The following is a 72,089-nucleotide window of genomic DNA, read 5'->3' on the forward strand; positions in this document are numbered from 1 at the left end:
ATAAGACATATGGTAAAGGTAAACCTGTTTACCTCCTACAACAGTGATGGCGAACCTTTTAGAGACCAAGTTCCCAAACTGCAAACCAAAGTCTACGCTATTATTGCAGAGTGCCAACCCGGCTATTGAGCCTATAATTACCGACAATCCCACTCTATAAGGGACATATAATACTGCCACATGATGACCATTACCAGTACAACAAGATAAATACCACCATACTGATAATAAACAGACCACCATAGAAAGACCAACATCACCAATTATATCACAAAGCGGGAGCAAATACAGCGGGGAATACTACCCCCATCCAGTGAGGAACACTACCCCCATCCAGTGAGGAATACTACCCCCCTCCAGTGAGGAACACTACCCCCCTCCAGTGAGGAACACTACCCCCCTCCAATGAGGAACACTTCCCCCCTCCAATGAGGAACACTTCCCCCCTCCAATGAGGAACACTACCCCCCTCCACTGAGGAACACTTCCCCCCTCCACTGAGGAACACTTCCCCCCTCCACTGAGGAACACTTCCCCCCTCCACTGAGGAACACTTCCCCCCTCCACTGAGGAACACTACCCCCCTCCACTGAGGAACACTACCCCCATCCACTGAGGAACACTACCCCCACACAGCGAGTGTGGGTGCACTGAATTACAAAGTTACATGGAATCAGGCAGGTGAATTTTCGATCAAATGTCCCCATATGACAGCCGTCTGTGGCCATATATATATATATATATATATATATACACACTCACCAGCCACTTTATTAGCGATGGATGCAGGAACTCGGGCATCCATCGCTTAGTGAATCAAGCCGACCCAGAATCCTGGTCGGACAATGCACAGCAAAATCGCGACAGGACCGGGTAAGTAAATCTGCCCCGTTATGTTGGCAATAGACAGAGGTGTATCAAGAACCTCAACATAAAAGAAACCGTCAGTTTATATGCTTTCTCAGTAGGTAGATCTACAAAGTTAAAGTATAGGTTAACATACACTCACCTGCCACTTTATTAGGTACACCGTGCTAGTAACGGGTTGGACCCCCTTTTGCCTTCAGAACTGCCTCAATTCTTCGTGGCATAGATTCAACAAGGTGCTGGAAGCATTCCTCAGAGATTTTGGTCCATATTGACATGATGGCATCACACAGTTGCCGCAGATTTGTTGGCTGCACATCCATGATGCGAATCTCCCGTTCCACCACATCCCAAAGATGCTCTATTGGATTGAGATCTGGTGACTGTGGAGGCCATTTGAGTACAGTGAACTCATTGTCATGTTCAAGAAACCAGTCTGAGATGATTCCAGCTTTATGACATGGCGCATTATCCTGCTGAAAGTAGCCATCAGATGTTGGGTACATTGTGGTCATAAATGTACCCTACCATCCGAATGTCGCAGCAGAAATCGAGACTCATCAGACCAGGCAACGTTTTTCCAATCTTCTACTGTCCAATTTCGATGAGCTTGTGCAAATTGTAGCCTCAGTTTCCTGTTCTTAGCTGAAAGGAGTGGCACCCGGTGTGGTCTTCTGCTGCTGTAGCCCATCTGCCTCAAAGTTCGACATACTGTGCGTTCAGAGATGCTCTTCTGCCTACCTTGGTTGCAACGGGTGGCGATTTGAGTCACTGTTGCCTTTCTATCAGCTCAAACCAGTCTGCCCATTCTCCTCTGACCTCTGGCATCAACAAGGCATTTCCGCCCACAGAACTGCTGCTCACTGGATTTTTTTTCTTTTTCGGACCATTCTCTGTAAACCCTAGAGATGGTTGTGCTTCTGGCACCAACAACCATGCCACGTTCAAAGGCACTCAAATCACCTTTCTTCCCCATACTGATGCTCGGTTTGAACTGCAGGAGATTGTCTTGACCATGTCTACATGCCTAAATGCACTGAGTTGCCGCCATGTGATTGGCTGATTAGAAATTAAGTGTTAACGAGCAGTTGGACAGGTGTACCTAATAAAGTGGCCGGTGAGTGTATATATATCTCCCTTGGTCCTGAGCTCTGGGCACCTGTGCCATGCTGTCAGTGAGGGCAGTGTAGTGCACCCCAGGGTCACTGGCAGCATGGCACAGCAACAAGACAAGAGATCTGGGCCAAGGGCAGTATATATGTGGCTATGGGAAGCTTTCATACAGGGCAGTTTGGGACACTAAACAATAAGGACCTATAGTTATTTAGTGTCCCAAAGCTGGCTGCCTGTGACATATACACAGAGCAGCTCCTGCCTCCTCCTGTTACACTTATCTTTACAGGCTGCTGTATGCTCCTGCAGTTCCATCTCTCTCTCCTTGTGTTTCCGGGCTGCAGGGGAGGAGGGGGAGGGGGTAAGAGAATGTAAGGCAGCACTAGTGAGCACGGAGCAGCCTACAGTGAGAGATATCACTGGAGCACTCGGCGATCGGCAGCTTTTCCTGCTGGCCGAAGCTTCATTGATTCAAGATATAGACGGCAGGGGAGATGGTGCACGTGCCCGTGGAGAGGGCACGCGTGCCATAGGTTCGCCACAATTGTCCTACAAGATCCACTCGTGCCTTTGGCACATGGTTTGGAAACAGAATCTTATTTTATGGTAGTGTCATGGCCTTCTAAATTTGATAAGTACAGGTCATACATGTACGGCACATGGTGCTCTGCTTTCATTTTGTGACTTTGTAAGCAGAGATGCAATCTAGCAGGAGCCGATCTGCTACTCAACTGTAGAAGTCAACCAGGATCCTAGATAGATGCCTGGGGGGGATTTATTCAAATATTCACTCAAAAAAAAATTCCCTTTGGTGTCCAGTATCTTAGTAGTTTCAGACGCAGTCTACACCAGATCTATTGGTTTCAACTATAGTCTTTGTTACAGCCGGAAAATTATTATGGTATCCGAACAAATAAAAAGTTAGACCCCCATGTGTGTAAAATAGCTAAATCAGGGCAGGCGCCGGCACTGGGCATACCTGGGCAAGTTCCAGGGCCCAGGGCTGCTGGGGGTGCCCACATAAGGCTGTACACATGTAATCCATGAGGGTAAGGGGGACTGTAACTAATGAATCCATAGAGGGCGAGGGTGGCTTTATATAAAATAATCATGAGGGGGCTGGGAACAGAAGACTGTTTTAGTTCAGAATTTTTAATGCCACCACGTAAGTTCACTGAAAAAGGGCCTATGTCGTCCAGGGGCCTGCTGAAACCTGGACCCAACCCTGAGCTAAATAATGATTAAGGTTATTAAGGAGCTTTCAGGTGTGGTTATTATTGGAGTAATATACATTTTTGGTCACCGTTTTTGTGAAATGCCTGTGTGATCTTACTTTTATGCTGCCTGACCCTTCTTCCTAATCTGTTAAATGGAACCTGTCACCAGAACACAGTTTTTAGGTTCTCCCACATCCCCACAGTCAATACCAAGCATATCTGAAAACTATTTTTATCCGATTCCTGGATTATCTCTTTCAAACAATAACTTTTATAAAACTTTGCCTGGCTCCATGCCCGGTCGTCCCCTGAGTGTGGTCATTCTTGTTCAAAGTAAGTGCCCCCCCTCCACAAACAGATTGTCCTCCTCGATTTTGAATTAAAAAACCCCTCCCACCTGCTACATTGCTTCTTGTCTCCGCCTCCCTGCATCCTCTCGCGGACCTGTTCATTCAACTCCTTGAGCACAAGATTGCTAGGCATTGTGGCGGCTATGCAACTCTTTACAGTGTTATCGTACCTGTATCTGCCTCACTGTCTACCAACAGGTTCATACAAAGAAAATTTTAGACACATCATACCAACAGATGACAAGATTGATGTTAATTGTTGGATCAGACCAATTCCTCCTCAATATTCCTCATCATAAAACCAAACATTTCTACTACATATAATGAAGTTACACTCTACACTCTACAGTAATTATGACAAGTTTTTATGGACAGCAGATCAGTTTTCTGATGAAGTGTCTGCCATACCAATGATAAATGATCAATTGGCAAATTGATCAAATATCCATATATGGATTGCATTAATACACCACTTAGGGCTCTTTCACATTGGCGTTGTTTTTCACAGGGATTTCCACGGATGCCTCACAAAGCCATTGATTTCTATGGGTGTCTTCACATTGGTGTGTATTTTTTACTAATCTGTTGTCCATGGAAAAAAAAATTTCACTGATGCGGATCACGGAAGGCAACAGAAGTTCCAAAAAAACTGATGAAATATCGTTTTTTTTCACTGATTAGTCTGAAAAACCAGATGTGATGTTTCAAAGCAATCCTTCAGTTTCTTTGCAGACACGGAGACAAAACAGATGCATCAGAGAGACAAGACGCAACGGCTATGCAACTGAAGCTGAACACCATCGCCAACGTGAAAAAGCCTTTACCTTGTTCCATTGCTACTCTCACTTTGCCAAATTGGACCCCCTGTTTAATGCCACATAGCCATATGTTAAACTATGCACCAAAAGAATAGGCCCACAAAACGACATAGAAAAGAATTTATTTAACATGTGCACGAAAAAGTTAAACAACCGAAGCGATGATCAAAGCCAACTGGCTTTAGTCAAACACGTCCAATCAAAATGTTGTAGCAGAGACATATCTCGTGTACCCGAGTCAGAGAAGGCACACTGTTTTGCATGCTGCTTACTGCAGTTGCATCATTGCATTATCTCCATAGTACAGTCATGGACTGCTTAGACTGCAACAATAGACACTTGGGTTCTTCTATCAGGAAAGCTTTTCCTCCTGCTAGATGTGCCCTTGTGTCGTTTTACTGCCAAGAAAAATGGATCTATGTAGAAAGAGGTATGAATACATAATTTCCTCTAAATATCTGGATATTTTACTCATTCTGAAGACCTTGTAATATATTTTAGAATTTAGACTCTTCCTTGATCATTAGAAAGGCTTGAGTGATAAATCACGCAGACTTTGGGTTCCCATAAAAGAAGTAACAAAGTATCAAGTGAAAATGCACAACTCATTCTTGCCCTTTGTGTATACATCACAAGAGAACACTGACCTTGGGTGCCGTATCAGAAAGTAAGGTAGCATGGGGTTACGTTGTGGAACACTGGTGACTGGCAGACACTGAAGATCACATTTGTTTTACATTTTGAAGGTTTTTTTGATGTATGATTGAAACCAAGATTGAAAGTAAGCAATGGGAGGAAGCAAGCAATGGCAAGCACAGGCCAGGACAACATGCAGAACAGTGTGTTTGCATAGTATTCTTGTGAAAGCTTCTGTTGTGTAAAAATGAGGCAAAAATTAAGTCTTAGGCTGTTTGCAAAACCCGCAGACTTTTGCGAGTCACTAATGTTCATGCTGTGCTTTATTTGAAACATAATTTTCCTTTTTTTTCCAATGAGCACAAGAAGACTTGCAACATACAGACATTTTGTTGTTATCTACATGATGAAAGCTTCATTTAATAGCATGTGTAATGAAATGCGGATGAACTTATATACAAAGACAAAATATCCTTCACTTTACACGCATCATCTTTCTACAAAGCAGCAACTGTTTTGTCTTGATGTAAAATAAATTTAAATAATTGCCATTTCGTATGTGTTTCCGTAGAGTCCACTTGGTTTCCATTGGATTCTACCATACAATAGTACCACATTCTGTAGATCTAGTGTCAGCAACACAATCCATACATAATACTGTATATGCTTCATATAAATAAACACAGGAAGGGGGATAGGAATGTTCTTGGATTTTGTAAAAAATTTCAGCCTATAAAATAATAATGATTCTATTTTTGGATGCAGGGACCTGTAAACAAATGATTATTTTAAGCCATTTACCTCCTATTAAATTTGACAATATTGTAAGGTCTATTGAGTTTACACTGGATATTATTTAATTACGGTAATACTGATGATGATCAAATTCAGCTTCTTATGCATTGAGCATAGAAATTCTCAGAGAAGGATATGTCTAAGAGAGAGACCTCCACTAATGGACCAGCAATAGTGAAAGGTGGGTATATAAAATGATCAATTCTTTATCAAAGACACCAAATGACAGTCTGTTATTTTCTATTCCTATGCCAAACTCATTAGCCAAAATTAGGCCCATTAGCCAAATTATTAAATCTTATTTTCTACTTGGGACATCACTTTCTTTGCTTCTGAGTTGCATTCATCTGAGTTTTGCAGGAGCGGAAGTTGATTTTGGAGAAAATAGGCATATTGGGGGTGATTTATTATGGCTCCGACACCAGTTTTCTGGTGGAGAAGCGACATGAAGCCTCTGTCTCTGCAACTTTCAGCCATTTCACGATCCGCAAGCCACTTTGGGCGTATCAGGGCAGAGGGTGGACCGGGGTGTGAATGCCCATCCCGCTACATTTACTATAGTTTTCCAGTCGGAGACTAGAGCAAAAAACTCTACAGGTCGATACTGGTGAAGTTTGCGCCCATACAGTTACACTTTGTGTCCGAGATGGAAGTTTTATAACATAGAAAGACGTATGTGCTTTTGGTAGGTTGATAATATTTATTAAACATTTAAAGAGGTTGTCTGGGATGAAGAGTTTTTAAAAATAGGTCCCAGAGAGGTATAAAAATATCAAACTAGATATATTTACCCCTGTCTATCACTCTGGTTCAGTACGGACTCCATCTGTATACAGAGACTTGTTGCTGAAGAGGCATTGACAGCTGTTCCAGGCTTTAGCAGATTCACACACGCTCAACGTGACATCACCACTGAGCTTATGTGTTCAGAGTCTGGCAGCAATGGGCTTTGTTGTGCTGAATCGGAGCACTGCATATAGCATGTTGTTATTTTATACCCTACTGGGACTCTATCCTATCCCATCTTTACTGTTTCTTTGATTAGTAATCCAAATGATGGGTGTTGACTGAGCTAAACATTACATCCCTTTGGCTCTTATCAATATTTTTACTTCTCCTCTGAGAAGTGAAGTTAGTCTTTTATGGGCTGAATTCTTTACACATGTAGCCCAGCAAAGTGGACAACGTGGATGTTATTAATGGACCTTTTTTTGTCGTGGGATTGTAAAGGGGTCTCAGGACCAAGACTCCTCCGCCAATGATTGGTTGGGTCCCAGGACCCTTTAGACAAAAAATGTTTACCCTTTATTAATATTCGACTGTCTTTTGTTTTTTTTGATCAAAGAAGCAGCAATCCTTCTGCTGAGAGCCAACTCAACTATTAATATGGTCCATACTTTATAAAAGTGGGCAATATCAAGTATCAAGACAAAAACTGATTAGTAATGATCATTTCTTTACTGTGGAAAACATTTCATTTGTACACATAGATCTGTCATCTTTATTGTCATTATGGGAACTTCCAAGTGTCAGGATTTTCAATAAAATATTAAGATTGGTGAATGCACCTACCCCTCATCTGTGTTGTGCTTTTCTCATGGAGGGCTATGATAAGACTAATCCTAGTGGTGTTTGGTATGTCATGTCAGAATACGAGACTTGGTTCATTATAAAAGCACACGGGCCCCATACTGACTGGTAAAAGTAGTATAAGGGATAATTTTGGGGGGGGCTTATAATTTGTTTTATCTGCTTTGTCACCACAAACTTTTATTTTTGAAGTCCTATGGGAAATTTGTTATTCTTTGTAACTCATAATATCTTGGTGAAAATGTTAAGGGTCATTTTAAATACAAGTATAATATATATTTTTCTACACACGGAATATGGGCCATGGTGGAGTCCAAGGTCATATTGTTCAAATGCATCGGGGAAGGGGAATAGGCAGCAAAACAAAAAGTGCCTATAACATTGACATTCTTAAATATGAGTAAAACTGATCTAGCAGGAATGTATAAATACTTATGTATTATAATTTTACAGAAAAAATGTCAATGGCAATGCAAACTGTATGTAAACCTGGAATCTGGGTTGTAAGTGCCATTTTAGTCTAAATAAAAAAAAACTGAATTTACAAAGCCATATCCTGTATTTTGTTGTTTTTTTCCACAATGATTTTATACTCAAGGGACATAACAGGGTCCCTTTACATTGTACACTGACACACTAGTGCAAACAAAAAAACAGGAAATAATATTTTAAGAACTGCCTTCTTTACATAATCCTATGACATTCTCTTCCATTTTCAGCATTTTTTGTTTTTGAGTTTTTTTTATAGAAAATTGTCTATTGTAATTTGTACAGACCTTCATGATAAAGCATAAAAACAGTGTTTTTTATATATATATTTATATATTCATATATTTATTTTTCTCTAAGTCATAAGACTTTAAAATGTCCTCCAGTCTTCTTCTCTGAGATGATTGTTATTTTTTTTGTTGTTTTTTTTTATTTTTTGTTTGTTCACTGATATGGTGTCCATGTGAAGTTTCATGACATGCCACGCACAATGAATGGAGTGTAAGAGACAGGCATCCAATCCAAGGCAGAAGTGTAAAAAGAGGGATAGTTCTGAAATTTCCACTAATGAAACATTGTTTTGATTCCTAAAGTCCCCCAATTTGTAATTGCTTCATAACGATTCTGTCAGAACTCTTCTGTCCTCAGTAGATCTTTCCAATGGATCAAATTTAGATGGAAAATACTTGAAAACATTTTCTCCCTTTTTTATTTTTGTGGCTAACAATTTGTTTCCATCTAGTTTTTTTTTTACCAATAACTTTTATTTTTGGAGTCCTACAAAAATGTCCTTGATTCTTTGCATTGCTGTTTTGAGAATAGTAACACTGGCTAGTAGTATGTTTAAACGTTGCCACCTTAAGGTCCCAAAGTCCACTGTATAAATTAATTTGCAGGCCTTTCATTTGCAACATATAAGTTCCAGTGTTAGGTACTGTATGTGGATAAAGTAACAACAGGGAGGCAAATGATCAACAGAAGCTCAGCCCCTTGCAACTCAATAGTCAGTAGTTGTAGGAGTGTGATTGTAGGAGGCATATCACGAGACATTCTTCTTCCCAAGATGTTGTTCACACAGGTACAATATGGAGGCCTAAGTTCTCGCCCTGTAGCTTCATATGGTTTCCATGGTAACTAGTGGCGGTCATAGGCAGTGGCAGCAGTGGGAGGTGCGGAGCCCCTGGATGTGGCACTATAATAATAAGGGGAACCTGAAAGTTAACACAGGAGAAGAATGGACTGGTTGAAAGGACAACAAGCAAACAAAACAAAGACAAACACAACAAAAATGCACATCTATGCTTCCCATATTTCTCCCTTCATGGCAAGCTACATTTTAATTGATAGCCATGTAAGTCTAAGCTATTGATGATCGACACTGTACACACGTAGAAGATGGGAAAGTCTAAACATGAACCAGTGGGTGGTCCTAATTTGTTATTGACAGGCTTCCCTCTATGAGTTTGTATAAACAGGTAGCCCATTAATTAGTACAATCTTTTCTCTTTTCACAACACATTATACCTATGTATGCTCGGCTAATTTCGCTACAGATTGTACTCCACAGCCTCTATGATATCAGTGGGACAAATTTACTTAACCGGTCCTGTCGCGATCCCCGATCCGGAAGGTCCGACGAAGATGAAGTCCGGCGCGATTCACGTTGCTCATCGCGATTTCCTGCATCAGTTGCTTCCCCGCCGAGGTCTGCTGAAGTTCACCTTCTTCTTCCCGGTGCATGTAAGTGCATGGCTTGCGACACAATTTCCGATGTTAAATCCCACGCGTTGTCCGAATCCTTCAGATCATCTGACGGCCCACCCCCCGATTTGTGCCGCGTGAAAGCCGGTGCCGATACGCCAAAATCCCCTGTTAAATGGGCAACTCGGAAATCGGTGGGAAACCCGACGAAAATGCGGTCTGCGGCCCCTTAGTAAATGAGCCCCACTGTCTTTGGTTGGGTTAAACATATATTGACTTTGTCTTCATTCCATACTCTCTTGACTAGTAGGCAATGCCCATTATGTCCCTAGGAAAGTTAAGTTTTTAAAGACTAAAGACCTCTTTTTATTCTTGCCCTTTCAAATTCTTTGAACATAGAAATTCTATAGTCTAGGACTGAAGTCATTACTCACTTAGTAATGCTGGATTGCTAAACCTCCACGCTTCATTGTATGTTGTGTACTGAGGATGACTGTAGGGGTTCCCTGAAAATTCGCTTCCTAGAAAGAAAATAAATTGAGAGTTAGTTGTTTACAGCACTGAACATATTCATCAGATGTAGACCAAATGAAGTAAAATATCTCTTTTACTGGGTTCCAGTGGTTTAATTAGGTAATTGTGCCGCAAGGGCGTGTTCACATTTGCATTAGTTAGGTCCATTGTTTTTCTCAATTATAGGAACAGCACAATGAAAATAACAGATATGTCAGATCTTTGACATTTCTGGCACCTAATGGATCCTATTGATTATTATGAGGTCCATCAGGTTTGGCACATTTATTTTATATATGGTTGTGTGCTGAATAGTATGTTCAAAAACCATGAACACACAGTATCTCCTACATTAGTAGATGGTTAACAGCTATTTCTCCAAACCACTCTGTCTTGAAAGAGCATAGGGACATACTTGTGACCTAGGATAGGAATAGAGTTTGGGGAAAGTTGGGAGGCCTGTATACACATATAATATTTGTCTGGTCTCACAGGCACATACTTGTGACCTGAGATGGGAATAGAGCTTGGGGCTAGTTGGGGGGCCTCTATACACGTATACTAGTTGTCTGGTCTCACAGGCACATACTTGTGACCTGAGATGGGAATAGAGCTCGGGGCTAGTTGGGAAGCCTCGATATACATATACTAGTTGTCTGGTCTCACAGGCAGACACTTGTGACCTGAGATGGGAATAGAGTTCGGGGCTAGTTGGGAGGCCTGTATACACATACTAGTTGTTTGGTCTCATAGGCACATACTTGTGACCTGAAATGGGAATAGAGTTTGGGGCTAGTTAGGAGGCCTGTATACACATATAATAGTTGTCTGGTCTCACAGGCAGACACTTGTGACCTGAAATGGGAATAGAGCTTGGGGCAAGTTGCAAGGCCTTTATACATGTATACTAGTTGTCTGGTCTCACAGGCACATACTTGTGACCTGAGATGGGAATAGAGTTTGGGGCTAGTTGGAAGGCCCCTATACATATATACTAGTTGTCTGGTCTCACAGGCACATACTTGTGACCTGAGATGGGAATAGAGTTTGGGGCTAGTTGGAAGGCCCCTATAAACGTATACTAGTTGTCTGGTCTCACAGGCACATACTTGTGACCTGAGATGGGAATAGAGTTTGGGGCTAGTTGGAAGGCCCCTATACACGTATACTAGTTGTCTGGTCTCACAGGCACATACTTGTGACATGAGATGGGAATAGAGTTCGTTGCCAGTTGGGAAGCCTCTATATACATATACTAGTTGTCTTGTCTCACAGGCACATACTTGTGACCTGAGATGGGAATAGAGCTTGGGGCTAGTTGGGAGGCCCCTATACATATATAGTAGTTATCTGGTCTCACAGGCACATACTTGTGACCTGAGATGGGAATAGAGCTCGTGGCTATTTGGGAGACCTGTATACATGTATACTAGTTGTCTGGTCTCATAGGTACATACTTGTGACCTGAGATGGGAATAGAGTCTGGAGCTAGTTGGGAGGCCTGTATACACATATACTAGTAGTTGGATCCAACTACTAGTTGTTGGGTTCCGCTACTTAATATACCTTAATATAAGGTAAAAAGTATTAATAAACTAGATCTAATGTCTGACATAGTTCCATTAATTACAGAAGCATCCTTGAATCATACAAAGGTGTAAACAGTTTACTTTATCTCCTGATATTCACCTATTATCAGCTGCCTTATACACTGTTAACATATTCTTTATAGCGCAGGTCTGTAGGCATGCAATAATTTTATTTTGGCACTACGGTATATTAGCCATACAAAGGCTGTGCACAGAACAGCGCAGTTACATGTGTTTATAGGTGCGCAGAGGGTGGGAGCAGAGCAGCGGATAGTGGGAAGTGTTTATTGACGAGAAGTGAAAGCATGCATACAGGAGGATAATGAGTTTTTTAGCTCAACTGTGACCAAAAGGAACTGAGCTATCTCTTCCCTTGATCACTAATGAAACAAGTGTAATTTCCTCATCAGCATTGAATTTTATTTCCATACTCCCCTCTTTGCTCACCCGGCCGCTAGCCCTTTCCAGCAGTTCACTGCACCAACCTGGACTCCTTTTGCTTTAAGTTGTACAATAATGTCTCAAACAAATGTAAGTTGTATATTAGGGAGTAATATATGTGTCTGTTCTACAGCTTTATGCAGTGTCATTTAATGGAGCATTCACTCGTACTTGTGTTATATATCTCGAAATAAATAAACGTGGGAATTAATGCTTTGTCAAAGCTGTGCCTAGAAGAAACAGCCCTTTGTCCATTAGATCTATACATTGTATCTATAAATATGCTTGAAAGGAAAATACAGCACCAATAGATCTTGTTCTATTCTTGTCTATGAGTGTGACATAAGATCTCTGTTATAATAGGTAACTATTTGGATAACCCTTTGACACCAGCATCAAACTTTTATTATAAGGCCATAGGTTCATAATATGGCACAAAAACTGTTCATTGGATTATTAGAGACATAAGTGAAGATTAATATTTTGGAATGCACTAGAATTCTGAGTTATTGTGCACCAAAAGTGGTGTTGCAAAAGCTTTATTATGTATTTTAGACATGTGACAGGTTTTAATATTTTGTGCTTATATCCAACCAATGGGAGAGGCATCAAGCTAGATGTTCCAAAACTATCACACAACTTGAACCATAATGATAAATATGGTGGACTAATTGCCTATCTGGTCTAGTAGTAAGTCAGTGGTAATAAATATACATTTATATATATATATATATATATATATATATATATGACATTTTACACTATTTCTGTAAAGTGTGACATTCTTCTAAATTAAAAGTCTAACTTGGTTCTTCGATAAGTACAAGCATGCTATAATCAAGAGCAGAAGATCCAAATCAACATTTGAAGAAGAATCATGATGATCTTAGGATTACATGACCACAGAAACATAGTTTGACAACATAAGAAGAAGACACGGAGAAGACATGACATACAGATATGCACAATGTGCTAGACTCACCACTCCCAGTCCTGCAGTGAAACAGACAAGGTTTAGAGCTGGACAGACATGAGCAGCACTCCACAGGTTGGACCGAATGGTGGACCGAAACGTTGGTGCCTGTCAATGCAGTGATAATGAGATGCTTCTTTCCTGTCAATAGCCTGTGGAGTGCTGCATACTATGTGTGTCAAGCTTAAAGCATGGGTATCTAGTGATGTACTGTGAGAGGAGATTTAACCCCCTATTAATTGTAAAATACTGTTCCTGTTAGGTGAAAGCATTCCATTTACAGTACTATGGCCCATTGACTTCTCTGCTCAGTGGTTCCTCTGGTTGAGTGACTTAACAGCAACTAGAAGTATTGGCTCACAGAGACCTTTTAGAGCGATCATTAGCTAATGAACAAATTCTATTCCCCTTAAAAGTTGTGTACCTAAGTGTAAGTAATTTCTACAAGGCAACTTGGCCACTACTCAAATGTCTTGCCATGTATATGTATATAATCATTAAAGGTAAGTATATGGTTCTAAAGGTGTGGCTTATTCTAAAATGTTCTAAATATTTTGCAATTATGACCTTATATTTGTGTTACAATACAACTCTGACTTACCAGGTACCATTCCAGCCAGCGTTGATGTTGGATAACTGCCTTGTCCCGTTGGGGGAACATGAGGAGGGTATCCGGGCAGGGTTGTACTTGTCATGTCTCGACCTATGAACACAAAAACATTTTTTCTTAATTCTCCAAAAAGAAAGAGAAAAAAAGCCACAAAAATCTATACTAGAATGGTATCCAACACAAGTACAGTATTTACAAGTATTCCATTCTAATGGTGTTGAAACATATAAATACAACATCATTACAAAGGTAAAAACGCAATGAAATCTTACGCTCTAAATTTATATTGGAAATGATAACTGTCCTGTCATATATACTTGGAGAATTTAGATTTGGTTAGATTTGATACTATTGAATCTGACACTAAATCCTGGATTTGGTTTAGGCTAAGTACAAATTTTCTGAATGATATAGGATTTCTTAGCATATACTGTGGTGTAAGTTTTAAGTCGGTGACGAGAAAGAAGCACGGATTTCATAACCAGCGCCAGTCATCTGTAAATATCCTCAACCTATTCAGGCATAACGACTTGGAAGTGATGTCAATGTTGCTGAGTTTCTCTAATCCCAGATAAGGCTGTTCTATTGCCTGCAACTTCCATTAAATACTAGCAGTGGTAATTAGCCTACAAACAGGAGTTAGCAAGGCTGAATCAATAATACCGGTCTTATAGAACTTTATGGTTGACTTATGCTTGGTTGTCATTGCCATGCAAATCCTGCAGGAAGGCTCAGCTTAGGAAGTCGGGAGTATTTTACCGTTCTTGATCACTACACAGGAACTCACTGAACCTAGGATTCCTATTGGCTGTTCAGCTAGATTACTAGTTCACAAGTTTACAAATTATCTCTCTGTAACCTAGTAGGTTCCAATCCAAATATTAAAGAGCATCGACTATGAACAAAATGATCTAAATCCAATGTTAAACATAAGCCTAAAGATTTTCCAATGACAATATACCGTAATTCTTTAAAACCCTCATGAGTTGCATGCTATGATGTTAAAAATTACAGTGATCTGAAAAAAGTCCCATTTTTGAAATTTAAAAATGTTTAATTTCCAATTGGTTTCCCTAGGAAAATAGTTCCACAGCCAGGGGATGATGTGATCACTATGGTCCAGCTACAGCAACTTCTATGAGCATCAGTAAGCAAGTTATTGCCTCCATTAAGGTAATCTTTTTAATAGCGATAAAACATTGGTAAGAGTTTTAGGATTTATATGTGCTACAATAGACATGTCTTGACATAGACAGACACATCACGCCTTCTGCCATACCAGATTTTATTATAGGATGTATCATAGATATACTATTAAAAGTAAAACAAAACAAAACATTTGTAGAAACAAAGTTTTCTTTTTAAAGCAAGATAGAAGCCTCCACTTTACATATGTATTCTTCAGATCTTGCAGGGTCTGGTGATCCACTGTGTCAGCCTTGGGGATCCTACCCCTTTGCCACTCAAGCCAATTGGTCTTTGCTATTCCAACATTCATCAATTACAAAGTAACAAGTTTCCTAAGTAGATTTTTAAATATTTAAAATAGGGATTGCTCTATGCAAATTTTGTAGGGTTCATCTGAATATTTCCTGATAATTAACTAAATGCCCAATTTGGTAGATAACTTATTATGGTAATTTTGGTACCTGCTATGAGTGGCTGGCTGCCGAACTGCCCGTAGGGAGGGCCATGGTGGGTGAAGGAGCTGTACGTAGGTGTGGACGCATCAACGGTGAGGGCCATCTGAAAAGGCTGAAGATCAGCCAGCCCCGAGCTGGCTAGTGAAGAGGGAGTGAAGGGAGTAAGGGAAGCTTCATGAGGCTCTTGCTTTACATAGAGGTGAGAGGAGAAACTCTCTGTGAGGAAGAAGGAAATGGATGGACAGAAGACGGACGCACAGACACAGGAAGGGTGGAACACAGAGAGAGAAAAAAAATATATGTATAAATGTAAATGGAATGATTAAAAACAACAAAATAAAATAAAGAGGGTTTCAAATAAGTAAAAATGGTTCTGTAACTGGTCTACCACTTTGCTCTACTTGCCATTTATGGTGTTCTGCTCTGTGCTGACATTGTCTTGAAAAGCATCTCAAAATTTATAATAAGACCATTCTGGCAACAGTCATTTTAATTAAACTAATCTAAACTAATCAAACTAATTAAAAAAATAGGCTCAGCATTATATATATATATTTTTTAAAGATCATACTATATATCCAATGTCCAATGGTTTTCAGGTCACTCTGGATACACAGTAAATTACCAATCATCGGCTATGGTGGTGGTCTACCATGGCTAGTAATCAGCTGAAAAGTAATCCCCTGGAGGACCAGGAAGTAGACAACAGTAGAGCATCCAGAAAGAATTGAAAGTGGGGGAGGCTTAGTTGGGTAAGTATGACTTTATAAAAATTTGATAGCACTTTTTTAACATTAATCACTTGGAGATTTAAGACCATCATCTTGATTAACACTTTATGTTATTCTATACTGATATCTTGATATCTCAAGAAACGGAGTGATAAAGTAGTTAATACTTCTGTTGTCAAGAATCATACCCCGGTTTCTGCTGTAAAGGTAGTCTAAGTACTCAAGCTGTTTGAAGGACTAAGTTAAATGAATTGGTAATCTTCTGTAATGCAGGCTACCTGGATCACTGCATTAGAGTGAATGCTTATCGGCATGTGGATTTCCACTTAGACAGAACCCAGAGGATACAATTTCACAGTAAAAGCTTCTACAACACCAACTTCTGCAACACCAACAAGAGGAATTACTCTGAAGTTAATTCCTTACATTGTTTATTGTGTATTTGGTACTGTTAAAAGCCTGAGGTCTACTGCTTAAGGTACTGGATAACAAATGACCAAGCTGTAAAGCTGAAGTCTACAAAATTGCATACAGTACTTATAAAGGTAGGGCTCTAACTTGTATTGTATTTTATTACCTATGGGTGTTGTTATTTTAATACACCCCCTTTGTAAAGAGAAGCTAGTCATGAACACGATCAACTGATAACATTTATGATATAAGAGACCCAGTTTTTTTAACTGGTTTATTTCGGGAAGGGGGGGTCTTAACCTTTGGACCTGGCCCTGTGAAGTAATTTGTCTTAATGTAGCTTGCCCCTTTATGTTTGGATAAATACCTATTGGATAAATACCTATTCAGAACTACTATTAGGAGTTAACTTTGTAAATGAATGGTAAAATGCTTGTCGTTGTAATCCACATTGCCTCATACAGTATTGGTAGCTTCCAGGATCAGCACGTAGCCTATGACAATAATAAGACACTGATGACATCACTAATATCTTGTAATATGGTAGGTTGTATTTTCATGAATATTTGAGTAATGGTTTTGTAATCCATGAAAATGTCCTCTATGTATAAAGCGCAATGATAAGGAATGACATAAAAAGATCATGAGATTGACCAACGTATAATTACTGGAAAGTAATATCAATGATCCCAGTTGGTTGTTCATCTGTACAGATTTAGTTGTTGCCACCTGTGATAAATGTTTGGCTCTAGAATGCTGAAGTAGTCATTCTTTTGGTTCCTTCACTAGAATTGATTCTTCCATGAAATATAACAAATGGATTTTGCAGGACGGAGAAGACACCCAGAGCTTTTTAACAAGGCAGTTTAATCCACCAAATTATATTATTATGTTATTTCCTGCTGGCAGCTCTTATTGAATCTGCACGTTTTAAATTATTTTGTCAAATAAAACGATTGAACTTGGAAAAATGATGTAGGAGGATAGGGGGGGGGGATATCAGCAACCACGAGGAATAACTCCAGTGTGGCGTCTGCTTCAAAGTGAGACTCTGATCCAAAGATGTCGAGATTCTAGGTGGAGGATACTTAATGACATTATCGTTTAATAGCGCAAAGGCAACAAAAAAAAACGTTAAAGCATCTCTCACCTTGACAAAACTACACCGAACACATCTACTTCCCTTCCCCATAATAATCACTCCATGAATCATTCATCTTTAATAGATTATGCAAATAGAAGGACATAAAATCAACAATGATCAATAACGCCAGGCGTTTAATTGCTCGTAAAAAAAAGGGGGAAAACATTTTAAGATTAAGCATGATCTGCAACCTTTTTTTGGCTAATGATACCATTATTCCAAAAACTGGAGCATGGCCTAAGTGCAGGAAAATAAGCCCTCACCCCCTCCTCCCTCTTCACTAAAGCTTTTTCCTTAATCTGTCCTTTAAAACGTTTACCTTCATTACTGTTGGTAAACAGCACTGAGTCTTAATGAGAGTTTCTGCCGCTCCTCTACCGTCTGATTGAAATCCTGCATACAGATGAACATGTTAGTGCTAAGGTGCCACCTGGGAGTGTCACGCTGAGCCCGCAATGAACTTTCCTCGCACTTGGACCGAGATGGATCAGGCAGAGGCATCTCAGTGACATTGAAAAGATGTAACAGAGAGGATAGACACGTGTAGGCTACTGAATATGCAATCAGATGCCATAAACCTAACCGCCCTTTCTTTAGCCACCTTGTACACTATCATTGCGTGGTAAGGGAATCCATTACTGTTTCACATCTGCCTTTTGCAGGGAAGCAGCCCGGCCAACATAAATATACTGAAATTGTGACCTTGGGTAATTCGGTTTACCCCCGGTAGAAGTGGCTCATGACCTAATCCTGAACTGTCACCGATAATAACAACTGAGTGATTATTACTCATTTGATGCACTGTTCCACTACATAAAAGCCCACCAGCTCCTGTGTGTCCCCACCTAGCTGTATAAACTTATCCTCAACAGCTGCTCCGCCGACACATGAAACCAAAACCACCCAAGGCTGATACCACCTTACCAAGTCAGTCCACAACATGTGTGTTTAAGAAGCAAGGAAGTATTATTTCATGAACTTATGATTTACAAATACAAATTTTCATTAGAGATGAGTGAATCTGTTTGCACATATGGTACAAATCTAGTGATTTTTAGGCACCAAACCGAATCTGAATATTTTCGGTATCCCTTTCAGACAAATCTTGTATATACGATAATAACAGAAGTCTGACAAAGCTGATAAAATGTCCATTGATTCCAATCACTTTGGAATGTTTCTGTTATTCTCTGTTGGACCATTTGTATCATTTCTGTGTAAATTAAAATAGATGCCATATACAATTCCCCAGTCGTCAAATAATGTCTAGGAAAAACCACAGTGCTACCACAGGAGAAATTAAGAATCGGAGCGTAGGATACAATGGATAGAATTTTCACTAAATTCAGGCATGATCTTTCCAGCTCACCACTTTGGGTAGTAAGTAAGGACTCTGGAATTGGTACCACCTTCTATTTCCTCTTATAGAACTTTTAAAACTTTTATTACAGCAAATCTGCCAAGACCAAAACTACATGTTGGATTAGGTTTTTTATTCCTACTACTTTTTCCTACAATTATTTTTTTTTTCTTACATATTAACTTTTGGAAACTTTAACCAAAACGTAATATAAAGCATAAGATACAATATAACATTTCCACATAGTCCACGCTCTCTAGAACGTAGGATAGAAGTATAGCTTCTATGTGCTTTGTATTACAATCATATTTGGATTCATCATTACATAAACTATATAGAAGTACAGTAACATAAATTTCTCTGCTGTACCAAAACAGTATAACAGTATAATAGTGTAAACTTATTTTGATCTCTTGCAGGAATTTTTCAGGACAGGAGTTCATTTGTGACTGCACTACTGAGACGCCTAGTGCTTTGCTGCCATAGAGTAACATATACCGTACCGGTACATACAAGCAAATTTGCAACGAAAACACAAGAGAATATTTATAGTGCATTATAGTGTTGTATTAAAGTGTAAATGACAATAGTAGGTGCAAACAGTAAGTTAGTATGGAAATATAGTATTGAAGCAATATAAAAGACAGTGTCCCACATTTATCAAAAACAGTTTGTCTGTGTAGTGTGCAGGGTGCACCAGATTCATGATTTGGGTCTCATGTTCTTCATGAATCTAGCGCCCCCTGCACTGCTCCAACTTTTTTTGGTGCACCTTTAACATAGGGCATGCAACACAATTCTGTCGAACGCTGCATGATATGCATTTCCCACATATGTTGCGGACACTTCTTAAATACATGGGCATGCAGTTTGCGGTGGCGCAGGAGCTTCAATAAATCTGGACCAGTAAGTTACCGACACAAGTTTACATCACACATTAGTAGTATGTAGAAGTAATATTGGAAGACCCTTATCATTCAAGTAATGTTCTATGACATTTCTAAATGAAGAGAATAAACTGTTCTAATGTGGTGTCAATTTTGCGCCAAAGATTCCACATACAAGGTTGGTCATATTTTATCACCAAATACACCACTACACAATATGGACTTTATGGATTTTTCAACAGTAAGATTGGACAGGAAAGTCAACTTTGTGTTCACATGTGTTTCTGTTTTGTCGCTCCACTATAGGAACAGAAAAAGGAAAATAATGGCCGGATCTGTCTCCTCATCGGCATCAAAGGCATCTATCAACTGATGGTGACCCTTGAAATTCCATCACTGGATAAAATAATGCACCTTGCAGTGTCTGTTGAGGCATTTTTCACAGAATTTATAATGGAGGCGCCTAACAGAGCCTCTAACACAGTGAACATATAGTCACTTCTGAAAACTGAAGACGGATTGCACTGGAACATGAAAGTTTTGAAAACATGAGCATTACATGAGCACCTCATGATACTCTCAAGGCATCCACAAGAACAATATATAACCGATACAACTGTTATAATTCTAGAGAAGAGCTTGCCTTACCGGTTACGACTGGGTAGCTCTGAGGTCCTGAGACATTGCTTCCTAGATCTGCATTGCCAGAGGCTGTTAAACTAGATTTGACTTCATCCAGACCAGGAGTTAGTGCTGGAAGGGAATATTCATTTGCCTGGTGAACAATAAAAAATAAAATAGGGTTGGTAATCTCCAAAACCAAGAAAGTGTTAGAAAATCAAAGGAATCATGGGGTCAGATTTATCTGGTGTACAAGCCCTGACATAGTCACAATTCCTGGTGTACAGCCAAGAATGGCGACTATTTACCCCCTTACACCTCCTCCACACCAAGTGGTCGTGGAGGGGCGTGAAGGGCAGGCAGGGCCTATGCCAAGTTGGAGCCTCCTGATATATGTAACGCGTGCATGGTTACCATCTTACAGCCTATGATATATACCCCATTTATGTCTATTACGGGTTAATTGTTTGGAGTTGTAGGGCAAAGTTATAGTAATACAGAAAATCATTAAAAATGTTGGTGTAATTTACAGAAGTGTTTTATGCTGTTTTAGTATTTTTTGTATTTTATATATATATGAATAATTATGTCATCTATCACATCTATTGTATGATAACAAAATTAACTCCTTGCTATAGTAAAATGTTAATGGGGACCTGAAAACTGTATACATATGATTAGTTCATGGATAAATGAAAAAAATGTACATAGCTGAATGCTCCAAAAAGTAATTTGACTTCTAAAGCCTAAGCTAGGTTTAAGGAACCCATCTCCTAGATTTTATATTATCTCATAGATTTTTCTGTTGATCTATTAAAAATGAAGGCAAAACCAAAAATCACCTGTCTCCCTAAATCATCAGCATTTGATTTTGTGAATGATGTGCTTCATTAAATACAATGGAAGGACACTCCCCCATCACCCTGTTCTTATTCACCCTCTTCCTGTGCACTGGGGTATGAAATTGGGGAGTGGGCCAGAGCACATGGCCAACAGAAGGGTGGGAGGGGGAGTCATTGAATTTGAAAGGGTGTCCTGTCCAAAACAATCTAGTAATTGCCTTCTTATTATGGTTTTCTTGGGAGCAGACCTTGCTCTCTACAGCTGCCTTTTCAAAGGGATAATATACAGGGGGAACCAAAAAGGAATGGAGAAAAAACTCTGTCTGATTAATATTACATTAAATTAAAACTGATTTTCTGCTCTTTCTTGCCCCGTTTTCTCCATCCACGCCCCCCACCTCTATGCCTGGACGCCACAGCCTAGTCATTTCCAATTCCTTTTCGTATTGATCTTCCTGTTGAAATCAGTTTCGTAATTAGCTGCAAATTAGGCCTTCTACTGGGGGTGAAGCTGCCCCCTGATTTATCACCGGAGTAATTCGCTGTGATCGGAGAGAAATTAAAATGAACTCAATTAGGCTTTAGATTTGCTTTATGGGCCCTGCTTTAAGTTTCAGGGGGAAAAAATGACTGTGCTGGCGTTTAATAGTCTAATGAAAGTAAATAAAGGTTATCCATTGTAATAAACTCTGGGACTCTGGGAAAAGAAGAAAATCACTCTCAAATATGCCTTTTCTTCATTTCATGTTTTATAGTTTGGGGCATTTCAGAAGATTTTTTTATTAATTTCATGTTCCATTAAGACAAACAACCTTTATGATATAAATAGAGAGAGGAGTTAGCGAGAAAGGATCTGAGCCAAAGGTCTACAATTCCCATGTTTTATATGCAGCTTCAAGCTCAGAAAAGTGGTTTAAAGGGCAAACTAGGTTTCTTGACTATTCTTTTAACTGGCATTTGGTACTCTATTATCTGTTAAATGGTATAATATTTGATTCTGTAATAAATAGGTAGAGAGCCTGAGCTTTGCATAAAAAAAAGTTAAAGGTAAAATGGTTGAAGGAAAATGGAAAAATGCTAAAAGACAATTTAAGGCTCTGTTCACATCTGGGTCTGGTAGTATTGGTTCTCCATTCTTTTCTGGTATTAAAATGGAATAGTAATGGAAAGCATTCTTGTGTACATTGCATTCAGTAGTGATTGGAGACTTTTTGTTCACCTTCCGTTCTTAGTTTCTGTTACGCTCTCCTAAAACGCAGGTCCTCAGCAACATTGTCTACATTGTCTACATAGGTTAACTGACTTATAATAATAAAAGCAAATAGAAGCAAATATTCTAAAAAAAATTTTAATATGGTGGTTCTCCCTGTTTACAGTAGCCACATGGTCACTTGCCATACTACTCAACTATGGTGCCAGAAGTATTTTTATTTTATAACGTCTGTTGTTATTATTATGGGGTTTTTTTTATTATTCTCTTCTCCGGTGTCACTGTTTTATCACTAAACTCTCCAATAAAAGGGCAACCCCTTTAATTAAAGAAGACAGATGGGGTGCAATGTAAAATCGTGTTTCTTATTGGGACACCATTACTGCAAGACAGTTTACATCTACGAATTAATTTGGCTTTCTTATTTAGTGCTTTGATTTATGATGATGTAAATTCTAGTTTGTAGCAATGAATATGGGCTCTTCTGATAATGTCCTACTAGTGGCTTCAATCCTGTTTATTACTTTTAAGTTTATAACCAAGGCAATGTGGTCTTCTGTCAATGTACGCTTGGCTTTGTGGCAATGTACTACACTTGTAGTACATAGAGGTCTGTGATGATGTATTAAGCTTGTAGTACTTAGTTGTGACATTTTTGAGAAAATGAACAAAATGTAATTTGTAGCAGTCAGTAGATCCCACGTTATCTCCTACATTACCTGTTCTGATTTGATGTGTTCTGAAGCTTGAAAGACATCGGAATATGATGGGCGTTCAAATACTCGATCTAGTGCTTCCAACTGTTGTTGGGTGAAGTTGTCTGCACGTAGATGTTTCCGTAAGCTCTCCACGCTACTCTGAGAATCTCCATTTGGACCAGAACCATCAGAGCCATCTATGTAACAAAAGAGGACACGAGAATAATAACTGCTTGTAGATGTGCCAGAGGAGCTACTTAGTTCATCGTGAAGTTATTTTTGGATGTTGTCTGTCTTGGAACAAGACATCCTACAATGTTTTATACTTATTTACCTACATCGAAAATTTTAAAAAGGCAAGTTATTAATAGTGCATTAACATGAGACATAGGTCGACTTTAGTTGTGTGCTGACTTTTACATCCAGAGCTGAATATCTGTTGAGGATGGGTAGATGTATTTCAGCGCTGTGTATTAGATTTCATAGTATAAATTCCATCTATAGCAAAAAGTATTCTCCCATTCTGTTCCACTGGGAATGAAACCGGGAGATTACATTAAAGCCGATAAATCTTATTCTTTGCAGGTGAATGTTGGATATGATATAATCAATATTACATTATATAGCATGGAGCAGTATCCTTCATAAGCTAATGTAAAATATCAGATATTGATTAGAGGAAGTGCAAAGCATTTTGTCTGACCCTTTAACAAAGCATCATTTCGTTCACACTAGAGGAAATGGCCCATGTTGATTTCTCTTTATGTTCCCTTTAAAAATGATTATAGATGGCTCTGCATCTTATTTTTAAAAGGGATATCCCAAAATATATTTTATATGCAGTCTATTTAATTTGTAGCTACTAATGGACAGTTACATATTAGAGCTAAGTCAACCAAAATTACCAATTTTCAGCAGGACCCATAGACTTTCTCTTATGTATGGGGGGATCTCAAGACTCCCCAAATATAGAATGTTGGTTTAATGAAAAATCAAGCATGTTGAATTTTAATGCCTGATCTTTTTGCCCCAGGGGTGATAAGACACTGGCAGTTGTCTGGTAACACTCCATGTGCGTGTATATGAAAATGTTGAGTATTTGAGCATTACCAGACAGCTTTTCTTCGTATGAAAATGTTTGGTTAGCTAAATAACTTTTTGGCATTAAGTAAAGGGGTTGGCATCCCTTAGAACAGGTCATTGTTACTGTATATTGCTAATTTGGTGATATTGATCTGGGGTTTTCTCAGACTAGGGCCACCTAGTTGGTGGAATGGCATGGTTAGGGCAAAGACCGCATAGTGATTTTAGGTAGTACCAAAACTAATAACCATTCCTCCTTTTATAGGACTGGTATAGCAGAGGTGGCTATCTAGCTTTGAGATACAATATATTAAAGAGTAGAACAATTGATATGCATGTGTATATAAATGCCAATTGTAAAGTAAACTTTGGAGGATCAGTTGAACTAAAAAATTTCCTTAAAGAGAGTTTCAAGATGTGAAGGCCACAAATGTGTTCACTATGATCGTGTCTTCAGATATTTTTTCTATTAGGTAACTGTTAATACCAGTTATAAAATTTACTTAATGTTGAAAACATAGTCATAGTATTGAATATTGCATCATGGGTAACACCTCCGTTTTTTTATTCTATGCTATTGGAACACTGTTCGATTTCAAGCTATGCATCATTGAGATCTTGATAAATAAAATCCTGGTTTAATGATTAACCATTTCCACTCATGTAGAGAGTTATTTATAAAACTGGAATAGTTCAAGAAGTCAAACGAAGACATGCCCATTTGCCTCTCTTCATTTTGAATGGCGTCTTGATGCAATATTCTACTCTATAGATTTCTATATTACTAAAGCTATGCCTTCTTGTAATCCAAACTGAATAAAAAAGGTACCTTAGACCTAGGCCCCTTAGATTTTGATACCCTATAAGGCGCAGAGAAACAGATAAATTGAACATATAATGCATAGAGCAGCATAAAAAGAGAAGACATGCAAGCAAAAAAGTACTTAAAGAGCCCTCTGTATCTAATGATGTTGTGACTCTAGGGTTAAATACTACTGCCCTGTGAAAATTCAGAATCATCCGCTTACACACACCAGTTTTAAAGATCAGCTTTTAAAAGAGCCGTGACCCAATAGATAGATGTCTGATCTTGTATGTGTATGTGAGCCTCGCTTATTCTCCCAGAGATGTCCTCCCTCCTCTGCTTTATTTATGCAGGGGGCCTTTTCAGATCTCGACAAATCTGTCAGTCTAAATTTGCGAGAGATTATGGCGCTCCTTCTCTTGCACAGGGAGCGATGATATATGATATGTGCTAGCCCTATTGATTGCCTGATCTGGTGGCAGAGGGCCGGCGAAATGAACTTGAAATGAACATCATGCCTCAACTCATTGTGCGTATAATACACTACTTAATCCCACATTTTTCAGCCGCTATGGAATTCAATTGATCAATCATGTTCCACTGATAGTGCTCTTTTAGGGGTTATTGCTGCTCAGCACGCCAACCAGTTATTTATTTATTTTACCCAGGGTGGGCTTGGCAATTGAAAGCTGGGCTAAAGAGAACACGAAAGGCAATGCCAGGCTGGGAACAGGAAGACAGAAACAAGGTAATTAACCTTGTGAAGCCAGGACATTTACAGTGCATGCACCGTAATCTACGAGTGTTATCAGGAACAATGAGGATTAAAGAGTTCTAGGCCTCATTTATCAAAACTACCAGAAAGACATTGTTGCCCACATTAACCAATCAAGGTGCAGCTTCAATTTCTTAAACTGCCATGTAAAAGTAAAACTTGTGCAGTGATTGGTTACTGTTTACATCAAAAAAATATGAGACAGTTTGGATCAAAGAGAAACATAAATAACATATTTTGTTTGCTATGATGCAGGTGAATCAATTTTTCTGTATAATTTCTACAAATGTTGGGAAAAAAAAAACAAAATAACAGAATGACCGTAAGATGTGGGGCATATGGACCCCATTGACTATAAAGGGGTCCATTGGGTTTCTGTTTGCTTTTAACGGAGCCTCTGATAAAAATTAATAAAATGAAGAGTGTTTATGTACAAGAATTACCATTAAATTATAGCATATAAATGCTTTATGACTAACAAATAGGGTAACCTTCTCAATTTTATACTCCATCTTCGCAATGACAGGGTTAAACTCCTGGACTTCCCCCGATGAATATCTTACTTTTAATTAATAATCTAATTGCAACATTGTGTCTTGTTCTATTACAGCATGTAGTTGCTGGCACCTCCACCCCCACCACTACCGCACACTTCCTAATTCCCTCTGAAACCTGCCGGTGTCAGGCATCTTTCCTGGACACCCCCTTGGGGGCCTCTCATAGCGTTGGCAGTTGTTGCAGTTTCAAACTCAATTGTTCTCGTCGGTACTGAGGCAAATGGAGTCATTAATTACCTTCTATCAGCTGGGCTGAGTTCAGAAGGCGATCAATAACCCAGCGTTTGTCATTCACAGCAGCAAGCGAGCGAGCAGGAGAACAGCTAAACCAATACCCGCACAGAGCACAACAACATCATATAATCATAATACTAGTCATCAATACTGTAGCAGTGTTTTTCTTCACACAGATAATTCATTCCTTCAAAAACAGAAAATGACTTTCCGTTTCTCGGTCAGAGCGGAGGGAAAAGATGTAGGAAGCTTTGGTTGTGAAATCTGACATCAGTCATCAGTCTTCAGCCGCTCGTACCAGGCATTGGCTGAGCATTATGCAGGGGGATGCTGCAAAGCAGTTACTGCTTTCATAAATGCTTTACCTTTATTAAGCTCATTAATCATAGATTTAAGGGCCAGGGTTGCAAGCTGCATAGAAGATGTAGGCCAAGGGCATGCAACCTATAGCGTACCAGATGTTACTGAACTACAACAACTAGGAAGTTCAGCCCGCTGGATCGCCTTGTAGATGATGGGGATTGTTAGCTAATGATACCTTTATCTACTGCCATTCACCTTTATATCATCCATTGTACTGTTTAGCAACTGAGGTCAACCTTTCTGAAAGGTGTATTATCAATCTTGCTAGCTTGGATGACAAAGCATGGGCTCGATGGCTTCATGGATAACAATATCAGCTTGTCATGTCCTCTCAAAATGGCAATGATGGTAATTTTTCTGAAAGTATGAGATTAGTTAAACCAATGCTTGAAGTGGCACCACCTGTGATTGTAGGCTGTGTCTGGAATTGCAGCTTAGACACTTTTTTTTTCTTCTTTTTATTAGTTTTCATTATAAAGAAAACAAAGTATAAATATAATGTTATATTGGACCTATAGGGCTGAACCGCAATAGCATACAAAGCCTGTAGACAAGAGAGGCACTAGTTACGGAAATAAATGGTTGGTGTCCATTTCAATTGGTAGTGTTCATAATAAGAGAAACTTTGTGATCTATATAATTTCCCGATGTGGCTGAGGAGCTACGATCTCAGGATGGCCGCTGTATAATGCTGTTGGGTTCATTTACACGATGAGAGGAATTTGTAAAAAGCAGGGGCATCATGTCCCCTCTTATGGCGGACGTTGTGCTGGATTTACTAGGAGGCTCTGGTGTACCCGGATTAATTCCAATCCAGGTTCTGGCTCAGGGTATTGTAAAAGCGTCAGGCCAGGATGACCCCTTCCCGCCATCTTGGGGGAGGTGCTGAAAAGGAGGAGATAGGACACAATTTGGGTCCATGCACCAGGAACTGTGGCCAGAAAATAACCTGGAAAGATAAATGCCCCCTGTAGAGTTTTGCACAGTACGGTCTATAGTTCCATTATGTTTGGTAAAGTCTACTGATAATTTATATAACATTAAAGTCACATATTATGGCAAATTACCCAATTGTGTAATAGTTTGAAACTTTTCTCATCATTCACCATTTTTGATTAAAAAAAAGTTGGCAATGTTATCTGGGAGGAGTGTGGCCTGATTATTTCCAAAAAGATTTACTATTCATGAAAACATAAACTGGAGAAAATTTTACGACTCAAATAGATTCATTTGTCTAAAAGAGTTTTCCCCCTCTTGATATTAATTACCCATCTTTAAGACAGGTCAGAGTTTTTCTGCTTTGGCTTCCTCCATTGTGTAGATCTTCCCAGAAGCTGCCAGGATCGGTAGAAGTTCTGGGTGTCCGAAAAGGTCACCAATATGAAAAGGGTGGAAAATAAGTCAATGACTATACCGTACTAGATTTTACTCCTACAAAGTGACATTTCAAACTTTCAGAATTGACAAAATCTACAGAACCTCTTTAAGTTGTTTGGACTTTTGAATTTTTTTGTTTCCACTAAGTAACTGGTTTACTAGAATAAATCTGAATGTTTACATATAACTTGCTCTTTCATTTCCTTGTGTAATAAACTACAGTCTACTCCATCTGTACGTATCTAGCTCACAGTAATTTCTCCACTGCATTCTTGCTTGTGAATGTCTAATTATCGCATAAAGTATAACTCTAATGCCGCCTGCCACACCGAATCAGCCTAATACATGATGAGGAAACGGCACTGAATAAAAGACACCAAGTTCCACAGTCAGTGAGCAGAGAAACCTAATAAGTTATGCATGAAGACAAATTGTATGCTATCACCTAGGTAGCTCCGCAAACAAGGTAAAGACTCAACAACCACACGTAACTGAAATTCAGGCAACACATCATTTATTTCCAAAAAAGAAAACAATGTTAGGAAATTCAGTGTAAACTGAAATAAAAGAGATGACAGGCCATAAATAAATGTGTTTTCCAGGTTAGCCTTTGCCATCTTCACAAACAAGGTTCAGATCCACTGATCCAGAACATCACTGTAGCCTTAGAGCTCTACTACTTAAACTTTTCCTTTCTTCTTTATCTGTGTGGTTAGTTATAAACTCATTCCATTAGAGTCAACCACTGGGTCTAGATTTTCCCATCGCAGCGTTTAACATGACATGAGCAAATCTTTAAAAATCTGCTTCTCCAAAATGCAATTCCGTTTTATCTGCTGGAAATGTGGCAAATCTGTTCTATCATCTCAACTTTTTCTTTTTTCTGTAAGGGGGCTAATCTGCATATTCTTAGCCCATAAACCTTGCTATGCTAGCTCGGATCTCCTCCATCAGTGGAACAATACCCCTTCTAGATCTATTTCCTGTAGTCCCTCACTTTTCCCTACCAGCAAGAAACCTAGTGCTATTAAACAAAATTATAATATTTTTTGAATATGAACAGCTTAGGCTGATATTCTCTATGAAATATTGTGACTACATATATTATATTATTGGCATTTATCATAATGCTCATATGTATAGGTCCCATCATTCCCTGTGAAAAAGGGTAGGGCTTAAAGGACATCTACCACCAGGATGAAGAATTGTAGACCAAGCACACTGACATACTGGTGTGTGCCCCTTCTGGCAGGATCCCCTCTTCTTTAAGCTTCCTATGTTCTGTTTTTTTTACAAAAAAGGCATTTAAAATTATATAAATAAGCCTGAAGGGCTTGGGGCTTCATAGGTGTTAATGGAGCCTGGAGCCCCTCATGCTCATTTGCATAATATTTAAAGCCCTTCTTTTTCAAAATAAGGTCATAGTAAGCTTAAAGAAGAGGGTATCATGCCACAGGGGGCACACATCAGTATGTCAGTGTGCTTGGTTTACAATCCTTCATCCTGGTGGTAGATGTCCTTTAAAGACATGTAGCTTTCCCAGTAATGTCGACTGCTTTTCTATTGAGCATTTGCATTTACACATTTTAGTAAGTGTTCCCTCTTTTTAGTTTATAATGTTTTGCTTTCAAATACATATAAAATCTTTTGTATTTGTAGTCATTTTGTAAAGTATTCAATTTATTTAATTGGACATATTTCTGTGCACAATAGTCATCTAGCTACAACATGCAGTGCTCCATGGCCATTGCAGGGAACTCTGGGATCTGCCAGAGTCTGGTAAATATCCAAGCTGAATTCTGTCAGTTAATAAACTGCTTGTAGAAGCACAAACAAAAAGCTAACACAGAGGTTTGTGACCCATGAGGTTGAATGACTATGCACCTTTAGGCCGGAACAGCGTGGAACACGAGTAAGCCTGCGAGAACCTTACAAGCCAATCTCAAATGCCAGCTTTGTTAGCTGGAAGGACAGAAGGAAGGCGAAAAATTACATAGCATGCAGCTCTAACTATGCTTGTTTAGAGAAACTGCTTGCATTTATGAAGTCTTTGGTGCGGAAAGCAGGGTTGCAAATGACTGCATCAGAAGCGACAGTAGGGGCCATTAATTTCCTGTTATGTTTTCCTGTGTTGGGGGCTTTATTAATTTAATTTTACACTGTCGAACAACGGCGAGAGCTGACACTGCCACACTTTCATTTTTTTTTCATCACTTCATTCTGCTTGTCTGACATACAGCGGCAAATTGTGAGGCCCAGCGAACACAACAGGACTTCACTCTGTGATATCCATCTAATTCAGACCTTCTTCTCCGGTTAACCTCTTCCTATCGGCTCAGGGCTGGGATCTCTAGATGACTGGCTGCGGAGACTTATAACTGGAGGCAGTTATAGCAGGCCTGTATATACTACAAGGGGAATATTATTATGTTTGTACCTTTTTATTCACTAACTTACACTGACTCTTATCTGAATGTTATAGAAATTCAGAAATTTGAGTTTTTCATAAACCATTAATAATACCAATCGCTAGAATTGCAGCCATTAATCCACATTAATAATTTGGGTAGTAACAGAACTTGCCATATTGCCAGTCACCGTCATCATACAATATCCGCCTATGCAAATGTTACTAAATTGTGAATGTAAAATTCCAGATATTGCAAGAATTATTGGGGCTATTCAGCGCCAGATTATCGAATGCATTCAATTTATTTAAAACAATACAGTAGATTATATGGAGTGAGCCAAAAATATACCGTAATACCTTTTCATTTGAATTAAGAAGAATAACCTCACTAGTTATCTGCTCAGCCTTTGACTTTTTATTGTAAAAGTCAAGATTCATTGTGGAGACAACTGGCATTATACCAATGTTCCCGGATTATCTGATTCCTGGTTGAAATATTTTCACTTTATTTGCCCTTAGATGCAGATGGGTACATTTGCCTCCGACTGACAAGTAACACTCTTAGGATATCTGTTGGTCAGTTTGCCAACTAAAGATGTACATTGCTCAGTTACTGTAGGTAGTAAAGTGTTTGTCTCCACTAAGTACAGATATGATCAGAATTGGACCGTAGCCTGGTATCCAATATTCCTCCCCCTACAGCGGGGTGCATAAATAAACATATCATCAGTTTTCGCAATACGACACTCAATGTATACCCAAAAAATATAACTTGTGTAATATCCAAGATGTATTATACAGCTTCTTCATTTCCCTTTAATGCATTCATTCCCGATTCATAAAGAGACTGTAATGAGGCCTAATAGGTTACATAAGCAGCTTCATATCCATTCTCCATATCAGGACAAACAACTCTTATAATATATACAGAACTACTATACTTGAAATAAATTATAGATAATATTTCCTTTTAATAAGATGTTTTGCTCATTCCTATAAGGTCAACTCATCTGACCTCCATTTTAGTCGGAAGGTTTTTCCATGGCTGTGCCATTCCTTGAGTTGACCTGTCATTTCTGAACACACACAGAGATGAAAACTTATCTCCAAAACTCAAACTTCATAATCAGCTAACAGTAAATCTCTTTCCTGTACCGGATGTCAGAAAGGAATGTTTCTAGTATGTTGGAGTCCACACCACACAAACTGTATCTCTAATACTGGATAGCTAGGGCTGATGTGACTGTGAATCTCCCAGCACGCTGAGGGTACCATCAACAGTTGTCTTTTAAGGGAGTATTATAATATTGGACTGAGTTCCCTGACAGCCTATGGATTGGTTCCGGAAGAACGTATCCATGTTTTTCTATTCTCATACAACTCTTATTAAGATCCTATTCATATAGTGTTAAGCATTAGCAGCACGATAACCCTTTAGTAAAGTCAACAGGTCTTCCTCTCTATTAACATGTTCTATGACTTTATCATGAATATTGTCTGTAAACTATAAGCCTGACCATGGTTACATTGTAGGGTGCCATGATTATACACTGCCTTGTTCAACTACTACAGATCTTGAAGGAGATTCATTCTTGGGTTGCTCCTCTATCTGATAATCTGTAGGGAAATAAATCCAGTAGCATTGATATGGGGTGCAGTTTGTATACAAGAATGGAAAACTACAGACAGGTTCTATGTCTCGTGTGGTGCTCTCTTGAAGAGGGAACACGAGCCACAGTCAGTCTACATCTCTGAAAAGGTTGGGATTTCTGAGGCCGCCTTCCAGTGCTGTCAAGGTCACCAGGATTAGGTTCACCGAACGGTCAGAGCGGTTTGAGTTACTGGCACCGCCTGCTGATTCCTTTGGTGATTTTTATCCATCTCTTACAGTGTGTGGGATGGGAAGATAACTCACCTTAGTCAGGGGATCTCTAAACTTCTACAACATATTGAGGAATGTGGGAGGGTCTCACAGCCCCCCTTCCTCCTGCCTTCATCTAATAGCAGGTGAGTTTTTATTACTAGTTGTAATAAGACAATAAAAGCCTTTCTGTCTCTTCCTGTGAGCAACAACAAACACCACAGGCTACAAAAATAACAAGCAGAATTTCATTAATGTTCCCGTCCACGATAACTTTCTGCCCTGTTCACTTGTGCTACAAAAGTTCTTAGATCTACAATGAGCCCAAATAGGCAAGACTTGCAGGGGAGGGATAATAATTTTAGGCTTTGATGAGTGATACGTCTGTGATGCCGGTGATCCTGGGAACGGGACAGATTTCCTTTTGGTAAGTGAGACTCCTGTCTAATGACCAGGCCTTGACAAGGCCAAAGGAAACTCGCCGATCCCATGGGTTCTGTTTAGAAAGCTTCTGGAAAGTTGCATCTAGACCATTAACGTTTTATCAAATGTTAATCAAATATCTAATGCACATCTCTTGGCCAGGGATAATAGCATCATTATTGGTTCAGAGTGCAGAAACAAAGCAGGTTTCAAAAGTTCAATCTGGTATCTACACCACTAGTAATCTCACTCTACAGTAAAACACAAAAACAAAGATTGTTTAGCTGTAAGCCTGCTAAATTTGTGGATTTAGGAGATTATGGGGTGCAGAAGCTTTGTGTATTGCAGCAATACTGTAGCACCAGGATGCATTAATATAAGACTTCACTCTGTATGCAAATATGACTTCTGGAAGTGAGTTGTGTGCATGTGAAGAAGGTGCAGCATTGTCTGAGAAAACAAAGGTTTTTGGTCTCATAAAAAAAATCTACCATTAAAATCCATCACAATAAACCGTGGACATTTACTCATAGACCCAGGCACCATGACCGTGGTAATTATGCTAATGACCCTGATGGGGTACACGAGACCCTTTGTGATCTGGCTTTGCAGACTGTCACCCTGCTCCCTCAGCACTTCCCCCATCTATCTGTCTGCTATGAGGGGAAGTGCTCATGCACAGTGTAACAGACTGTGAAGCAACATCACAAAAGTGCTCTGGTAACACCACCCCCCCGAGACCTTCTGACTTATCAGAATATCAGAATAACATTAAAAGTTTATTTTAGAAGGACGGATATTAAATATAAGAAAATTACCACAGTCACAGTGGATCTATGAGTAAGTGTCCCTGGTTTATCATGCTTGATGTCGATGGTAGATTTTCTTTAATAAACTGTTACAATCTCTAGTAAGCCAATTTTTTTCAACTTTGTAGCCATTTTTGACATGCTCACTTTTATACATATAAGAATGAATGCCCCATAACCCCATTATGGAGCTAGGTTTGCTACCCATGACAAAATGGCCTAATCTTTCCACTTCTAACCCCATTCTATGAGCCTAGACAATTACATACCATCATCCTACACATGCAAAGGGTAGTCCTGTACAGGTTCCAGCAGGGAAATTGGGCCAACAACTACTTTTCAAGGAGCCTTTGAAAATCAAAAGGGCCACCTATAGGGTATGTGTTCTCATGTATAATAGACTACACTTTATGGAAGTAGAAATATGCATCCATATATATGTTGGAAAACAAAATAATGAGTTCAAAGGTCCTTGATTCAACAACAATGTATACTGACAGGTCAAAAGTCACACCATATCACCAGATTCTGAAACCGAGCGCATCATATTGTTATTATAGGTAGATCTCAAGATACAGAGCCAACAGGTTAATTGTGCATAGCCCATTGGAATATATGATAATGAACTGTGATTGTAGACAGGAAGATGGGGTGATGTTGGTTCATATTAACTAGATACAGGGTATTATTATCTGCCAGTGGTTCCTCAGCCTACACAGGGAGGTAATAGCAGACTGCCATGCACAGAGCTGTTCAGGTAATTGGTTTATATATCTAGAAGCACTGGTAGCAATCTCTGCACAGACAGACTAGCAGTAAAGCCAGTTCCTTAAGGCGATTTCCTTTGTCTTTTCAATTGCTTGCACATCCATGAGAGATACAGGGGGAGAATGAGAGAGTGAGAGAGGGTGAGACAGAGAGAGAGGAAAAATGTTAATTTGTGAATTAATAGCTTTTCTCAGCGGAATTGTAAATTCAAATGTCACCTAACACAACGACTGTGTGGCTGGCCCGCTGAAGTGACAAGATACCACCCTTACACTGGCTCCGCCCTTCCCCCGGTCTCCAAGATGCTCCACTGCACTCCTCACCGTCCACACTCGCAATAAATAAGTGCTGACTTCTCTAACTTTTACTTCCGTGACAAAAAGTATCCCCGTTTGGTAGTCAAAAAAATTGTCTTTTATCCATGAGTTTCCTGATCATGTCCCTCAGATAGCGAAGGGTTAGCTTTAAGTGATGAGACACTGTACTGGTTCTCCGACAGACAAAAGGGTAAGCATAGGGAGAAAAGGATTGTGCCAGTGCCAGGGAGACAGACGGACAGTGAGAATGCCAGAGGGACAGACAGCTGCTGCAAGTGTCACAGACATAAATACTGTGGAATAAACATTTAGACATATGAGAAGCAAGTATCTGCTAAATTATGTGTAAATAATTGTTCTGGGGTTTCACAACTTGTATTTATGACAGAGCAGATCCCAGTTTTCAGATGGATTCCTGTCAGAAAGCAATGGAATGAAAAGAATCATCAGTCTACGAACACGCCATCATTGTCGTCAGCAAAATGGCTGACAGCGCATCTTTGCCTTTAAAATATATTTAATGATTCAACCAGACAGTTATCATTAACCAGATATGTGCTGTGGGTTACAACCTCTATGTCTGACCGTGGGGGCCTATAGTTTTTTAGTACTTTACAAAGCAATAGGCCTATTCATCAATTGTGTGAATGAGAATTCTTTGAACATTATGGACAGAAGGCTTTCATTAGAACTACATACATTATAAACTATAGATGTAGACACACTGGTTATAGTTTATAGGAAATAAGGCCAAGTTTTATAAAACTACTTAAGGAGTTGTCTATGACAACCAGGCAATCAACCATTATGTCCTACCAGTGCATGAAAATGGAAGCAGGGTGTTATGTTTTTATGAAGAAAACTTTTATCGTACATGAGGCCAACTTACAGGGAAATTCCCCCCATCTTATTAACCATCTACTTGAAGTAGAACAGAGACAACGGCTCTGCAGTTGGCACCTCAAGTAGGGTTCAGCCTCTATTCAGTGGATGCTAGATATATTAACACATTCAATTTATATAAATCACCAAAAACTAATGATTTTTTTAAAAATATTTTTGCACAGTTACTATTTCCAAGACAACATTAGCGAAATAATATCCCCTAGTACGGAACACATCCCATGTGAAGACGCTCTTGAAAACATATCCAAGTTTCTAGGTTTCCAACGGTATAATGAGCGAGAATGAAATCGACAGATAAGAGGTGTGCCAGAGAGAAAAAGCAACGATGCCAGAACCACAAATACTTTGGAGGACCAGAAGTGACAAAAGTGCGGACTTTTAAGCTTCAGTGGTATAAAGAAGGTTTATGCCAGATAACTAGAAGATCTGCCAAGGAGACATGCAGCGACACTGCCAGGAGAGGAGGCTGATGGAGCCAGACACTTTCAAGTACAGCCATATTTTTGAAATGTGTAATGCCAATGACAAAGCGTTGTGATGCTATGCTTCACCCATCAGAAAATAAGGTAATATAGAGAAGTGGCAGTGCTGAGATATGTGGCGGTATAGCTAAACACTGGTTATCATATGGAAATCCATGTCACTTGTATTTTACATATGACTGCAAGTAAATCTATTGATTAATGGAATTCCAGATACTTCTGGGGTCAATTTAATTATATACATCTAGTATATTCATTTTAAAAACTTGGTGGACCCAGTGAAAAGTTATTGCCATTGTCAGTAGATATATAACTGTATGCCTAAACAGATTTTTCAGGACTCCGGGGAAGCTGGGTGCCAATCACTTGTTGGGCATGGGTATCAGGTGTCACATCCTCATCAATCACCTTGAGGAAAAGGCTATTCAAGAAAATTATAGATAAAGCAGGGGCACCTACTTATATATTCAGAAACCCTGGTTGTGGTAATCTTCCTATATTTGTTATCCATGGCCTCCTTCCTTCTAAAATCAACTTTTAAAATTATGCTAATGATACTGAAGGACTACTGAGGCAGTACCAAGAGCACCTCAATTCGTCTCCCTTTTCCCTGCTCCCTCAGAACATTCCCCTCCCTCTACCTAATGTAATCTCAACAGCAGAAGAAGTTTAGCACACAGTGGGAGGGTGAAAGTGCTCCCTGCACACTGTATCAGCCTGCGAATCTGCAGCAAGGTGTGGCTCTGATAACCTCCCCAGTAGCCCTTCAGACTGATTAGCATAATGTAAAATGTTAATTTTAGAAGAAAGGAGACCATGGATAACAAACATAAGGAGATTACCATTGTTGTGGTCAAGTTTTGAATAAGTGCTCCTGGTTTGTCTGTGCCTGATTTTGATGGTAGATCCTTTAATAGAGCACAGAAATCCCCTTTAATACTATAGGGTGGAGGGAGCATGACAACTCAAGAATTTATTCTAGCAGCTGACTCCTAGGCCCGATGTACTGGTTGATCTGTGAAGCAAGGCCTGTTACATCAGTCTTGGTTTCAATTCCACATTTCTGTACTTTATAGAGCATGCTGGGCAGTTCAGGTAATTTGGAACATCTTAGGGGTTACCAATAAGTGATTATGTTGCACACGTGCAGCATATAATCTAAGGGGCGCCATAAAAACTGAAAGTCGCAATGTAAAAATAAAAACCAAAGCTCTTAGCCCAGCAATGTGTAACCTGTCAACACAGCAAAAATCTAACAAATCTATAAAGAGGAGAAAAATAGCCTGAAAATGATGCTGCTTCAGTCATTTCTAATACCCACAACAATATACCAAGCCGGTTATAAATCCAAGAATAAGGCATAAAACCTGAAACATCATGAAAATAATAATAAATTTGTTACACGACCCAGTCAGACTATGCTTCCAAATTCACATTTTAACCCGGTCGCTGTCGAATTACCATTTTCTTCTAGGAGGTGATTAAATGCCGTTTGTTTAAGATATCTCCCCGTGCTTGTTTCTGTTTAACGGTGAATTCGGGAAAATGTACAAAGGAGAATTACTTGGCTGATTTCCCTTAACTCTTTCAATAAACAAGGGAGAATAGAAGTGTTCTGCTCTCCCTCTCTCTCTCCAGGACAGAGCCGGTGCTGTGAATCACTCTGCTGCCTTCACCCAACCAGAGAGTTTGGCTACATCATCCTGACACATAATTATCTCTACTCTTCTTAATCATCCGTGCCGCTGCTACTGTGTAATGAAAGCAGCAACAAAGATGACAGAGTAGAGGAGGACTTTTCACCTTATATAGGATAGCCAAGAAGCAAGTGTATCCGCAATGTATCTATATTGCCGTAGATTTATACTTCCCAATAAGTAGTCCTGTCGCAAAATAAGAATGAAGCAATCATGCCAAAATTATTACATTCTATGGGAAACAAATCACCAGGACAAACCAGAATAGGAACAGAACTTTACTGGCCGATTGTTGACATGAGGGGACGTTGAGGCAGAAGTATGGTAAAGTTTTGCCAGCCAATGGTTTATATTTGAGAAAAGTAGTGTTTATAGGGCACATGTAGTATGGGAATTAGCCACAATCCTTGTGGCTATATAAGTCCTGTAGTGTAAGAATCTAAGAAACTGGCCCAAGGTATAAGAAAATGCTCTATTTACTTTGTATATGGACCAAGCCTACTTTCTCTCATCCATGTAAGGGTTCAATGTTATAAATTTTCAATATACTAAATTAAGTCCAGAGGAATGCCTCCATTTACAAACAATTCCCCCTGGAAAAAGTTAGCAAATTAGCCGTGGCCAAGAGGAAGAAAACCATCTCCCTTAAGCCAACTACATATAAAACAAGACTTGGGTCAAAGCAGAGTCCATCCAATAGGAAAAGACTTATATCTGTTAACAGATATCCTACAGAAGGGTTACCCTTCCACAGGATATTGGTCAGGGGCCTGAAATGTAACTTCTTATTTTACTTTTTTTCTCCTTGCAGGCATTGCTAGTTGATGTAGAAGGTCTTAAAAGCAATTATTCCTAGAAAAATAAGTGCAAATAAGCTGCCCTATGGAAGAAGAATAGTCGATCTACAGTCAATAATAGGTAGCTACCCTATAAGTCATGAATATACATCTCTGGCCAATCATAACCATGGCTAGTAGGCCAGGTGCATAAATTTGCTGGATTGGCTGCTCACCTGCTAATCCGGCAATATGTACACCCGAACCCTGAGTGAAGGAAAGTTTGGGTCCTCTCATCTCTAGTCATGAAAACTACATCTTTCTAAGTATGTAACAAAAGTTGGATTTAATAGTATGTCGAATATATCAGACAAGATGGACAAAGTTGTATAAAGGCTGTATTAACGCATATATTTCTACATCCAAAAGTGCAGCATTTTATTCGTCGGCTCTACATGCCTCCAAGTTTCCTTATACCTCAAGTCGAAAAACAATATCATTTTTCATACAAAATTATCATGGATTAAATTACACAAAACAAGCTCTAACGCACTAATACCTCAAATACTCCGGCCAAATGTACATGCCCTCTAAATGATGGAACACCTGGGCCCATTCAAAAGCATCAATTTATAATGATAGAAAACCCTACACGTCATGTCCATGGCAGGGGAGGAAATCTACACCTCACCCTAGCAATGTATAATTCCTTCTGTAATACAAAAAATTCTTGCGGTAATGCAGTCCTGTCACTATGTGTGGGACTTATAGTCCAGTAGGCTATATTTATAATACTGGTAAGTAAACTTTACACTGGACATGTCACCAGTCCACTTCCATGACATAAGAGACTCTAACAACAGAAGGGTGGTGCATAGAGTCTACAACTGATCTGGTATAGGAGCAGCTGGTATGCATGGGTTTGAAATTAGACCCTATTTACAAGAGATACAGAATAAAGCTCTCTCTTTTTCCCTACCTTCATCGCGTTTCCTTTTTTCGCCATTTGAACGAGGTATACCCAGGATCCCATTTATGGAATAAGAGCCTACGGGATCATTGGAGGCGCTGGAGACAGGAGGAGATGCTGTACTGGGAACTAAACAAAATGAGAAAGGACATATAAGCCTGTGATGAGAAAGCTACTGTGGATCCTTCAACACTTCACTAAATGTAAGGAAGCTTCTCTGCCATATTCCCCATAAGAGTAAATAATTATGGGGATTTCTGTAGTGTTTCCAAATAAAAGAAATGGTCACCCACTTCCAACACAATGAAAGCAGCCATTTTGTTGGTAGATAGAAAATGGTACTTTGTATCCTGTGACCCGTCAGCTGGATATTACTGGTTCCTCCCCAAAAATGGTGTCTTCACTGTAAATTGAACAAATCAGTATTACTACTACTTAGTGTCTTATATGAGGATCAAAGGAATGATGTGCTATTACGGCTGCAACAACTATTTTAAAACCTTTGCTAAAACTTTATGTTTCCATAAAGTTACAAAAAAAATTGAAGTAGCTCAAGTAAACTTTTATAAAACACTATTTAGACCTCAGTGGACACTTGTAAAGTTCAAAAAAATGCACCAATAATTGGTGAACAATATTGGTGTAAAATGACCCAGTGATGAGGTGGGGTGAAGAAGGCGTACAAGTCTAATATGTGTGATTCACCAAAACTTTTACACAGAATAAATTTGCCACTTTTTCTGCCTTTCTGGTCTACTTTTAGTCTAGTCGACAAAATGCATTTCCTCCAAAATTTACTAAATTCACAAATGGCATTATGTACTTAGATGTTAGAAGTCAAGTTATTTTAATGGGAAACAATCTCATTACACTTGAAGTCCAACCTACAAGCAGATTGTTGTAGAGCAGTAGGTCACGTTTTGTGGAAAATATTTAGTATCACTTCTTAAATTTTTCATTTTGAGCTTAGGACTCTGGTAGGTAAAGTCCTTCCTGCTCGATAACCTCCTGGTATATACTTTCATTGTGATAGGTTTCCTTTAAATGAGCTTCATGTATCATTATTGGATAATAATTTCAAGGGTTCTCAAATTCCATACGTTTAAACATCTAGCATAGGTAGGTTACCACCAAAGCTGGAAATACACCACCTCCTTCATTACTGCATATGGAAAGGGTAATAACAACAATAAGATATAATGGTAGTCAGTGCCTGCAGGGGGTACTCAATGCATTTTATTAAACTGATATTCTGATCACTGTAATTTCTGAACCATATTACAAAGCAGTGGTGAAATAATTGAATGGCCTTAAAGGATTCTCAGTAATACAATAAATTTACAAGGACTCCAGAATTCCATGTCCCGTAAAAATTTGTTTACTTTAAGAAATCACCAAATAAGTTTTTCAAAAACTACAATAATGTTTTCATGTCCGCTGTATAACATTGTGTTCCCTTGACTTTCCAACATGATGACACATTCTTCAATTCTGCTGCATAGTGGTTAAAAACTGAAACCAGTGGTTACTTATTGGTACTTTACCCATAACCTTTTGCTCTTTGTAAATCATGAGTCACATGTCCATGAATCACAGGGGAGATTTTCATTGAAATACTCACTAATTTAGACTTGATGACCTCATCATGACTTTCCATAGTAAGTGAATACAAATTACTACCTACTGTATGTACAAACCCAAAACATGCTAGCTATGTCAACATGTAATCACATAGTAATAGCAGAAGTACGACTAGTGACCTTGGTCCAAGTGTAAGTACATATCCTATTCCAGCACACAGATATAGCATTTGGCTCATATATTACAACATATTCTCTAAAACATTATGAAGTAACCCCATATCAACATTATAGTACATAATACTATAAACAAACAACATAAATGTGCATGTATTACCGATGGTGTGTCCTGGTCCGCTTACTGGCGTTCCAGATCCATCCGGGGTTGGGTGAAACGGTTGCTGTACTTTTGTCCTGATTATTCTAGAGAAGAGAAAATAGACATGGATTTATCATGTGGTTTTTGTTTTATGTTATGTAAAAAAAATAAACTTTATACATGACTTTGGGGGTCATTTTCTTTAGTCTGGACATTTTTGTGTGCCCTCTCTTAGTTTTTTTCCGAGTTTCGGACCTTGTTAAAAAGTCGCACATAAGCCTCAAACTCTTCTGCAATTCCTTCTAAAATTTTTATTACATCTCGTCCGGACTGGAGTTTATTTGTGATTTTTTTTAACTATGATTTGTGCCAAAATTTAGACATTTTCATATGTTCACATCTGGATTTTAAAGATATATCAGGCACAACACTGAATAATTCTTGCATGACTAAGTTTGCTCGGCGAATGGAAAAGTCACAAATTTAGTTACAAATATTTCAACTTTGCCCAAGAAGTTGCAAAAAATAAAAAGGAGAAAATACTAAGATAAATGACCCCCTTTGAGTGTGAAACTAAACAATTTTGAATAGATTAGAGATTTTGTTTTAATGGACACATTTTTTTTTTCCTTTTAAGAATTAACTCTAAAGAAAAGAGTTGTTCTTTAAACATTACTAATGACTTGGGGTATGATTACAGCTCGAGCAGATTAATGTTCGCAATTCTTTTTAAGCCGTAACAAGCTTTCATAGACAATGAAGCTGTAAAACAAGCCTCGAAAAACGAGCCAAGTTGCGTTGCGTCAACAGTATGTGTAGTACGAGAAAAGTTTTGAGGTATAAAAAGCAGAAGTGGCTCAGATCACAGGAGCTGCATAGGCGAGATTGCCTCCTATCTTACAGCGTCTCGAATGTGTTCTGCTTTCTAAACAAAGACAAAGCCAGTTATGTCTTCTTATCCATTTCTAATACATGTTTTTACAAGTTATATCAATGATATCAAACTGACAAATCTTCCAAGCCGAGTGTATAAAATACAGGAACTACTGCTGCCGCCAGGTGTATGCTCACTGAGCCAAGCCAAGGAAGATTTAGGAATATGAGGTTATAACACAGATACGTTTAGCTGTATTTAATATTTGAGCATATCAGTAAAAGTCCCTTACGGTTATTTTATTTTTTTAAGAAAGTCCTAGTCATAGATTTCACTTCATCTCGTCTTTGTGAGTTTTGCTTTGATGTAATGTCAAGTTTATCAAAGCACAACATACAATGGCTTAAGTAATGCAAGTTGTAACACAATAGTACAATATATTTATAAAAATGAATATTTCTAAAGTTTAGTCCTTTAGCAATATTCTTCTTCTTGCGTTAGACTTGGCCTAGTATATACACTCAGTTGTCACCATTGGGAAGTTAACAAAGCCCAATGTGATGAAGGGTGTAACACTACTGTATAGTTCAAAATATTCATGACAATAATAATAGATCAAAAAAAAAGTCTGGTCTAATTTTTTGCAATCCAACGAGGCCAGAAAATGATTTTTTTCTTGTGTATATGGGTTATAATGTATAAAACCTAAAAGTAAAACCTTATTTACCATGTAATATAAAAGCCTCTATGATAAATGCAGCGCTTTAATAATAGTTATCTACTTTTTTCTTTTAGACTCAGCCTAGTTTATGCTCTCAGTTTTTGTCATTTTTGTCATCAGTGCAGCAATTTGGTTAAAAGTGCTAAATAATAATAAAAATAATAATATTGGCATTCCATTTAGTGTTATATTACTATGGTACAGCAAATGCATGTTGGCATTGTGCTTGAAAACATTAAGCCTTAAGCAGTTCCCAGGCAATATATTCCTTATCAGTGAGGTTAGTCTGTACTTTACTTAGCCAGTGATTAATTCCGAAAGTTTAATAAGTGATTTTGGGAGGAAGCCCGCAGGTGTACTCACTGTCCTTTTCTATTGATGGTATCTTCACGTATTTGGCTTTGGACTTCAGTAGAGCCATTATCAGCAGAAAATGACTCATTATATATCATTATTATATATTGTACAGTCTGAGATGTCTACATTCCTCAGTCTAGTATATTTATCCAAGGTTTTTGCATATATCTGCTCAATCATTGTTCATTGGCTTTGGTCTTTAACGCTTAAAATTCCCAAATGCCATTGTCTGACTTCATTGATTTTACCAGAGCTCTAGGGCCAGAGGATGAGGATGGGGTGCGGGCAAAGAGATTTAAATAGAAAACTATAAATTATTTCTGACAGTAAAGCAATAGTGTCAGTGTGCTGAGCAGAAGTCCTGTGTCACTATTAGATGCTTCTTAACCCGCTAACACTATAGAAAAGGTTAAATGTCTGATGGAACCATATACCTATGGGGCTAAATGGATGCCTTCAACAAAAGAAGTGATACCGGCCAAATATATCAATGCTTTGGGCCACTTATATTCATCTTCTTATTGACTAGTCTGCTCAGTCCATCCATCAGAAACCACCTTGGTTGACTGGGGTTTAAAGATAATGGAAAACCCTACAAATGCAAAGTCATTGTGTTTATATATCATATATATATAATCTAAATAAGAAAAGAGTAGTAATACAGGGTAAAACATAGCGTAAAAACGCTCTAGAATTTTTGTGATGTTATTATCAGTGAAGTGTGGCGTCAGGAATATAACAAGCACATCTAATAAACTATAGGTTGACGTACTAGAAATTTTTTTTCGGTTTATTTAATTTCACTGTAGACACTTTTTGGTTTATTCATTTGTCAGTGGAAATACCCTATTATACATTCCATGTAAACAAGAAATTCACTGAGTCAAGCACCTGAACTAATGAAGTCTGTTTTCTTATGGATTTGTGTGCTATGGTTGATTGACCCGTAAACTAAAATATACAAAGATTTCCTCATACCTCACAGTGCCTTCTTAGTAAGTGATTAGGAACTCATGGAGGAATGGGTAATGACTGGCAGACTATTCCATGTGATGTCATCAAAAACAATGTCATTTCATTATAACATCTGTTTATTGGTCAAATGACACAAGAGATAATCTCACTACGACATCAGTGTCATTGATACTTCTCAGAGGGTCAGTAAGCTGCTGGATAAGCATTAGCTAATATGTCGTTGTTTGACTCAACTGCAATCGAACACAATCGAACTCTTTATTACTTCATTTGTAAAGTGCTGCGGAATATGATGGCGCCGTATATATTGCGATTATATTATTATTTATTATGGCATGTTACTTCCTTACAATGAACACAAATAATAAACTTGTACCCAGGAATACAAGGTTACAAATAATTGATTTTAAAATACTCCTTACTCTATAAGTGTCACAAATAATATACAAATATATATACAAATAATACAAATAATAGATTTTAAAATACCTCTTACGCTATAAGTGTTGCAATGCAATGAATTTACTTATATGTGCGTGCATTACCACCCAAAACTAAAATAATTGGATTTATGAAATAATAAGAAGGATTTTTCTTGCTTTATGTATGCCCAAATGTCGCCCCCATTCTGTGGTGTTAAAACCAGAAGAGCAGAAGCCATTGAACACATTCCCCCAATGGAGTATAGCAATGACTTTAGGGTAGACCTCCGCCGATAAGACTCACATGGTTTAGTTTAGCAGAACCAGTATAACAGTATATATATATATATATATATATATATATATATATATATACATATATGCTCGTCCTATGTGTATAGATAAGAAAACAAGGGTCAATACTTTATTTATATTTTTAACTTAGCTCCATAAGAATTGATTGACCGCCTGCCTTGTGCCATTCACATAAATTCAGGGACTTTATTCAGGAGCCATGTTCATTCTATTGAATAAGCAATTTGGGAGGGTGAATTAACTGCCGTTGCTAGAAAGTCCCTGAAGAAATATTAAAATTGCTGGCAGACCAAATCAATACTCACTGAACACCCAGTATGAGTGGCCTTGGATTGTGTCTATAATGGATATGTGCAGAATCCTTTGCCAAATAAAGGGGGATTCCTTTGCACTCGCATAGCTGTGCTTCACTGTCCGTCAATTTTAATAACAACCGATCTTCTATGGAAAAAAAAAAGTGATTGTATATCTTTTTCTACAAGTCCCCCTCTCTTTTCCTTGATTATTCTGAAACCAAGCGTATAGAAGTGTTTAGATCAAACACATCAACAGATGTTTATAGAGTCCCTGCCCTATTACTAGCAGTTCAATGTCTGTCACATAACGACTACCTCTAAATAATAATGGAAAGTGAAGGCAGAGCTTACTAAAATCGCTAGTTTTGTCAATATGAATTGTTCAGTGAGAATCACTAAGTGCTGGTGTCAGTTGTCACAACATAAGGTAATGGCATGCTCAAGTCAATAGCTTGTATGGTCCAGGTCAGGTTGGGCTGCTCAGTCATTCATAATCCACTTGAACTGTACATCATGAGGTGTCAGCACCTTATAAATGATAACTACAAGCCATAATATTTCCAAACATCTCTTAATGCTGCAATTCACCAAATGTAGTCATATGTAATGGTGGCCTAGCCGGTCCACACCTAAAATCTAAGATTTGTGACATGATGCAGAAAACAGTATTACAGATTATAGATTTTAAAAACTAGTTGTCGATTAAATATAGAAAATATATTCGGATAAGGAAGGTAAGGCGGACACATTTTATATACCGTGCCAGTAATACAATAGGTGGCCCTCCTGTAAAATAGTAGAGTGAGCATATATAGCACTCGACAAATGCAGCAACCTTATGGAGTGCCTCAAACATACGAGTATGTATAAATATAGGGGCGCAATAACAATCATGCATTAACCCTCACATCTCCATATCAGCTGCCCATACACAATAGATAAATACTGATTTGGCCAACCATCATTTGAAAGGTGAGAAGGGGCTTGACATATAGTGGGCAACACTCTTGTCTGTCATGTTGGATTATTTTAGCTACAGTTATGATCATCAGGATACCAACTCTCAATTGCCAGTTTGTATTGCTATTTTATCCCTTGATCTGCCAGTTTTGGATTATGAATAATCAAATAGAGATTTTTTGTACGGTCGGCTCAACAGAGAACACTGAAAACAAGCTCTATAGGCACGGCACTTCTGATATCATTGAAATATTAGATTTATATTGGAGAATAGACAATATATGTTATTTAACAAAGGCAAATTAAATGAGAGAGTGGGCCATAAGGAGAGAAGGCACCATGAATTTATGGTAAGCAATTCTTACTGATTTCTTTAGGAACAAAGTTATAGGCTACTCAATATAAAAATGTGGATTCAAAACTTGGGTTGAGATCAATATTCACGTATGATCTTATTGAGAAGCAAAATTGTGTACCATGCTGAGCCTCTCTCTATACTACATTCAGAAAATGTATCTCCCTACATCCATAAATATCTATGTACCCAACCTAGACAAAACATTTAAAAGTACCTTAAATAACAGTACAAATTGCCCTTTCTACTACTCCCAATAAGCCACTTTGTAATTATCATGTGCATAAACTGCATCATATTTTCAATTATATAATCCACTAGGAAAGCAGAAATAAGGCTCCATTCACACGTCTGCAAATGGTGTCTGCAAAGATGGCAGCTAGCTCATGGCCGCCATAGAGATGCATTATGAATGGCCATGGTGTTGGGGGCACACCGTGTCTCGACGCGTTATGTCTGAGCTGTACGGCCATACTACAAAAGGTAGGGCAGGTCCTACAACTTCCTATTGCGCTCCCTTCTTCTCCACTGGGCTTGCGGCTCACACCTGCTCACACGGATAAGTGAATGGAGCCTAACTTAGACGTTTATGGCAAAACATTGTACATTTAGCTTAAGAAAAGTTTAGTTGCCTACTATTCTGTGTACACGCCATGTTTATCCCAGTAGTTTGGGTCTGTTTGCAGCTATATGCTTGATCATTAGTGGTAACATTTCATAGGCTAGGTTACTATTTAATTAATTTGTGCACTGGATGTTCCATTTTTCATTATGCCCGGGTGACATTTAACATTTTCTATGTCTTTGACATAAATAATGACGCAGGTGTGGCAATACAGATTGTGTGCCGAAACAAAGGAAAGCAAAATTTTCGTTCTCTATAGATCCTCCTTCCTTATGTATGAGCAAGGCTGTGTTCAATATGGCTGAGCCATGTTTATGAAGTATCGTTCCTCTCAATCCTACACCACCAGTACTACTCTTTATTGAGGTTTGGACTAGTATTTTGCTTTTGCAATTAGACAGTATGGATGTTGTGGAATTATGAACTTAAGATGGCCATTGACATTGATTCTTCCATTATAGGATGTGCCCAATTAATTATCAGTCTTAGGAAATGGAATGGGTTTAGTTAGTAAGAATCCAAATTTTGTTACACAGCTTGTAAGATGTCCCTACACCTTCTTACCGCAGTGAACACATGTACGCTCAGCTGGGTTGGCTCCGATATGGGATAAGGAGACTAAGCTGCTGACAGACACCTCTGTCGACAGCTTATCACCCCAATAAATGGAAAAGGTTCAACATTCAATATGTCATAAGAAAGTTAGCCTCTGGTCAATTTTTCTGGTATTGCTCTATTGTCTATGGGGGCTTACACCTCGCCGAGGTCTATGTAAGGAAATGCTGTAGGCTTAGATGCCGAATTTGCATATGGTGTAAAACCGGTCTAACTGGTAAGTCAAAGAATATTCAGTCCGTATATAATATACCTTTCTGTTAACTACATTGAAAAGTATAGTTGAGCATACAAAAGAGTCTGCGAAACAAGTGCACCTTCCAGTTGAACATATTGTGGACATCCATCAGATACACCAAACATGGTGAGAATGAGGTGCGAAAAAGACATTACTTAGCCTCATAGAATTTGTTATTACAAAAAGTTGATATCATTGTTTAGTATATATTGTAAATCGTGGAGATTACAAGGCCTAATATGCAGATGGATATTCCGAAATAGATATAATATATCCGTCACTTAGTAATAGAACAAGTCAGACGTCAGCTACAAATGACCCGCAACCAACAGGTTAACAGCACCCGTCCCAAGTGCAGGAGTTCTTTGGCCCTAAATAGGATGCTTTCATTATTAAGAAAGACATCGAACTAAATTATTTTGTCCTTTGTAACAATAGACTCAAATGTGGCTCATCATGGCATTAGTACCATGGCGAAGCACTCAGGTCTTTATTTTTGCTGCCAAGGTTGATCTATGCTTGCCATGTATTTAAGCAAATCTTAAATTATAAAGCAATAGTAAAAACAATGTGTTATATGAACAAGTGCTTTCATTTTATAGCAGCCATAACATTCGCCGTGCAGTGGGACTGCGCACATAAAATAAAGACCGCCACATTGCCCGTTACATCCTGCTTTTTCACCTAACACATTTGCTTCTGTAATGGCCTTTATCAATACTCGTGGGAGCGTGCTGAATGTTCAAATACATAAAATAGAAGGTTTTGGAAAATGGATTTGTTTTGACTAATTTGCCACGGTGGCCAGGATCGACGGGCACTGCCAATGGTATATTATTACTATTACCATCCGCGTTATTGTATTCATTTGTTTATTCGTAATCTAGTGGCAAGGGTGTATCTGGATGAGTTTGTAGCCGTTTAGCCCATTCTCTTCCTAATTGAGAGCTGGTACCTTTCCGCTGAACGCATAGGCAGACGTGAATATTGGTCAGAAATCCATAAACACACTGCTGACCCTATGTTTCCTTACTGTGCAAGTCCTTTCTGCTGAAAAGGCACTACACAGCTGGATTATATGCAAACAGCATTTTGCCACAGTGAAATTAACCTGGCGCCCATTTCCATATTTTAGTGGCGTAACGCATGGGTGGGTGCTTTAGAAAGATAAAAAGCTGAGAGTCTGGCGGAATATCTCTCACTGCTCTGCATATAGGTTCCCAGTCTATTTTATAATATACATACACCTCTGTGCCTTTTTACGGTTCATTGCACTATGTCAATTTAATATCATATTGGCAAGAAAATCCTTTTTGAGGTCATTATGCGGACAGCAGCAGCCTCTCGAATCTGTTTAAGACAAATAGAGGATATGTTCATTCAGCAGTGCTAGTTTTCAGTTTAAGCCTAGCCCCATAAAAATTGTAAGTATCGTCATTATTATAATTATCCAATTTCATATTGTTATTATTATTACTGATACACAGTGTTAGCGGGAAAATAAGGTTTGTAATTTGCCGTAATGTCTGTTTCATCGAGGTTTTGTTCGATGGTCTGTTTGAAACCTAACCTTATTCACTTAACAACAATCAGCATGGCCATACTGGCAGGATATTGCTCCGTAATGTAGCCGCTTGGTTTATTTATTTATTTGTGCAAGGATTTGGACATGCAATGGGGATATGACCTTGCAGAAAGGAACAATGCCCTAGGAAAGCCAGGAAGAAAAAAAATCACTCTGGTTTTAAATAATTGCAGGCTGTTAAACAGCGAATCCCAGCATATCATACCAGTAATGGAAATAAATCCCATTGTATTTGCATTTTAATTTTCCACATAAACAATAGGCCTATAGTGTGCTGAGTTTCTAGAAGCAAAAAAAAAAAAACACCAAGCTGAATTTAATTAGAAATGAAAAGTTTATAGGTGCCTCTTTAATGCGATTAATGCACAGTTAACATTTATCACATACATATGCTGGATCCTGCTCAAATTGCCCTTTCTTAAGCAGCCATAGTGCATGAAATGAATTTTTCTTTACTTTTTGTGTGTGAATGTGCGTGCGCGTGTGTGTGCTTGCCTCTTGTGAGGCAGCCCGCTCTCTAAACATCTCATTAAAATGTTATGCTGATGCCAGTGTAACGGAAGAATGACCCCTAGTTACAGTGCAAAGTTCATTAATGCTCTGCACAGATGGGTGGGATTTGCACCTGACTCCTTACTCTCCACCCTCTATACCAACAGTGCTAGTAGTAGAGAGAGGAAAATAGTCTTTTCATTTTACATCTATCCATCCTTTAGGACTTTTTGATGAATTCGGAACAGGACGACAATTTATATGTGTGGAAATGGCATTTGCATTAGACATAGACTTTGAAATGTTACAACCTTCAATTGCACCAGCATGCAACTTTAACACTATAGTAGGTTCTGTATATATAGAGACATATATTCATCTTTGTATATATATATATATATATATATATATATATATATATATTTATCCTGAACATATATGTCCATATATACTTAAATGCAACAAATTCCGACAATGAATATTTTCCATAGACCTGAGATACTGAACAAGTGACGGATAACTTAAGGATTGTGAATAGCTCTCCTGGGTATATTCTATTATACTAAATGCTATTTGTACTTTTAGCATTGACCTGATAATGATGGGAAGGCATGGTTTTTTGTATAATAAGTCACATTTAGCCAAAATAGCATGCTCTCTTCATGCCATATTGCATGTTGTATATGCATCCACTGGAACTTATTCTCTTCTGTATTGAACTATTTTGCTGTCTGCTACCAGTGACAGTAGATCTGGTTACCATGTTATTGATTGGTTTTAACTCAGACAAAAGGTTTTCTGCTGGTCTCTGATCTAAATCTACCTCTCTATGGGACAATTGTTACAAATATGGGATTGGATTGCGTTCTCGACCACCCTTGATGAACTATGCTGCATTGCATAGATATTAGTAAAAAGTCGTAGGTTGTGAGGAGGGAAGGGAATTGAGAGATTATCTGGCACATGTATGGATTTATAGCACATCATATCTAAAGTGATTATCTTATTGAGTTTTTAGTCTATAGCCTTAAGTGACATTAAGACACTGCCAGTCTGAATGGCTGGGTCTATGTTTGATTTCATGTGCATTTTCTATATTTCTTGTACCTATATATGCTATGTATGTATCTCTGTGGAGACTGGGTGTGCAAAAAGTGACTAGTTAGAGACAAATTCATGGACGTTCAAATGTGGCTACGTCCATGACACAAAGCATATAAGACAAGTAAATTATTGGGGCAGAAAGATACCTCATTCATGAGTAAGACCAGATCTAGGCAATGAATATCTATAATGTAAGTTTGCATCGGTTTCAAGTTATTTTTCCTCATATGGAAATATTCTGCACACTTATTGGGCATTCATAATATGCACTGATAACTAAATATAAAAATATAGATTATCCCCTTGGATAATTATCCCCTTATTCACAATAAGTCATCATAAAAACAACCAATCGCAAACAAGGAAAACTGTAATCATTACCTCTAGAGGATCCAACCTGCCTTATACTACACATATCCAAATCCTTATATATAACTAATAAGAAATAAATACCACATAATAACCAACAAATGGCTTAATCATGACAGGATCAAGAATAAAGTCAATAACTTGGGCTTGTGACCATATATCGCTCTTAAACTAGCAGACTAAACGAAAAAGAAGAAAAATAAGGCACAAAAAATGAAATATTGACAAAGTTATCTCTTGCTGTCTACCCTTGTACATTATTATATTTATGCTTTTTAACTACTTCCTTTAGTTGCAAAACAAACACAAATCCTAAAATTATGGTAAATGTAGACATCCAGTGCATTATCACTATAGACATTGGTAAGATTTCATATATTACAAATTTGCATGAGTATTATACAAAATATATATATATATTATATTTATGGTTTGGCTAATAAATGATTTGGGGTGTTATAGTAAATGTTTAATGCATTGTCCAAAATAAAGTCCAAAATATTAATTTTTAATTAACCATTTCAAATTTATTATTTCTAACTTTAATATTGTAATATTCTAAATATAAAGTGATAAATCAGTATCAATTTCATAAAATGTTTTTTAAAAAATCGAAATTTCATATTGAATTATAATAAGTATTGTTACTGTTAAAAATAATTTTAAAAATTTGCATAGTATAAAAAAATATATACAATATATGATTTATTTCTTTTTAAAGTAAGTGTAAAGTTGAATAATTAGAAGGTTACACCTCGCACTACCATGCTATTAAACATTACAAATGCAAATTCGCTGACAATTTGAAAGAAATCAATTTTTTTCCCAACAAACAGAATGCAGTAATTAATCTTTGTGACTGCAATACATTCACCATGAAATATTTTACTCAGCCACGACTAATGTATATTTTATTAGAGTTCCATTTTGATCAAATTAATCAAAAAAATGCCCGCCACAGTTTCAACATTTGAAAAATGTAGTCGATTCTCACGTTCTGTGCATAAGTTTTACTGGCACTTGGAGTCAGATCTTCAAAATTCTAATTCAAAATTTTGAAATTTTTTAATTTTGTGAAGATATAATCACGGGATAATGTTTCTTGAAAAATTCGCTTAGTATTAGTAATATTAAACTCTGGATCCATATATATTGCATTAAATTCTATATGTTAATACACATATGGTAGCGCCCCCAAGCAGCTAAGGTTCTACATTTGTCACCAACATCATTCTAATATCTGATCTGTGGTTATTTTTCCTTAACCCAATTTACTTTGTATCTACTAGGAGAAACTTTCTTCCATAAAAAGTCAATGAATCCTAAGGATTATATTACGATGTTATGCAAGTTCTTCGTAACTTGTTCTACAGAAGTAGCCTGGCCGACAAAGTTATTCTGAGCAGATCATATCCAACTCTATAGTCTTTGTTTTACATAGGTCATGCATGTACTTTACTCAAAGAACTATGATCATACACTACCAATGCATTGCCAAGAAGTCAAAAAAATAGAAAAAAAAAATTCCAATAAGTATTTTCAACAAGAACTTTACTCTCTTTAATTGTTGCTATTGCTGCTATATTCTTAAGGCATGAAGCGTTATTAGTATATATTCATGTTAACTAACTTTAAAGTTAGCCAACTATAGGTGTAATAGTTGAAAAGCAAAAGGCGGCTATTCTAAGTTTTACCCTAGACAACCAGCACAGGGGCACTGCGCAAATGATATACACCATCAAGCAGGAGTCCAAGAAACCAACAAAAAGTCAAAAGTGTCTTACATCACGCATTCATTGGATTCTGTGGCTGTATATTAAGAAGAATTTATAATGAGGCTTTGTTTAAATGGAGTAGGCCTTTAAGCCAGAGGCGGGTCAACAAAAAGATTAAAACGCTAGTAGTCGAAACTCGAGAAAGTTGTGTGTTAATCATTACACCAGCATTCTACAATACTGAAATATTCCACCAGTGTCACATTGGCTGACTGGATCTGTGACATCAATACGTGAACACGTCTCCAGTATGGCAGCTTATCCAAAAAAATGACAATATACTGTGGTCTAAAGCAATGTGCTATGTATTCTCTATCCATCAACTGCACAATCGGGTGCATCTCCCTCTTTGTATAATATTAACAAGCTAATTTTACGTCTTCTTTTTTTTCTTATTTGTATCCATACCAAACTGGAATAAGCCAGATAAAAAATGAATGGTGGAAGTTTATAGTAAGGTGTATAATTAGTCTATCAGTATTATGTTACCCTGTTCATATCTTAATAACCATTTTAATACAGATGGCACACACAGGAATAATTTCGTCAAGTAGCCCAGCAGTATATTACAGCGCATGTATGTCTCAGGGATTCTTTTTGAGCCAAGGTACATTCCAGCAGTTAATTTTACCTGCTGCTTGCGTGATGACTTGGGATAATTCCATGTCATTTGTGAAATATTAAAAACATTTACGTAGGATGCCAGAGCAATTGGAACTGATAATATCTAAATTGTATTTTCCGCTGTGTTTCTGCATGGCATTAGCAATTATAGCTGTACCCTTGCCTTAGTTATGCTTTTGAATATATAATAGCAATGTCACAGATCTTATGAAAGGATAGCAAAACAATGCATTTATGAGCAAAACAATGCATTTATGACGCAGTGTGGAAATACACATTAGCCATTGAAGTAGCGCATATATATACATATATATATATATATATATATATATAGAGAGAGAGAGAGAGAGAGAGAGAATCTATGTGTATGTTTACACACATATATATATATATATATATATATATATATATATATATATATTTATTTATTTATCAGTGGCAATCTATCTTTGACTAGTTGAGTTTACAATTGTGATAATGGTGCAATACACACATAAATTTCTAGCACAGATTCTTAGAACTTTTCATACACTTGTCTCATACACTGTGTGTATATACATATATATATATATATATATATATATATATATATTAATATATAGCAAAATGTATGCATTCACAGCTATAAAACAAACAACTCCAGTAAATGGTTCCTATGAGATATATATATATATATATATATATATATATATATATATATAACGTTCTAAGAATTTCTGCTATAAATGTTTGTCAATATCCCATCATTCTGATTGTAGATTTTATTTTGTTGTCTAGTGTTAGATCAGCACATGTTTATACATTTCTGGAAAGCTACATTTACATTCCAGTTCCAGTACTTCCCCATTGCATATATAATATAAATGATCCAATGGTGCTGCCTGCTTAAGAGACCAACAATGGGGCTCTGGGCAGGTGTAATCCTATAATAGCAGCACTACTAGAGAGAAGTTTGGGTTACAAGCTGAATCCCCTGTAATCCTGCTCCTATTTTGCACGTGTCTGTTTGGTTAAGATAAATAAACATTGGTATTTTAATGGTTCAGTAGCTGAGACTCTGGTGATTGTCTGTAAATTTGGGAGCTGTTAAATTCTTAATTACTGAGAACACTAAACATTAGATGGAATATACTCATAAACAAAGGGAAGGCAGCAAAAGTGACATTTTACACCAGATGCAAAGGAAACAATTCAATCATGGACCCAACAGAAGTAAAAAAAAAACAGAGATTCTTCCAAGTCATAGAAAGCAATGAGTGCAGCAGATAAGAGGAGCTGAACACAAGGTCAGGTGAGAGGTCATGGAATAATGGACAGATAGGGTGATAATGTTCATGTACCTGTTAATGGAGGAGACACTGGGCACAGTGTCATTGTCACAGATGCCTTCTGCCAGGAGTCTATCCCGGATCTCCCAGGCAAACATGGTTGGGTTTTGCCTCTTGTATTCTGCGATTTTATCTACTACTTTCGGTGTTGCTACTTTAGGTTTGGATCCACCAATTACTCCTGGTTTGATGCTACCGGTCTCATAGTATCTGCACAGAGCACATGATATATATGTTAAAACACACAAAATATAAAATATATAACTAAATGCATTTTATTGTATTCCTCACATCGCGTGCACATTGCACGACATTTCTGTAAGATCTGATCGCTGTGATGATGATTATGCGATACTAATGGGAAGACATTAGTGAATTTCAGCTCATTTAGAAATCAATGAATAATTGCTATTAAAGCCATGTAATGCCATTGAAATAAGCAGGGTTAGCAAATAAGCCGACAGGGGTGGAAAATGATGGAAAATCAGCAATGATTGAGGCTTCCGACTATTAATGAAGGCTGCATACATCCAGCTGGACACTTCTATCTATCTATCTATAGAGTATATATAATGTATACAACATATCCTGCCATCAGATATGGTCTTACCTGCCCAGGATCTTGCTGACACAGCCATGGCTGACCCTCAGCTGCCTAGAGATGTCACAGGGTCTCACCCCTTGGTGGGCCAGCTCCACTATCCTCTGCCTCACCACATCAGGTAAAGGTCTGCCATTCACAAATACCCCCCCGAGCTGGTTCACACCCCCATGCCCTGCTGGGAAAGAGGAAAAAAAAAGAGGAGACACAAAGAGAAAAGAAAACAAGAAAATTATTAGATGGACACTAACACTATGAGACCTAAATGGCTTTTTATTTCTCAGTAATAATTATATGGCATGTAGAGAGCAGGGCATGCACAGAAGATTGGGGTACATGATGGGGTGATATTGTCAGGGGTGTTTAATATATAACATTGCACAGAACAGCTGCATTTTACACTACACGTGCTGCCAGGGTGCAGGGAACCCAGTGCCCACCACCAAAATCACCCACATCTATAACAGCACGTGACCCATCACTACCAAGGCATGCGCCCTGCGCCTTATATTTAACACTTTGTAGTAAATCGGGGTACCCCAATCTAGCCAAATTATTAAATCAATAAAATACCTGGAATATTCCCATATATATTATACATAATACTGTAAAGATGTATAACACATGTCTCTATTATCTTATATATGTGATACCTCTACCATTTTTATAGACTGTATGTATGATAAGCTATACAGGATTAACACGAAGATGGAGAAAAGAATTGTAACATTTGTATAAATTGCGGTAATTATGGTCTTGAGACTGAGTGAAACTTTCGATCTATTAATTTGACTATTTTACATCCATCTATGTATCTCATATCTATTTATCTATGTCAAGTCTATTTCTATCTATCTCACATATATCTATATCTATATCTCTATCTACTTCATTTCTATCTATCCATCCGAACTCATGCATAGTTTCTCTCCTGTGCAGCTGACAGTGACTTATCGACTGTGAACTTGAGGAAACTCTCATTGCCCTTCCATCGATCCAGTGCACAAATCCAGTTCTCCCCAAAGATGTAGCCCCATTATAGTTGTATGTGTGAGATTGCACAGGGCTCCTCACATCCTTATCATCTCTATGTATCCCCGTAGCCTCCTGTACACATGAGCTATACTGTTACCAGCAGTAATTTTCTCAGCACCTTTGTGATAAATAATTCACTGGCCCTCTGATAACTCCAATTACATATTATTAAAAGGCAACAGATGCAAAAAAAGATTAAACATCAATTATTTACTTATTGGGTACAATAACTGCTTGTTGTTGCATGTGGGATGTCGGGTAATATTTGAGTGTATGTGTGTTTACATATGTGTGTGTATATATATATATATATATATATATATATATATATATATATATACATATATATATAAAGAGAGAAATATATATAATATTTACACTCATTCAATTATACTATATATATATATACATATATATATATTTATATATATATATGAAATATATTTACATTCATATTCAATTATACTATATATAAATTATAATATATATATATACATAGATAGAGAGAGAGTTTAACATTGATACGTTTCCCATTGTTTATAACTATATATTTTTCCTTATTTTTTTGTTAAATTTCCCGCAATTTATTTTGGTATTAGTGTTCAATGTATTTCCAGCCGTCCAGAAGCAAACTGCTATTTATTATTGGAAATAAAGATGAACTTTTAGTTATTATTACAATTTTGCAGTGAATTCCAATATAATAATTCTAGAAGTTTACTGTATCAATTTATACAATAGAATCACCCTTCCTTTAGAGTTTCGTTTTTTTGGGATATTTTTTGATGTAAATCTCTTAGCTGTAAGTACAGTCATTTTGAGTATATCCCTGCAGTCCTATTATTACTATTTATCAGCTTTTATAATATTAATACGGAGTTTGCTGAATTTTATATACATTATATTTCATGTAGCTTTGATCGTCATAATAATAACAACATTAAATATCTGTGTCATAAGGTTTCTTGTAATTCTTTTCAATCATATTGCTAAGGATTTATTTTTGGGATTCTTTCTTCTTAACAATGAATTTTTATTTTTTTACCCGATTTCTTATTTGTGTTCTGCAAGTAAAATAATTATTTCTAGCATTAACTATACAAATAACCTATCATATTTGAATATGAATGTCATATTATTATAGTAGAGCATTCACTATTATATACTGTTATATATATATATATATATATATATACAGCCTTTTTTAAGAGCTGCAATAATTTACTAGTGTGTTCAGTGAATTTATGGTAAGAGCCTGAGTCCAATGTGAGTGGCTGTGGATACATGAATGGGCATAGGTGGGCATGAGTATATCTGGCTTGCAGATGGAGTGGTGGACATAGCTGGACACGGGTTTGGAGTGAATGTAGCTGGAGCTATGGGCATGGCTGGTTAGTAGTGAACATAAATGATGTAGTGGGCATTGCTGGTCATGATCACCCTCTTCCCACTACTAATAAATGGTCAATGAGTGTTGTATGCAGGAAGGAAAGACATAGGATCCAGTACTCACGGTGCATGGCCGAGAAGGGATCTGCCTTGCAGTGCATATCCATGGGGAGGCAAATGAAAGGCAGGAATTCGGCTGTAGTCGCCGTTTCGCCTCTGGACTGAACTTCAAGTCTTGAAGAAAATAATCTGCACTTGTATAAATGCTCAGACCGCTTCCCCTCTCCCCCCTGGGTTGAGAGATGGGAGCAGTAGCCAGTGATCGAGTGTCAGCTCTTGGGACAAACCGGAATTCAGATGCTCTGGAGGTGAATAAAGTCCTAGGAAGAGGAGCCAATCTGTGTCCAGCAAATGCCTCTTGTCATGGCTGCTGCTGAAGCTTGTGTGAGCCTTGGACCAGTGTTGCAGAAGATACTTGTGAGCAGTGGATGATGGAAGGAAGAGTTGTGCTGTCCTCTGGCTCTTTGGTTGGAGTAAGTCTTGACTTCAAAGCAAAGTTATGGAGAAGAAAACAATCCAGGGGTGTGCAGAATATCAGGGGGTCTTCACTGAAGTTGTCACTTTAAGGTGGGATGTGTGTGCTAGGAGGTTTGGCTGGAGAATGGAGCCTCCTCTCCCTGTGTGTGTCTCTCTAAAAGCTGCCCCCCTCCCTACACATCCACTCACACACTCACTGCCCTCCCCCTGGAGCTGGGAGATGGATGACTTGTCAGACAAAGGGAATAGATTCCACCACTCGGTGATTCGCCAATGCAAAAAAGCTGGAGCCCTAGTAAGGAGGTCCCTGGCATTACCCTGCCACTTCAAGCAGAGCACAGAGGGACAGGAGGGGGCAGCAGGCACAGGAGGATGGCACAAGGACTACACAGTGTATTAGCATTAAGACTACACACACAAGAGAGACCCAGCAGATAACATAACAGGGGCCAGCACTCATCCCCATAGAGTTTCTACTGCTTATTAACACTTTCAGCTCCATTACCATGACGATGACTTACTGCATATAAGTGATTTGAGTGGGGAAAAAAAGTTCATATTTTCTTCAGCCCATTATAAAAAAGCTAATTATTTATTCCCTGTGGAGGAGATGACATCGATTTATCATTAGTGGGATGGGATCAATAACAAATGTATAAAGAACAAGTGCAGCTCTCACTTTATTTTAAAAGCAACCCAGGGAATATAAGGAAGATCTTTACATGGAGTCTTGAGAAAGTATATATATATGTTATTATTAATTAATAGAGCACCAATAATTTCATACTGCATTACAATTAATAAGGGGTTCACATACACCACATTAGGACCAGAACAAATGCAAGGACAAAACTATGGAGATTATTATTAGAGTTCGGGTGATAATGTATTATAATTATATTCTATGCCTAGTGTCATAATATTTACACACACGTATACAGTTATATAAACACACACATATATATATACACTGCATACAGATATACACTACTTTATGCACATAATAATAAATCTATTTTGAACTGTAAAGATTGCTATAGGTTACATTTGACTTTTTTTTATACTACTTGTCTTTATATACCACCTATATACCATGTAATAATGCTGGTCATACCAGGTGTGATTATCTTATGTATATCTACATACAAGTGCACACACACACAATGTATTGTTCATTTTTGCATTGCAGTCACCTGCTGGAGAAGTCTCTATTTTTCCAGCCCATGGTGTTTTTCTAATGAAACATTATTACATGTCCAGTCCCTTTAGACAGACCACTTATTAGTCATTTGAAGACTCATACAGAGCCACTGGTGCATGTTGCTTGTCCACACTAAACTCTCCTATGACCAGTCACCCTGAACCTGCAGGCCCCCCTTCTCCCCTGATCCCACACTACCCATATAAGACTACCCCTACAACACTAACACTACAACTCCCATTTGATCTGCTCCTACTGATATAAACTGTATATCCTTGTGGATCAGTCTGCAGTGAATAGATGTAAGTGACCAGCAAGTGTTGTAAATGCCAGCTTGGGTTAAAAAAGACTGTGCCTCCAATAGTTTTATCAGGGACACCTGTAGATGGCGCTATCTGGTCTGGTTTTAAACCTACAGATTATTTATAAGGAAGGGAAAAGTTTTCAGTGCACTTTTTAACCTAGTACAAAGGCTGAAAAGTACACTAGGAAGTTCCAATATTACACATCATACCCTGGACTCCATGTAAAGGTTGGTTCTTTTCTTTAATATATAATTTTATGTAGTGTAGACCTCCCTTAGGTATGAATAAACAATGATTCCTGAAAAATTCCCACGGGTATTGATATTTATCGGGTATGGTCATTGCACCTGTTTTTATGTGAAATTATATAAAATACTGCAACTATATATATATTAAAATAAAAATATTAAAATAATAATAAAAAATGTACTTTCTTGTCACTAATATCATGAATTAATCTTCCAATATAAGCTTTAAGGGTTTATGATCTGGTGAATATGTGTAGGATAGCAGTTGTATGTGACCCGAGCTGAACATGTGTGCAGTCTAACCAGGGAATAGATGTGAAAAGAAAACACATTAGACAGAAACAAGGTTCTGGTGTGAGATTTTTCACACTATACAGACATCTGTAAGAGTCCCTTGCACCTCACAGGGATCTCCCACCAATTTACTACTAACAACTAAGTGCAGGCATTAGATGGAGCTAAATAATGTTTGTTTTCTATCTTTACTATGAGATTGAGTATACGGTTGTATATAGATATATCTACATAACTATTATTTATCTGATATGCGACTGATATTTTATATCTATCATTTTACCTTATGTTACTATATCTATTTCATATCAATCTATCTATCATTTACCTGATATGACTGATACTTCATATTTATCTATCCATCCATCCATCATTTTTTGTCTACATATCTGAAGTCTATCTATATATACATCATTTCTGTATATATCAATTTATTTCTGTATCTACCTATCTTGTTATCTATAATGGTCTATAATACATATTTATCTATCATATCTCTGTATATATCTATATGTCATATCTATCTACCTATTCCATATCTATCTGATATAATTTTCCCGTATAAGAAATTTCAGGAACAAAAGTCCTATACATGATTTCTGCTGGAGCTTTTTCTGGTTAGGGTTCATTACTTTGCTCACTTCCTAAGACTTTAAATTAACCTTTTTTCCCTCTCTCTCTTTACAGGGAACTTTTCAATCCAAAAAAATTTACACTTCAAAAAGGTCCCCGCCTCAGTGCGGAAATTTAGAGGAAAAATAAACTTTTCTCTTTCCCAGAGAGAAACTAGAGATAGTGATCTGAGGACTTGCTTCATTAGCTTTACCCTTCCAGCATCACTACCATCAATGGTTGTATCGAGCATCTCAATATTAAAACTTCATGTAGTGTATAGATGATTTTCCTGGACTCTTGGATTTTTTTTATCAAGTACTTTGCATTTGTTTGGAAAGTGACTATTAAATATATAATCTCTCTATACATTCTTGAAATGTCAAATCAGTCACTCTCTGTCCATCTTCCCATTTCCTATTGTCAGATTTGTATCTGCTATGCAGACGCTTATTATAATGACAATATTCCTATATTATGTGCCCCATTCATCTGCAATATATTATTATTCAGGGCAATATTACTAAACAAACCTCACTTCTCATTTAAATAAACAAGCTTCAGGGGAATGTAACATGCAGATCCATATGGAGGTTTCCACCTGCCTGTGTTCTGTAATAATGTGGACTAATATGTGAAATATCATAAATAGGCAGAATATGACTCAGAATAGTGAGAAGGCCATACTATGCTTTTCTATGTAATATCATATTTTGGAAGTGCTTAATGTCAGTATATATATATATGTATAAGAGAGAATATATATATATATATATATATATATATATATATATATATATATATATAGTGATTCAGTTATTCATTTTATACTAAATCTAATGTTGGTATTTATTTAAAAATAATAGTTATTTGTAGGTAATATTCTGCTCCCAATTAAATATTGTAATTAAACAATAATAATTCATATCACACACATATATATGTATGTATGTATATTTATTTACTTTTTTCTTTTCACCCCATTAATTTCTATTATGGACCAAAACAAATGAAGGAGTCTGGTGTAAAGACCCTGTGGAAGGCTGAATTTTTGTTGAGCTTCTGGTACAATACGGAACACCACAGGCTGCAATTTCACACTCCACAGCACAATTACCCTAAAGCTATCCCTTCCTTCTCTCATCCAAGACCCCCTATTTCCTCTGCTCTTAATACCACTGCATATGTGATCCCAGTGATATCCAGCACTAGGGACAGAGGCTCAGGTAGTGCTGGAAAATAATCATATAGAGGGAAAGTGGGCCAGGACATAGATAGATATATAGAGAGAGTCTGGCATAGATGTCATATACTTCTGTGTCTACCCATCACCCCAGAAAGGCGCAGGGGCCACACGTGTTCTCTTTATATAGAGCAGACACTTTAACCTCTTCTGTATACATGGGGCATCTCTACAAATACACAAAACAAGACGAACACCCCCCCCCCTTCCCCCACTGCCCAGACCCTCACTACTGGATAACTATTGTGTGTACTGAACTTTAATACTAACTAGTAGTGTCATATAATAAGGAGGCTGCATACAGACTCTTCCAATGGTATCCAAGTACAAGGACAATTTGTGTGCTCTGACTTTCGATGCAGGAAGGAACCATTGTGGTTATTATATGTGCTTTCCCCATAAAAGTGCAAATGAGGGAATTATCCGCCTTATTAAAAGCCCCTTTTAATCAGCAGTAATGAAGGATCCTCCTCCTGTCTCCCATTCTGCCCTTCCAAGGTTACATCGCCCCAGGTCCTGCCACAAATGTTCACACACACTGACAAAAAATAACATTTAGGAACATTTATGTAAATGCGGGACAAAGTGGTGGAAACCGCAAAATTATCTATCTTTCTTTCTATCTATCTATGATATGTAATATCTATGATATGTGTTATCTATCTATCTATCTATCTATCTATCTATCTATCTATCTATCTATCTATCTATCCATCATATCTATTATCTATCTATGATATGTATTATCTATCATATGTATTAACTATCTAGCATATCTATTATCTATCTATCTATCTATGATATGTATTATCTATCATATGCATTAACTATCTATCATATCTATTATCTAGCTATCTACTAATCTACTTATCTATTACTTACCTGATTTGACTGATACTTATCTATCTACCAAGCTATAATTTTATACATTCTGTATCTTCTGTATTTATATATCTATATCTACTGTATTTATATTATATGAATATGTCATATCCATCTTCTGTATCTATCTACCAATTTATCTACTTCTCTATCATATACCTGATGTGACTGATACTTCTATAATGTTATATATTTTCTATCTAGCTATATATTATCTATTTACTGTCTATCTCAATCTATCTCATATCCATCTACTGTATCTATCTATTATCTATAATTTTATTTTAACAATTTAATTCCATATTTTCATGTTTCTATGATATTACTTGCTTTACTAAAAGTTATTAAATACGATGTACATATGGCAATATTTTTAAGGTAAGGAATATATATATATATATATATATATATATATATATATATATATATATATAATTATATTATATATTTATATATGTATATATTAGAATATATATATTAGAAGCATAAAATTAAAACACATATTAAAGAATGCATAAGGTTAAAAATAATAAAAATAAAAATAATAATATGAATGAACTACAGAAGTTTTATGTTTAAGAGAGTTTTGAGAGAGTTTGGTAGTAAGAGCTCTTTAGGAGATTTTTTTTAATAATGATTAACCCCCTTTGAAAGTGAAAAAGACTAAGTTTGACATGTAATTAAAATGGGTTTGTTAGAATGGCAGGGAGTCATTCATCTCCAGCATGAGCTGTTAATGGCCTCTGGGTTTAGTGAAAGAGAAAAGGAATGGAGGGAGAGAGGGATGATGATGAGGAGGAGAAGGGTGATGAGGAGCATTGGGGCAGGAGATCTGGAGTGAGTGCAGGTAGATAGGAGTATGAAATATTCAGGCAGAGAGGCATGGAGGTGCCAGGGTGTGAGTGAGAGGAGGGGAGGGAGTGTGTATACAGTGATCAGCCATCATATCCTCCCAGCAAGCTGAGCCTAGGGAAGGAGAGGACTCTGGAAGAAGAGGTACAACAAGCAGGTGGACACAGCCTCTACACACACCAGGACATCGCTCTGCTAAGGTTAGCCTAAAATATTCATATTCTCAGTTTCCTTCATGTCATCATTAATGGTCTCTCCATGCTGCTTTATGTCCCTAACAGGTCTGTCACCCGTCAATAAACTATTCCTCTACTGCTGCAGGTCACCACTGTCCTGTATCTGCTCCTCTATTTCTGTAAGTTATTCCTCTCTACTACCTAACATACTCATACTACTAATATTATACTGCTATGTAACGTACTGATCCTTGTATATACTGGTAATAAGCACACTAGTCATAAAATAGTGCTTTTTCAATTATTATTCTACATCTGTAGCATAATCATATTATGTATCCAAGCTTACTCTATCTATCTATCTATCTATCTATCTATCTATCTATCTATCTATCTATCTATCTATCTATCTGTCTATCTGTCTATCTGTCCGTCCTTCTATCCCTCTGACCTGAATTCGTTAGTGCAGCCTTACATTTACAAACACAGATTTCAATAAACGAATGAAACAATATAATTGCATATAAAAGTAAATTTTACTCAAAAACAACAGCAATAATACTCACAGTTATTATGTGTTTAATAATCCCTATGATATTTTCTAGTTTTTATTAAAATATGCATTAATTTGCAATAAATATTGCGTTTGTTTTTTTTTTCATCTTCATGGTAATTTAATGTCATTGTATTTGATCTTTGCCTGTGGTGTAGGAGAATAGGCCCCTATCAGGCTGCTGTGGTAGGAGGGGAGGCAGTAGTAACTTCTTTTCTAATACATCAATTAATATAGGCAATTGGTGTTGAGGTTTGTGCCCCCAGGCTCCCTGGATGTGGGTGGGAGGAGAAGGGTCAGTCAGATCATTTGCTAATTCTTTATCCTTAAAATCCTGACAACAAGCCACTTAAAGAATAAAAGGCAGATTGAATGTCGGGGATTTCAACTGGGATGATATGAGATAGGGTAAGAAAGGGTTACATTACTAATCAGATAAGGGGACATACACACAGACTGCAGGTTCATCTGTACTAAAGTCAATCAAAACAAATCAATGTGGGAATCAGTCGCCTTTAAGACACAAACAATAAAATACAAGATCAACCATCGCACATAGAACAACAATCATATAGAATTAATAATGTATCATCAGCAGCTGCAAATGAGGCCCATCACAGATCTGAATATTGTCAGTCTAGCCAGCACTACACGGGTTAATCGTATCTGGTAAGTTTCACAGAGATGGTAAACTCTTTGGCTGGACTGTATCTTTTAAGCTCTTCCACTGCATGTCACTAGAGCCAAGAGAAAGAGAAAGAAGGCAGCAAGTTGGAGCTGTGCACCTCCACATTAACCCCACACTGCCATGCTGTGAGCGAAGTGGCTGATAGAATATGGAGATGAAGAAGCAGAGATAAAGTACTGATCCGAGAGAAATAATGTAAGTATAGTATGGTTTGTTATATTTGTCATAAAATCTATGTGTATTTCAGTATAGTGTAATAAATCATTTGGCAAGGCACAATATAATATAACACAACGTAGTATAAAATATTAGAAATTTCAAATAATAAATAAATTAGGCAGGCATAGCATAATATGCAAATAAATCAGCGAAGCACTTAATACTATAATATTACTATAGCATATATATATATATATATATATATATACACATATATATATATATATATATATCAGTATTGAATTGTTTATTATAATATATTGTATATAGAAAATTAGTAATAAATAATATATATCATAATATATGATATAATATTGTGTGGAGTAATATAGTGTCATGCCAGTATAGTATAATACAACATAATAGTAATAATATTAATAATAATAGTAATACATCAGTGTAGTAGAATTTAATATCAAATGGAACTTTGTAAAGTTTAAATAATAATAATTTTGGGTATAGAACTATATATGTAATATATATATATATATGTATATATATATATATACATATATATATATATATATATATATATATATATATATATATATATATATATAGTAAAGTCTCTTGGCATTGTATAGAACTGTGGCACTATGTAGTTCGGTATATTATTATTGAAGTCTAAGATTGTATAATACTGTATCAGTGGTTCTTTTAAATATCAGTCTAGTGATTTTCAATAATTAAATTGAGTATTAAACGATATAATGGGAATCATATGAAGATGATCTACTTCCGTAGTGTTCAGATTCCCCCAGCTTTATGGTGAAGGGTTAAATAGGGTGTAAAGAAGGGTAAGGTGGTGTTGCAGATGCTCCCCATAGATGGGACATGTAGAGAGGATAGGGAGCAGTGAAGAATCCCAGGCAGTCTGATCCCATTAGCTCTGTCCTTGGGTTGAATATTTATACGGTCTGCGGGGTGAACAGATGGACTATCAATTTAATTTCATCTTCAACACCATCAGAGATTGATTTTCTACTCGCTTTTAATTTTGCCATAATTAATTGTATCATTACAACTGTTTTCTATTGATCTCCCTATTTAAAGCTGAAATGCAAAGGGGATTTCACCAGATCCTAACAACACACTCCAAAAGGAGGAAGAAGAGGTGGAAGAGGGGAGAGGTGGATGCTGAGAAACTTTATCTGGACACAACAATTAGCATTTCTCCCAGTGTTTTCTTAATTCCACTTGGGACTATTCAGAATATGTATTACAATTTACAAAGAGCTAATGATTCCTCTTGTGGAAACGCGTTGCCATGTCATTATTTATCCAGCAAACTGCAAAATTTCGCTTTACTTATTATTTATGAAATAACCATTCTTAAAATAAAAACAGTGAAAATAAAATTGTAATGATTAAAAATATATAATTATTTGCTGTAATATTCCATTTCTTTTTCGTCCTAAGCACAAGTGTGCGGCATCGAAGTTACAACTACCAAAAATAAAGTAAATGTAACAATCTATCAATGATTCATGTGAAATATTTATACAATTTGCATGAAATAATTTGGTTGTATTTCAAATATAATTTTTAAATAATGCACATAGAATAGTTTTATGTATAAAATATGATTTTCCTGCCCTATGATTTCTGTAAAAGTTGTACTATCTTACATAAAAAGTTTTATACTTTCAGAAAAGTTGGTAAATGTCACATCCACCTTTTCATGTTCCTCGTCACAGTTTTAGATTCCAACTGCTGCCCTTGGACATGGTCCTCCCTTTTCAAGCCAAGTTCAAAGATTCCATGGATTGGGAGCTGTGACAGGTACCCCATGCACTCCATTCTTACCTGGGTCTTGTGTGCTCTGAGCCATCCACCTCCTGGTTAATAGCCCGTCTCTCACACAGCACCACTAGGTCTGTCCAGCGTTTTGCACTCTCCTCTCAGTTGGGTGCCCTGTCTCCCTGCTGGATGGTGCAGTCATCCACAACTAAACACTTTAGATAACTATAAAAGTCAAAGAAGTGGAGTGAGACCTAATACAAACCAGAAAAGAAAATCCAGCTAAATAAACCCTTACAGGAGGTAGAAAGCCACGGATACCATCCCCACTAATTCAAGGTGCAGCTCTGGAGGAGCCATCAAAACCCCCCAAAAAGAGCATATCATGTTTTACCAATATATATGTGTTTGTTTTTTCCATTTTCCCCCCAGAATTGGAAGATCCGAGAAAATGTACACACAAAATTACGGGGATAAATTATTATATTCCTCGGATTTTCTAAAGCAAAAGGACCACAAGCAAAAAGATCTACACACAATTTTTTTTTTATAGGACACCAAACCAAATCTTTTAGACAAATCATACCCCAATCTGCTCCACCATCGCAAACTAAAGATTTGGTATTGATTTAACGATGTGAGAGTCTCTGTCAGGTTCACAGATGGATTCTTGAGAAAAAAATGAACTATTTGCACATTGATTCTTCATTAAAGTTGCATTTATGTCTCTGCTTAAATTGGTTTGCAAAGTCTATTTGTGTAATAGTTATTGTCAAACTTTCTTTTATCTTGCCGTGTGTATATGAAGCTCAAAATGTCATATATTTTAATATACACTATATCTATCTATCTATATATATATATATCTATCTATATATATATATATCTATAACATATTATAGATAATATAAATAACAAATTATATATATATATATATAAATATCTTGTAAATTGTTATTTATAATGTCATATTGGCACACAAGAAGTGTAATATATATATATATATATATATATATATATATATATGTATATATATATATATATATATATACACACACACATATATACACCGATAGATTTAGATACACTTCTTGTATGCATTTAGTAATATGATATTTTAATTACCCAGCAATAATATTTTTATCTGACAATGCATACAACATTGCATATACAATATTATATTATTATTACAATAATTGAAAAAATCACAAAAATGTGCATATGGAACTTTAGTGGATTAAAAGGGACATGGAGAGGCAATCCAATCCAATGTTATAATCTTCCTGGGAGAGGCAAATGTCTTGCTGATGTATTTATCCCCTAACCAGTTCATTAGCTATAAACAACATGACATTAGAAGTTGATATTAATTTTTATTCAACCAGTTGATGTTTAATCGGTCATGGGAGAATGGATAACAGGGAGGAAGATCCTCCTGGTGCAGACCAGTTAGAACTTTATAAAGTGTCATCTCTGACCAGGAGACAGGTCAAACACACCAAGGGAGGAGGGGGGTGACCACAGCACACAGGAAAGAGTGAGGGACCTTAATGTAGGATCTGAACTTGTAGAAGAGACTATTGTTCACCTGGGAAAGGCAATCCCTGTTATTACTAAGGTGAATTGGGAAGGAAATGTCCTCATTAGCAGACAGAGGTGTGGTGGGGTTTTTATGACAGTGACAATACACATTCATTGCTCTCAGTCTACCTGTCATACATTACAGGAAAAGACAATTCAGGCTTCAGACCACCATAAAAAGAAGCTGACTGCTCTCCTTTTCATGGAGCACAATAGTCAGGTGTGTGAAAATATTTTAACACTTGTAATATCCACTACTTTGCTAAATGATGTTTGCTCATGTGACTTTGTACTTTAATGGCTGTAGACGTCTATATACAATTAACAAGTCAGCAATGTACCGGGGTCACAGTATATAAGGTGCAATAGAGGGAAAACTTATAGGGGGCATCATATATTTATGGAAATGTCACAGGACCAGACTTATGTATGTTAGTGATGGGGCTGCTTTTCTGGTGTGATGCATAGTCATTATACACAATAATAGTAGTAATAATGATAGAATATACTGCTACTACTACTAAATCATACATGTTATAATACATATAACAAATTTGCCCAGAAGTCACTTTTTGACCACAGAATTTCTGAAATAAATAAATATGATTAAAACAAAAGATTGATATACACAAAAGGTGCAGCTTCATGCCTTGCACACATTTAACAGTGTATGGAAAGAAAGAGTCACAATTTCTGGAGAAGGCAATGATTTAGAAAAACTGTGTGGCTGATGGGACACACCAAAGTATTTTAGTAATGGAGCAGAATTATTAAGAAGCCAGAAACTCTTAAAGATTCTTGTACATATGGGGGCACATTAACTTACCCGGTCCTGTCGCGAGGTGCATTGTCTGACGAGGATGAAGTCCGGTGTGATTCACCAAGATCGTGCGCCCGATATCCTGCATGTGTCACTTCCCCGCTCAGGTCCGCCGGGGTTCACCTTCTTCTTCCCGGTGTATGTGAGTGCATGTCTTGCAACACAATTTGAATTTTAAATCCCGCTATTAGTCGGAATCAGTCAGGTTGTCACACCACCGATTTGTGTCGCATGAAAGTCGGCGCGATTGCTACAAAATCCGATCGCGACAAAATCTGATTGCATATGCCAAAAAACCCCTGTTAAATGCAGTGCAAATCGGAAATAGTTGGGAAACCTGACGGAAATGCGATCCTCGGACCCTTAGTAAATGTGCCCCATGGTGTAAGAACTGCGCATAATGGGGCACATTTACTAAGGGTCTCGCTGTGCACTTTTGTCGGACCGTGCACTTTCTTCATGGCTAAAACAGCTTGCACAGGTATTAAAGAAGTGACTGCGCTGCGATTATGTTGCACGTGACACAACTTATGGGGTGTGCCATTGGATGGTCCGACTGATTCGAATCAGTGAATCGCGGCACAGTGCATTGTAGATGGAAACAGCACTTTTAGTGAACTCGAGTGACTTTGTAAGTAAATGTGCCCCAATGTGCTGATTATGGTAACATTAGCAGGACAATGCATTTACAACCTACACCATCCATAAATCTGGCATAAAGGTGTTAGGGTCTGCACAATATTTGCAGCATATAAATGTATTTTTTTTTAAAAAGCTGCTCAGTTTATTTTTTGGGCGCAACCAGTTCCTCAGTATCTCCTATGCCGGGAAGAATTGGAGTAGCTTTGCACCTAAATTGAAACTTATTGAACAGTTGCAAGTCTTGAATATCTGGATTCTCTTGATAAAGCTGGCATAAGTTATAAATTAAAAATTTTAAAAAATAAGTTAAAAATTATGAAATGTGCAGATGCGACCCATTTGATACATTTCCCCTATTGTGTGCTGGCATCTCTTAATTACCGTAGTATATCACTTGAATATTGGCCAGAGCCTGCACAGGTTTTCTAGCAAAGGTTATACAAATTTTATTTTTTTAAAGCTTCGAAAGGTTAAAGGGGTTCTCCAGTGACACAGCATTGGGGCTAACCTGCTGGTCGGCGAGAGCTCAGTGATGGGAACTCCCAAGGATCACGAGAAGAGTGGTCTGTTGTATCCCAGATGAAGAAAGCAGCCAGTCAGGCAAGAGCCAGCTACTGTATTCATCTATATGGTGCTGATGGAGATAACCAAGCGCAGTGCTCAGTTAAATCCGTCGTCAA

The 72,089-nt window shown here is 37.5% G+C and overlaps 1 protein-coding gene and 2 long non-coding RNA genes across 18 annotated transcripts; 2 read left to right on the top strand and 1 right to left on the bottom strand.

Annotated features, from left to right (window-relative positions):
• Positions 1–4,468: 4,468 nt before the first annotated feature.
• On the bottom strand, positions 4,469–59,477 carry PAX2 (paired box 2). Of its 15 annotated transcripts, none has more exons than XM_072129545.1 (12): positions 58,941–59,477; positions 56,402–56,567; positions 55,804–56,001; positions 41,780–41,865; positions 39,872–39,991; positions 23,271–23,446; positions 20,527–20,653; positions 15,352–15,561; positions 13,694–13,795; positions 13,102–13,200; positions 10,011–10,097; positions 4,469–9,067 (listed from the first exon to the last, which is right to left on the bottom strand). In XM_072129545.1, exons 1-12 carry the CDS (start codon positions 58,981–58,983, stop codon positions 8,946–8,948), a joined length of 1,536 nt encoding a protein of 511 aa, XP_071985646.1. In that variant the 5' UTR covers positions 58,984–59,477; the 3' UTR covers positions 4,469–8,945. The 15 variants fall into 15 exon arrangements, with proteins under 15 accessions (XP_071985646.1, XP_071985648.1, XP_071985645.1 ...); XM_072129547.1 differs by having other exon boundaries at positions 4,469–9,086; XM_072129544.1 differs by having other exon boundaries at positions 56,402–56,570.
• Positions 9,023–20,972, top strand: LOC140105573 (uncharacterized). Of its 2 annotated transcripts, none has more exons than XR_011850587.1 (5): positions 9,023–9,226; positions 14,780–14,875; positions 15,945–16,097; positions 19,411–19,496; positions 20,185–20,972. It is a non-coding gene; the product is annotated as an uncharacterized lncRNA (long non-coding RNA). The 2 variants fall into 2 exon arrangements; XR_011850586.1 differs by lacking the exons at positions 19,411–19,496; positions 20,185–20,972 and adding exons at positions 16,350–16,621; positions 16,952–17,031.
• A 5,450-nt stretch (positions 59,478–64,927) lies between the features above and the next one.
• Positions 64,928–69,091, top strand: LOC140105559 (uncharacterized). The gene is made up of 4 exons (XR_011850584.1): positions 64,928–65,190; positions 65,272–65,345; positions 66,461–66,602; positions 67,680–69,091. It is a non-coding gene; the product is annotated as an uncharacterized lncRNA (long non-coding RNA).
• The last annotated feature ends 2,998 nt before the right edge of the window (positions 69,092–72,089 follow it).

This window comes from Engystomops pustulosus, chromosome 11, assembly GCF_040894005.1.
Source record: "Engystomops pustulosus chromosome 11, aEngPut4.maternal, whole genome shotgun sequence".
Classification (NCBI taxonomy): domain Eukaryota; kingdom Metazoa; phylum Chordata; class Amphibia; order Anura; family Leptodactylidae; genus Engystomops; species Engystomops pustulosus.

What these genes read in the sequence shown, in the direction of transcription:
- PAX2 (XM_072129544.1), bottom strand. Translation starts at nt 58,983, where the DNA reads ATGGATATGCACTGCAAGGCAGATCCCTTCTCGGCCATGCACC. An exon ending in GTCAGCAAGATCCTGGGCAG is followed by an intron (nt 56,002 to 56,401) that starts GTAAGACCATAT and finishes TGCTCTGTGCAG; the next exon opens with ATACTATGAGACCGGTAGCA. An exon ending in AGTGTCTCCTCCATTAACAG is followed by an intron (nt 41,866 to 55,803) that starts GTACATGAACAT and finishes TCTCTTCTCTAG; the next exon opens with AATAATCAGGACAAAAGTAC.